Source organism: Nansenia antarctica, assembly GCF_963989245.1.
Source record: "Nansenia antarctica genome assembly, chromosome: 12".
Lineage (NCBI taxonomy): Eukaryota > Metazoa > Chordata > Actinopteri > Argentiniformes > Microstomatidae > Nansenia > Nansenia antarctica.
The window spans coordinates 29888411-29949358 of NC_137682.1; the positions used below are offsets into that span (position 1 = coordinate 29888411).

The window sequence follows — 60948 nt, forward strand, 5'->3', positions numbered from 1 at the left end:
ACCTTTTATTTTATTTTATTGGAGACCAATGAGGTGTATGAGGAGCAGTGATGCCGGTAACGCGATACTAAGTAACGTGTTACTCTAATCTGATTACTTTTCCCAGTAACGAGTATTCTATCGCGATACTATTTCCAAATCAGTAATCGGATTAAAGTTACTTATTCAAGTGACTGTGCGTTACTATTGCGTTACTACCTCATAACTTAGGCTAAATGCAGTATTTCTTTGTAATGTTCGATAGTAAACAAACATTTATTGCTTTTCTCGCGTCTTGGGGAGTGACGTCGGTGATCACGTTTTCAACACGAGGTGCAGCAGAATCGCTCACGTGTATCACCACGCTGATTGCACAGTGTAAACAGAAGCGTATAGCCTACACAATGGAGCGAGAACAGAGATATGCGTTAATTAGCTGGAAATATAGGGATTATTTTGAGTTTGTGTCAGCAAAGGATGACAAGAACATAAATGTTCGTTGTACACTCTGTGCTGGAAAGAAAATATTGTCCTGTGGTAAAACCACAACATCAAATTTAAAGAAACATTTGGAATCTCAGCACAGCACAGTCAAGCTCGCGGAGAAAGTCCCAGAGACCGCGGCCTCGACTTCTGCGGGAGGTCCCACACCGCTCAAGCAACAAAAGCTGGACTTCAGTAGGCCTACAAAATCACAACCTGTAAGTGTGGGAGAGTTGAATAAATTGGTCGGGCGGTATGTTGTAGAGGAAATGCTGCCCATAAACACAGTTGACTCGCCCTCTTTCCGTGCCATCATTAACAAGATCCCCACTACTACCAATGCCGAGCTACCTCACAGAACATCTTTTTCTTCGTACTTGGAGAAGGAGTATGCAGAGATGGAAAAACATCTGAAGGCTGCGCTGAACGAGGTCGACTATGTGTCAACTACAGCGGACATTTGGACAGCTAACAATAGGAGCTATATGGGAGTAACGCTCCACTGGATTAGTAGATCCACATTAGACCGCAACAAGGCTGCATTGGCGTGTAGGAGAATCCGCGGTAGACACACGTATGATGTTATTGGTGCAGAAATCGAAAACATTCACTCTTCATATGGACTAATCAACAAAGTAGTAGCAACAGTGACAGATAATGGATCTAACTTTGTCAAGGCATTTCAAGTCTATCAGCCTGCTGTCACAGAGTCCGATGATGAGACGGTGGAGGAGGCCACGGATGATGTCACTTTTTTAGATGTGTCAGAAATCCTATCAGCTGAGGATGATAGTGATGGCCAGCTGATTCTTCCCCCGCACCAAAGGTGTGCTTCACATACCCTCAACCTTATTTCTACAAGTGATGTGGAGAAGTACATCACTTCCAAACCAGAGAGCAAGGCTGTGTATAGCAGCAGCACAGCAAAATGCACAGCTCTCTGGACGAAAGCAAGCCGATCTACCGTTGCGTCAGAAACGGTGGAGGAGGTTAACAAAAGAAAGCTCCTGGTACCGACATCCACAAGGTGGAATTCCTTTTACGAAGCCATAAAGAGAATCGCAGAAATCCCCATGAATGAGCTGACTACTCTGTGCTGGGAGTGAAGTGCTTCAAAGACCAGGAGTACCAGTACCTGCATGAGTACTGTACCGTCATGAAGCCTCTAACTATAGCACTGGATATCCTACAAGGTGACTGTCCGTATGGGACTTTACTGCCCACACTTGAAGTCCTGATGCAGAAGACCCTTGCTGTGAAAGACACCCTATCCAAGATGACTGCAGGCCTTCCAGATGCCATAGTGCAGGTATGCTATGTTGTTCCATCTTAAAGATAAATAAATACATTTTCATTGCACTATTCATGAACATGGAGCAGAGTCACACCATACTGCAGTATGTAGTTTGTCAGTTGCACAAACTAATTGCATACATAATTAGTAAATAAAGGTATAAATAATAGACCTTATAGGCTACAACTAGATAATAATAAACATATCAAATTATATCTTTCAGGCTATCCAGACTCGTTTTGCCAGTGTGCTGGACAACAAAGATGCCCTTCTCGCAGCTGCTAGTTGTCCAAAATTCAAACTCCGATGGCTGAGAGATGAAGGTAGGAGGGAGCAAGTAAAGGAGCTTCTCACAGCAGAATGTCGCAAAACTGCTCCTGCAGCACAGAGCCCTGCCAGTGTACCCACCACGACTGCCAACCAAGGCGAGATGGACTTTTTTGCTTTTGAGGCGGAGCCAGAGGAGACCTACTCGGCAGAAAAGGAAGTCATGGACTACTTGAGGTCAGGGCATGAGCTTCAGATTCTGAATCAGTATCCAAACATTAAGAACATTTTCTTGAAGTATAACACTCCAACCCCATCTAGCGCTCCTGTAGAGCGGCTCTTTAGTCTGGGAGGTTTGGTGCTCACGCCTAGAAGGAACAGACTTTCTGACAAGAGGTTTGAGAAGCTTCTGTTAATGAGATACAACCACTGGTTTACTCGCCCCTTTCCACTGTTTCACTCATAGCGTGTTCATGGCCTCCATAGCGTGTTCATGGCCTCCATAGCGTGTTCATGGCCTCCTTCCAGTCTTGACAGCTGAGTTCACTCTTCATTGATAAACTCAGACTCACCCAGTTTAGGATTAGGATTATATTAGGATCATATCTGAATGGTCAGGGTAGGTTTTAGGTTTTGTGAAACCACTCCTTGCTAGTTACTGTGTTAAATAAAGATTATATTTATTTTATTGTTTAAAAACAAGTATTTATGTTGGGTGAGGCAAAGAAAGACTCTTTATTTTGTTGTTTTAAGTTATTGTTTAAAGTTTAATTATGTAATTTAAGTTACTGTTAAAATAAAGTGAGTTTTGGCAAAACCAGTTTTCATTTTTATGTTGCGGGGGGGGGGGGGGGGGGTCGGGTGCCTAGGCAGCTGCCAATAGTAACTAAAAAAGTAACTAGTAATCTAACTTAGTTACTTTTAAAATCAAGTAATCAGTAAAGTAACTAGATTACTTTTTAAAGGAGTAATCAGTAATCAGTAATCAGAATACTTTTTCAAAGTAACTGTGGCAACACTGATGAGGAGGTGTGTGTGTGTGTGTGTGTGTGTGTGTGTGTGTGTGTGTGTGTGTGTGTGTGTATGCGTGCATGGTTGTTTGCATTTGCCTATGTGTGCCTGTGTGTGAGTGTTTATATAAATATATAATAATAATAATAATAATAAATGTATAGTGCTTTTCTAGACACTCAAAGACGCTTTACAGACAGAAAAGATCGAGTAGTAAAATAAAAAGAAACCAAAAAATAAATAAAAGAAAGTATAGGGGTCTAATTCATTTTTTGATAACTCAATCTAAGTGTCTTTGTAGGACAATCTACTCTGTACACTGCAAGTATATCTAGATTTCGGGCGGAGAAGCGGCGAAAACAAGCAGCGCCAGCATCCTCTCTTGACCCGCATTTTTGAAAAATGAAAAGTCTTACGAGTCTGATCAATGTAATGTTAGCTAACTACCTGTTCATTGATAAAAATGACATAAGGGATGAAAAGGGGGGATGGCAGTTTTAGAAGGGGGATGATGAAGTGCGCTGCACATTGCACAGTGATTATTTTGTTATGCTTGTAAATAAAAGTTCTATGATGCATTGAAATTACATTAAACTAAGATAATAAGATGGTTATCATAATTTTTCAAATCTTTATTAATAAGTTATTACAGAAACAGTAAGTGACATTTTCAGAGAGTGAAATATGTTGTGGTATTTAAAAATGGCGGTTAGCGGTGAACTCTATGAACATGGGATGACGATGTTGACGATTTCCATTGACCAATCAACGGTGTGCAGCGTCACACGTCACACACCTGGCACGAAAGTACCGAAAGTACCCCTCTCGAACTGGAACTAAAAACGGCACGGGTTCTATGGCCCGGTACTATGGCCCGGTACGGCTCGGTTGGCAGTGGAGAAAGCAAAACAAACCGGGGTCACGCCTCCACATCTTCACCGTAATGTGCAGTTGGAGAGATGCTGAGGAGAAAAATGTCAGCTTACGTTAAAAAGAGAAAGATTGATGCAGACTGTTTTTGATTGATTGATTGAAAACTTTATTAGAATGTTTGCAGAAGTAGGTACATGAAAGTACATATTACATACAAGGTCAAACTAAAAGGATAAAAACCCAAGAAAGCCACTGGCTTATTTCAATTGGGGTCCTTGATTTTCAATTCATCGTTACATGTAAGACAGACATAAGAAAAGAACTAGTACTATCTACATGATAATACAGACAAATAACTATTACTATCTACAAGATAAACGTACATCCATCATGGGAAGAACAATACAACAAAACATAAGGTATGTACAGCGGGTAGGACAGGTGGGGACATACACCACAGGTGGGGGCGGGGGACAAAACACAAAGTATGTACAGTGGGTAGTTCGGGTCTTTTAATCAGATTTTTGTTTTAGAGGGTCCAGTTACGGATTGCAGCCTCCTGTAAATGTTTTTTGAGAGTGGTTTTGAAGGTGGGCAGTGTTTTGCACTCCTTTAGGGTTTTTAACAACTTGGACTTCTCAGTATTTATTTACTGAAGTGAAAGGCAAAGCTGTGTGCTTAGTTTGTGGATTACAGATCGCTGTGTTTAAGGACTACAATTTAAATTGCCACTACGAGACTAAACATGCAAACAAATATAAGAACTTGACTGACGCAGAGCGGGAACGGGCATCTGGTGCGTTGCTAAGCTGCAAACCCAAACTGTACACATCCAGGGATGGAGTGGTCAAGACCAGTTATGTGATATCCCACAAAATGGCAAAAAACAATGAGCCATTTTCTGAGCGGGAATTCATCAAAGAGTGTTTGGTGGACTCTGCGGCGCTTATATGCCGCGTTTGAGAATTTGAGGCATTTGAGAATGTGTCTCTCTCCAGGCGAACCGTAACAAGAAGGATCGAGGAAATCGTGGGAAATCTGGAACTTCAGCTGCAAAACAAAGCGGACAATTTTGACTTTTTCTCATTGGCTTTGGATGAGAGTTGCGATGTCTGCGACACAGCCCAGTTACTTGTCTTTGTACGTGGGATAACGAAGGACTTTAAGATTAACTATTTTAGTTACAACATCAATAACATGGTTAATTTTATTTATTTTTTAGGTTATCCATTTCAATTTTACTCATAGGACCTACTTCACTGCATATCTGCTACATAAAATAAAGACCATACCTTCACCTAACTGTACTCTTTGCACCCGAAATACAGTTGGCACCTTTTTTCATAATGGTATGGGAATGCCCGGGAGTGGCTGATTTCTGGAGGACAGTTTGTGATGCATTGTCCCTCATCCTGTCCAAACACATTCCACACTCACCACTAGTCCACAACACAAACACCACTCTCTCCAGCTCTCAGCAGCCTCACCCTCACAGAGCATGAAGTGAGATGCGTGCTGAAGGCGGTGGACCCCAGAAAAGCCTCAGGGCCGGACGGCGTCCTGGGACGGGTGCTGAGGGACTGTGCCGACCAGCTGGCCGGGGTTTTCACCAACATCTTCAACCAGTCCCTGTCCCAGGCCACCATCCCACCCTGCCTGAAAACCTCAACAATCATCCCAGTCCCGAAGAAAAGCACGGTGAGCTGCCTAAACGACTACCGCCCGGTGGCACTCACACCAATCATCATGAAGTGCTTCGAGAAACTGGTCCGGGCCCACATAGTCACACGCCTCCCGCCCAACCTGGATCCATACCAGTTCGCCTACAGAGCCCACAGGTCCACAGAGGACGCCATCGCGACGACTCTCCACTCCACTCTATCCCACCTGGAGAGGGGGAACAGCTACGCGAGACTGCTCTTTGTGGACTTCAGCTCTGCTTTCAACACTATCCTTCCAGACAGGCTAGTGACCAAACTACTAGACCTGGGACTATCACACTCCATCTGCGCATGGATCAAGGACTTCCTGTCTGACCGCCCCCAGAGGGTGCGGGTGGGCTCCCACACCTCCACAGCCCTCAGCACTGGGTCCCCCCAGTGCTGCATGCTGAGCCCCATCCTCTACAACCTCTACACCCACGACTTCACCCCCGTCCACCCCAGCAACTCCATCATAAAGTTTGCAGATGACACCACCGTGGTGGGCTGCATCTCGGGGGGGGGACGAGGGGGCGTACAGGGATGAGGTGGAGCAGCTGGGCAAGCTGTGCAAGGTTAACAACCTGCTGCTGAACCAGTTAAAGACCCAGGAAATCATCGTGGACTTCAGGAGGAAAAAATCTGAGGTCCAGCCCCTGCTCGTCGATGGAGGGAGCGTGGAGAGAGTCTCAACTCTCCGATTCCTGGGGGTGCACATACAGGAGGACCTGTCCTGGAGGACCAACACAGCAGCCATCATCAAGAAGGCACAACAGCGGCTCTACTTCCTGAGAGTCTTCAGGAAATACCACCTCAGACAGGAGCTGCTTGTGACCTTCTACCGCTGCACAGTGGAGAGTATCCTCACCTACTGCATTTGCATGTGGTTCTCCAGCTGCACAGCCGCAGAGAGGAAAGCGCTAAAGAGAGTAGTGAGATCGGCCCAGAAGATCATCGGCGCCCCCCTCCCCTCTCTGGAAGAGCTGTACAACACACGCTGCCTCAGGAAGGCCTCCAAGATCTCCAGGGACCCATCCCACCCTCGGAACGAACACTTTGATAACGTATCAGTACATGAAATGCCTGCTATCTCTGACCATTACTGTGTGTTTTTTGATACTAACATAATCCTAACAAAGACTAGAATACAAACGGTAGTTCAAAAAAGACTCTTAGACACCAATGCTGAAACACAGTTTTCTAACATTATGAGATCAATTGAGCCATGCAGTGACGAATACTCTTTACATGAGATGGCCCTAAATTTACACAGTACACTATCAACTACGTTAGATATTGCTGCACCCCTAAAGGTTAGGAAGCGGGCAACTGCTAGAATCTCCCCTTGGTTGAGCAATACCAGTGTTAATGACAGCAAGAGGAAATGTCGGGCAGCTGAAAGAAAATGGAGGAAGACTAGGCTCACAGTCCACTGTGATATTTGCAAAGACACAATGACTGCCTACAACAAAACAATACGCCTTGCTAGAAAGGATTACTTCTCCATGATTATTACAGAAAACGCTAGTAACTCTAGAGTGTTATTCTCTACTATTGACAAGCTCATCAACACTGCCCCCCCCCCCCCTCCGCAGCCGTCAGCAACAAAATGTGAAGAGCTTGCACTGTTCTTTAATAATAAAATAACATCTATTAGAGCCAGCATCACCCCTGACGCAAACATAGTCGACCTCAGGAAAACAAAAGCAGCAACTATGAGTGAATTCACCTGTATTACACTACTGAACCTCTGTAACACAGTCTCGAAATCTAATTCCTCCACCTCCTGCCTTGACCCTATACCAACAGCATTCTTCAAGCGGGTGTTTGATAGTGTCTCAAATCATGTGCTGAAGATCATAAATACGTCACTTCAAACAGGCATCTTCCCAGATGCCTACAAAACAGCTGTTGTAAGACCGCTATTAAAGAAACCCAACCTCGACGCCGATGCACTGAAAAACTACAGACTGATATCTAACCTCACATTCATTAGTAAGATACTTGAGAAGGAAGTTTCACTACAAATAAACTCCTTTCTCAAAGAAAATAATGTCATGGAGGAATTTCAATCAGGTTTTAGAACATATCACAGCACTGAAACTGCTCTTACTAAAATAGTGAGTGATCTCAGACTAAACTCTGATGCTAATAAGGTCTCAATCGTCTTGAAGAGTTAGTTGGTCTTTCTGGCAACGTGTTAAATTGGTTCAGAACATACATTACAGGGAGAAAGTTCTATGTCAAGCTTGGAGATCATGTGTCTGAGAAATATGACAGCGATTTCGGAGTCGCACAAGGGAGCTGCCTTGGTCCACTACTATTCTCACTATACATGTTACCACTCGGGGACATCATTAGAGAGCACAACGTATGTTTCCACAGCTATGCCGATGACACCCAACTGTACATTTCTGCTGAACCAAATGATACTTCAGCTATAGACTCCATTACGAACTGCCTTCTAGCAATAAATAAATGGATGAGCAATAACTTCCTGAAGCTAAACGAGGACAAAACTGAAGTCCTACTGATCGTCCCTAAAGCAAAGAGGGATATGCTGCTTAATAATCTGGGGAAACTGACATCATGGATTAAACCTGAGGTTACAAGTCTAGGTGTTATTTTCTACTCAGACCTAAGCTTCAAGTCCCATATTAACAAGGTGACGAAAACATAATTCTTTCACCTTAGAAACATTGCTAAAGTAAGACCACTTATAAACCAAAAAGATGCTGAAAAACTGATTCATGCCTTTGTCTCAAGCCGGCTCGATTACTGTAACGCACTTTTTACTGGCCTTCCTAAAAAAACTACTGCAAGACTTCAGCTCATTCAAAACTCTGCAGCTCGACTTCTAACTAGAACCAAGAGGAGAGAGCACATTACTCCGGTCCTAGCTACTCTGCACTGGCTGCCAGTAACATGTAGGGTTGATTTTAAGGTCCTCCTCCTTATATACAAAGCCCTTAATGGGCGAGGCTCAAAGTACATTGCTAATTCCCTTGCCAATTATGTGCCCTCAAGAACACTAAGATCATCTATCGCAGGTTTATTAGAGGTTCCCAGCAATAGTCAGAAGAAGATCGGGAGCGCAGCCTTTGCCAACTATGCCCCAAAGCTTTGGAACACATTACCTTTAGAGATCAGGGAAGCCAGCTCACTAAATATTTTTAAAAGAAAGCTAAAAACGCACTTCTTCAATATAGCCTTCAACTAGCTCATCTGCACCTGCCTACTGCTCATTTGCCAGCTACTGCACTTTAAATGCCCTTTTTTAAATAAATTTTTATTGTATTTTTTTTACCTTTTCTTTTTACTGTTTTCCCCTATTCACGTACACAGACTGACTAGTTGAAAGCAAAGGATTTAAGCTGGTGTGGAAATAAAATAAAGCCCAGTCTTGCCATTAGGCAAGTGGTAGTAAATATTTTCATAGGCGAAAGACTTAAATTGGTGTGGAAATAAAATAAAGCCCAGTCTTGCCATTAGGCAAGTGGTAGTAAATATTTTCATAGGCAAAGGATTTAAGTTGGTGTGGAAATAAAATAAAGCCCAGTCTTGCCATTAGTCAAGTGGTAGTAAATATTTTCATAGGCGAAAGACTTAAATTGGTGTGGAAATAAAATAAAGCCCAGTCTTGCCATCAGGCAAGTGGTAGTAAATATTTTCATAGGCGAAAGACTTAAATTGGTGTGGAAATAAAAGCCCAGTCTTGCCATTAGGCAAGTGGTAGTACATATTTTCATAGGCAAAGGATTTAAGTTGGTGAAGATGGGAAACAATCACAGTCTCTCTTTTTAGTGTTTTCCCCTGCTTTTATATTCATTCTATGCATGTATATGTTTTTATATATGTTTTTATATTCACTTTATGTTCTTATTCCTGTTGTAAAGCACTTTGAGCTGCATTTCTTGTATGAAAGGTGCTATATAAATAAAGTTTTACTTACTTACTTACTTACTTACTTACTTGTTCGGCTGTGCTCAGGCAGGCGGTTCAGGACCATGTTCGCACGGACAAATAGACTGAAGCTCAGCTTCTACCCTAGGGCCATTCAGGCTCTGAACACAGCAAAGACCTAGGTTCTAGGCCCTGGACAATCTAGACAACTTGATGGCAGCTACTAGATTGTAAACACAAGTGCAATATTGAAATACAACTGTGAACATTTCAAACCTGCTAACTGCGACACTTTAAATGAATGTGCAACAATACTATGTGCAATATGACAACCCCTTGTGTACATAAGGTTCAGATATAGGAAAAGTTAGGATATTTATAGCATAGCATAGAGTACAGCACAGTGTTTTATTGTATAGTATAGTAGTATAGTATAGTAGATAGTGTACATAGCCTTTATTTATGTAAACCAGCTCTTTTCCCTTTTTTATTTTACCCTTGGCCCTCTTGTTTTTAGTCTTTTTCCTAGCACCAGGGGAGCCCCCCCTCCTAAATTTCGTTGTATGGTACCTGTACTGTATTAATGACAATAAAGACCATTCATTCATTCATTCATTCATTCATTCATTCATTCATTCATTCATTCATTCATTCATTCATATTGTTAAATGACAGTTCAAACCTAGATTTAAACATCAAACAAAGACGCATCTGGCTGGCCGGCCTTACAGCAGCCAAAAGGCTTATAGCTTGCAGGTGGAAGTCACCCCATTTCTTGACCATGCAGAGGTGGATACTAGACTACATAGACATAGCCAGCATGGAACACTGGATAGCCAACAGGCAATATCGGACAATGTTTCATGCTGGGACCAAACTATAACCATCCTTAAGACACTACTATAGGCTAATCGATTTGCTCCTTCCATAGGGTCCTGTAGGGTGGGGGTGGGAGGCGGGGGGCTGTGATTGGGCGGGTGGGTTGGAGGTTTATGGCGGGAGGGACATGTGTGGGAGGAGGGGGAGGTAGGGGACTGCTGGGGTAAAGGGAGATTGGGAGAGGGGGGGGGGGAGGTTTCTACTGGATTTTTGTTATTCTATTTCTCTTTTGTTCATTTACATGTTACCACTCCCTTGTACCATTCCCTGAAGAAAAATCACAAAAAAAATGATCACAAAAAAAATAACATGGTTAATTTTTAGCACTGACTTACACAACACCTCCTGATATATAATACAATGTAAAAATACCCATTTCTGTTCAGGGTCCATTTCACTCACTTTGTCTTGCATTCACCCGTCTGTAACACCTGCCAGTTTGTCCCATTTCAGTCCCAGCTTGTCCAAGCATTCATTTACCTCCGTGAACAAATCACTCCCTGTTGTCGTCCCTTTCATTGACCACATTGCTGCCAGCTCCTCCTTAAAAGAGTATGGGACCTCAGAGCAGAGATTCAAGCTTTCTGTGAGAAGAAAGGGAAGGACATCCCAGAGCTCTTAGATGCAGACTGGATGGCATATTTTGGATTTGCTGTAGATGACTGCACTAATGAATGAACTAAATACCAAACTTCAATGCAAGGGCCTTTTTGTACATGAAATGTTACAGCTTGGTGAAGGCTTTCATGAGAAAGTTGCAGTTTCTCTCCAGCCAAATTGAGAACAACATTCTCACCCACTTGCCAACACTAAAGCAAGTCACACCCTCAGCTGATCATCTCTGCATGTTAGGAGCTCTGCATGGTGAGTTTTCAAAGCGATTTCAAGACTTCAAAACAGTTGAGAATGAAATGAACATGATTGGTTCTCCCTTAACCTGCAGTGTGGATAATACACCCAGCGATGTTCAGCTCGAACTCATTGACCTGCAGTCTGATACACTACTGGCAGAGCACTTTAAGTCAGTATCACTGCTGGACTTTTTTTCTCTCAAAGAGGAGAACTTTCCACACATGAGGAGGCATGCTCAGAGGATTTCTCTTTGGATCTACCTACACATGTGAACAAACATTCTCAGTGATGAAGTTCAACAAATCCAGATACAAATCCTCTTTCACTGATGATCACCTGTCAGCTGTCCTTCGCATCTCCACCTCAGACATTCAACCAGACTGCAGTGCACTTGTTCAAGCCCACGGCAGACTGGACTTTTCTCATTGAACACAAAAAAGAACTGAAACATATCAAAAGCACTTGTTGTTTTTTCTACTCAGATGCTTAGCTCTGTGTGTTGTAACGTTATAGTTAGTTAGACAGTTAAAATAGATTGATTAATGTGTTACATGATTGATTCACAGTTAAAATAATTAAGTTCAGCCTACTGGTCCGGCCCTCCACAATAGTCCCGGTTTCTCATGTGGCCCATTGTGAAAATTAATTGCCCACCCCTGATTTAGAGTATGGTAGTTCCCAATAGGAAATAAATGGCATGTACAGTGATGTGCATTGATTTTAAGTAGGTCCCTCATGCCAGTCAGATAGAGCTCATACATTGCATCAGCGCATATCAGCCCATCCTCACTGAATGTCAACAGTCATTCCAAGGTCAGGCTTGCTGACGAATTGGATTTTACCATCAGCTTCCTGCTCCTCAAACACCACTACCTGCAATAAACCAAAACTAAAGGCTTTTGAAACACAGCAGAGGTCAGCAGCGGGGGGGCGAAGCGTGGAGTCAACATATTCAGAGAGAAGTGAAGCTGCCTAAGGAGTATTGGGTTAAGCGCTGCTGAGTTCAATATCATCAACACTGCAGGGAGAGAGAGCTGGAATAGCTGTATATAAAAATTGTTGACCTGTGATATTTCTTACCAAAGAATTTGAGTGTTTTTCTATGAAGGATATGAAGAGATTTATATGGGAAGCAGTTAGACATGAGGCAGTCATGGCATCACTACCTGATTGTCTCCTCTGTTTAGCCAGGGGGCTGGAAGATAGATGGTATGCTGTGGACCAATGGACAGTGGCGTCCAAGGTACTTTAACTGGTATGGTACTATGAAATGGCACAATTAGTGACCTTTTGATTAAATGTACTGACAATGGGAATGCTTATTTCTCATGCTGATTATGATTATTTTTTTTACATGATAGTGTAAAGCACTACTAAAATCTATGTCTTTTATATCCACAATCCTGCATGGTAATTCTGCTCTGTGAGAAATGGAAAGATAATCAACTCAACAAAATGAGAACCAGGCAGGTGCAATGACAGAGAGCAACAAACATGCCGAACATTAGTAGCTAAATTATCAGCACAAACGTATTCAGAAACCTGGCTTCATATCCAGTCTGTATGTACACTACTGTCAATTCAATATCTCAGACAAGACGTCGAAAATAGACCACGGCTCTTTTCAGAAAACTAGAAATGTTTTGAGTGTGTTGGTAATTTGTTGCTTTTGAGCTTTTATCAATATTCTACAAATATTGTAAGTGAGCTTGTACATCCACTAGGCTATGACTGACCCAGATAGGTTAATTAACTGAATGTGTAGTTTTATTCTACACAACCAAGAGTTTTGTTTACTATTCCACAACGTTCCACAAGTAAACTCAAGGTTCTCTCCCCCTTAAATGAAAGGTATTCCACTGTCATACTTACATCACTGTCATACTGACATCGCTGGTCCTTAAGAAAAATACATCCTGTTACTTAGAAAAATACATCCTGTTACTTAGAAAAATACATCCTGTTAGAACTAACCAGGGTTGTTAAGAGTCACCAGGAAAACATTTTGACCTTAACAGTAGAAACATGTTTGACATAATCATAGTCGTCTCCCCTACTCCAACACCCTCTTTGAGGTGTTAAACCAATCAGGGAACATATTGAGGTGTTAAACCATCTGAGAACATATTGAGGGATATTGCTTGAAAGTGCTTATTTACCACTTCATATAAGTGCAGCATCTGGGCTACTTAAAGGGGTTCACATGGGATAGCGGGGAGCACTTTACTCGAAAATGGCCCCTCTGATGTGTTTACATGTGTGCTTCTTGACTGATTAAATGTGAGTGTACCTCAGAAATAGTCATTTCAACTGCACACTAAATTAAATCAAAGTGCCCCACCCCCATAACAATGATATTGAAAAACTGCATAACACTGTCATCTTCTGTTTCATTTGATTTCCTACATCCACAATAGCCTGGTAGTATGACATGTATTTTACACTGTCACTCTCTAGCATATTTTGCTTGGCTGTATGCAGATACAGTACATGCATCTATTTAATCAAATACTATTCAAAAACCTATGTATCCATTATCAATATCCACACAACAATAACCCTAATTTTTGTTCTGACATTATTGTTCCAAACAGAAGAGATTCAGGGCATGTATTGTCCTTTATTTCATGAGCCATGTTGCCAAGTGTTAGGTATTGAACTGACGTATTTCATTTGATTCCTTCAGAATGACTCACAAAACGCATACTGTATGAGCTCAGTGCAAAATAGCAGATATCAAGTATGATCTAATTACAGAATTAGGTCATGTACTTATGTACATGGTTGTTGAATATAACATGCTCTCATCCAGGCCAATGCCCATTGTTCTACACAATGCAGAGCACACAGATGAAACATGTTGAGGCAGCCTTGAAGATGTTAGTTAACCACAAGGCTGGATAAGTGTACTACTGTGTTTTCAATGCCTGGCCTAGTTCTGAAGCAACAGTATTGGATAGCTATTACCATATTCTCTGATAGTCTAGATTGAAGTTTCACCATGCTGTGTCTATCCAATCCGCTCAGAGCTACACACATGTCTTAGGCTGGGGGCTCGGGGCTAGGAGCAAGAAGCTAGGGGCTGTTTCTTTACCTGAGGGCTGACCCGAAAGACATATTGTCACCCGTACTCATACCATATTGGACAAGACCAGGTTTCCCAAAATGGCCCAGCTAAGGTGACTTTGGAAAAGAGATGAGAGAAGAGAGAAGGCACAGCACCTTACATAGACACTCACTGTGGTAGTGACTGAATCCATTCCTCAGAAGACTGTACTAGACACTCACTGTGGTAGTGGCTGAATACATCTGTAGTGTATTGTTGGGTTCTCTGTTGGCTGCCAAAAATTAGGAAAAGTTCTTGAACAGAGTTAAGACTATTTATTCAAAAAGGCAGTTCACACAGCATAGTTTTCTCAATGGTTTGGCAGGTCATCTGGGCGGGGGGTCGCAGGAACAAGAGACTGGGCGTAGCTGCTCATAGGATTTTATACCTTTTTACCCTCACCCTTGAGCCAACCAAAACACAGTATGGGTCAAGCTTGCTCCTAAACTTCTCTAGCCAATGATGTCCCTTTTCCCCATCCTTTGCCCTAATATGGAGCTGTCAATGTATGTGTGTGTGTGTCTCTGAAACTCTGGGTGTTTTGAGAAAAAAGTGTGTGTGTGTGTGTGTGTGTGTGTGTGTGTGTGTGTGTGTGTGTGTGTGTGTGTGTGTGTGTGTGTGCGTGTGTGCGTGCGTGTCTGTGTGTGCGTTTGGTCATCTGGCTGTCATAAAACCCCCATTGTCAGAGGACAACATGCCCTTGCAGGCCCTCATGGTATGTCAGACTTTTACAAAGCCTTATATACAATTCATGGTATGTGTGTGTGTTTCAAGTAAAATATACCACATATTCCTCAGAAGACTGTACATAGACACTCACTGTGGTAGTGGCTGAATACATTCCTCAGAAGACTGTACATAGACACTCACTGTGGTAGTGGCTGAATACATTCCTCAGAAGACTGTCCTGGGTGGTGTAATCCCCAGCCTCAGAGAATGGAGCATCATAATGTGAAAGATAACATGCTATCAGAACAGCAGGCGTGCCAGTAAGAGAGCAAGACAGGGATGCCTCCTATTGTGTCCAATGAGCTCACTCTGCTCCTATCAAACATTGTGAGACAGTAGGACCTATATTTTAGATAGATAGATAGATAGACTTTATTTGTCATTGCTACAGTACAGGTACCAAACAACGACATTTAGGAGGGGAGGCTCCCCTGGTGTTTAGGAAAGGAAAAAGAAACACATTTTGGAAAAAGCAAAGATGCATAAAATCACAAGAAGGTAAGGAGCTGGTTTACATCAATAGAGGCTATGTACACAATCCACTGTACTATACTGCACAGATAGTCAACTAGGGTTGTCATATTTCACAAGAAAGTATTTTTTCACATTATTTTAAAGTGTCACAGTTTGCAGGCTTGAAAATGTACATGTTTGTGCCTCAGCACTAGCTGCCATACAATCCGTCCGGACTGTCCTGGGCCCAGAACTTAGGCCTTTTCTGTGTTCAGGGCCTTGACGGCCCTGTGGTAGAAGCTGTCCTTCAGTCTGTTTGTCTTAGCGGCCGGGGTCCTGTACCTCCTGTTCGAGGGCAGGGTGGGTCGGGTCCTTGGAGATCTTGGAGGCCCTCCTGAGACAGCGTGTTTTGTACAGCTCCTCCAGAGAGGGGAGGGGGGCGCCGGTGATCCTCTGTGCTGTTCTCACGACTCTCTGTAGATCGCTTCTCTTATTTTGGGCTATCTTGACAGATGCGGTTGCAAGAGGTTAGATCCAAGGGAGTGGTATTTGATTTTTTTTAGTATTGAAGGTCAAAGTGCAGGTTCCTATTGTTCAGTGTTGGAGATCATCTTCATTTTAGAGATCACTGCAATGTCAACTATCCCAAAGAGGATATAAAACCAATTATCCCATCTTTCATTTACATTTCCCATGCATGTATTATATGTATCATCGCCTGTATTAGGTGATTAATTCATTATCCAGTGAGTACCGGTACTCAAATGCAGACTGAGGTCAAGCGCTATTGAAGAGTGATACCACCATCTGCTGGCATGCAGTAGAATTACTTAAACACATCTGCTGGCATGCAGTAGCATACTAGCATTACTTAAACACATCTGCTGGCATGCAGTAGTATTACTTAAACACATCTGCTGGCATGCAGTAGCTACTTAAAGCAGTGGTCTTCAACCGGGGGTCCGCGACCCCTAGGGGGTCCGCAGAGGTACTGCAGGGGGTCCGCCAATTTCTGTCATAATAATTGACAACTTTCTCCAAAATAATCAGTGAGAATTAAAAAATATAACAAAAATGATATTGAGTAAGGTACAAGCATTAATAGGCAATAATAAGCTACTTTTGACAAAAACAATTTACAAAATAAATGATGCCCATGATTCTATCTAGAGTCTAACATAACGTCAGCTGGAAGAAAAAAACACACCTGTCTAGCAAGCTAGGTGTTGGCTAAAACGCTGCAGTTCGGTCTTCATTGCGAAATTAACGTTAATTAATAACTAGCATATTATTATTTTTCAACAATGAAACTTTTAGCTTCAGGAAGCAAGGTATGCCTACCTCCTGGGTGGAGGTTGTCAGGCAGAGCATCATGTCATCCTCAGGCTGCAGTCTGGAACTGTATTTGCTCTTCAGGTAGGTGAGGGAGGAGAATCCTCTTTCACAAAGATAAGTTGTTGCAAAAGGCAAGAGGCTCACCATGGCATTTGCTGTCAGTTGGGGGAAGTATTTCTGGCAATGGATCCAGAACTGGGTGAGAGGCTGTGACTCGTACACATTATTGTGTGTACTGTCTGTGGTTAGGTCGATCAGCTGATCTTCCTCAGCGGCTGTCAGGTTTGAGCCGTCGGATGCATTGTCTTTGAATGATAACCGTATCTATGTCTTGTGCTTTCTCCAAGACTCAGTCTCAGAAAAGTACTTCTCAAATTGACTTTCGAGTGCCTCCACGAAACTCATGTCCGGTAGCTTTCTTTCAAGGAATTTCAAAAATAAAAGTCCCGTAAAACAATTGTTATTTCTCGCCGTGAGAAATAGAGATGCGGCGTGAGAGCGTGAGAACTGGTTGAAATGGCAGCTTGGCAGCTCTGGATGAGAGAGAGGTCCTCGCGGCCATGAAGGCGCTCGCCGTCCGTGCGGAAAACACCATGGTGGCTCGGGTGGCCCTATCTAACATGCGACAGGGACACAAGGAGCCGATCCGATCATTCCACGCCCGCTTGAAGGGGCAGGCAGACACATGCAAATATGAGATGGACTGCACTAAGGCGGGGTGTGATCAGATCAATAACTTCACAGAGGAAATACTACGCGACGTGATCGCCCGCGGCATCGCGGACCAAGAAATACAGCTCGACCTGCTTGGCGAAAAGAACCAAGACATGCCATTAAAGGACATGATGGAGTATATCGAAGCCAAGGAGTCCGGGAAACACTCATTATCGTGCCTACTCGACCCTCAGAGCACAGATATGATCAGTAGTTCATATATGCGAGGGAAACAGCAGGACCTTCGCACCAAAGGGGCCGCCAGGTTGGAGACACCGAAGGCCAAGCCTGACGGAGCATGCGTTTACTGCGGCGGGATGCCACGGAAAAACGGCCATATGGCGCACCAGACGTGACGAATGCCCCGGCTATGGCAAGACGTGCCGGAAATGTTGCCGCCAAAATCACCTCGAGAAGGTCTGCCTGGGTAGCCGGCCGGCCAAACCCCCACCTGAGAAGACAGATGTGGTGGGCGACGAGCAGGCGGCAGCCTTCGTCGAGCTGTGCACGCTCACCGTGGCCAGCGCGGGTGACAAGCTACACACACTTCCCCTCGCTCACCACCTATACGACGATATGTGTGACAAGTGGATGAAGTGTACATCCAACCCGCAGCCTTACATCAACCTTTCCCTCACCGTCGAACGTGAGGATTACAGAGCACTGGGATTTGACCTCCTGAAACGCACCCGCGCAGTGACCCTGCCTGCCATGGCCGACACGGGCTGCCAGAGCTGCCTGATCGGTATCAAGGTCGCCCAACACATGGGGTTGAGTATGGAGGACCTCATTCCCGTATCCATGACCATGAGGGCGGCGAACAACGAGGGAATTCGAATTCTTTGTGCTGCGGTGGTCAGGTTCACCGGTGACAGCAACGACGCTCGGAGGTTGGAGACACGCCAAATTGCGTACGTGACAGACACTTCAGACCGCATATTCCTCTCCCGCTCAGCCTGCGTGGATCTGGGCATGATCTTGGACAGGTTCCCAACACTTGGGGAGGTGGATCTGGCGGCCTCAGAACTATGTGACTGCCCACGGCGTGCAGAGCCGCCAGCCAGGTCAACCACGCTCCCCATGCCGGCGACCGAAGCTAACAGGGAAGCTCTACGCGAGCACTTACTCAAAACGTACGCCCAGAGCACATTCAATACGTGTCCCCACCAGCCCCTACCAAGGATGTCAGGCCCACCGCTCCGTCTCATGCTTGATGAGAATGCGACACCAGTTGCCCATCACACCCCCATCCCCGTGGCCATACACTGGCAGGATGAGGTGAAGGCAGGCCTCGACCAGGACGTTCGCCTTGGCGTGTTAGAGGAGGTACCCGTCGGTACACCGGTGACGTGGTGTCACCGCATGGTGATCTGTGCGAAGAAGAACGGCAAACCACGCCGCACAGTTGACTTCCAAGCACTCAACAAGCATGCGTTCCGCGAAACCCACCACACACAGTCCCCTTTCCACCAGGCGAGACGTGTACCCAGCGGGAAACGCAAGACTGTGTTCGACACGTGGAACGGTTATCACAGCGTCCCACTGCACGACGATGACCGCCACAAGACGACATTCATCACTCCATGGGGGCGCTACCGGTACCGCTCAGCCCCGCAAGGGTATATGGCGTTGGGAGATGGTTACTCACAAAGGTACGACGAAGTGGTCGCAGACATCGGCAGCAAGACCAAATGCGTGGATGACACACTGCTGTGGGCTGACACGATCGAGGAGAGTTACTTCCAGGCAATACAATGACTGGATGTATGCGGCCGGAACGGAATCATCCTCAACCCGGAGAAGTTCGTCTTCGGCGCATCCACGGTGGACTTTGCAGGCTTCACGATCACCATGAACGACGTACGGCCATGCAGCCGCTATCTGGAGGCGATCCACGACTTCCCACGTCCACGCAATATCACTGACATCAGGTCATGGTTTGGACTGGTCAACCAAGTGGCCTACGCCTTCAGTATGGCTGAACGTATGCAGCCGTTCCGGAAACTCCTGCAGAGTGGGGCACGCTTCGAGTGGTCCCCGGAGTTAGAGGACATATTCTGCAAGTCGAAGGAGACGATCGTCCAGGAGATCGAACGTGGGTTCTGGTTGTTTCAGAAGCACTGCCGGTGCACGCCAGTCAGGCCCTTCTGCTGCATTGATGGATGGAAGATAACCCTGGTCGGCAGCAGGTTCACGCATGCAGCGGAATCCAGATACGCGCCTGTAGAGGGGGAGGCCCTCACAGTCGCAGACGCCTTGGACAAGGCGCGCTACTTTGTGCTGGGCTGCAAGGACTTGATCATAGCGGTTGACCACAAGCCGCTGCTGAAACTCCTTACAGACAGAGCACTCGACGATGTACCCAACCCCCGCCTCAGGAACCTCAAGGAGAAGACCCTGCGTTATCGCTTCCGCATCGTACATGTCCCGGGCATGAAGAACAAGGCGGCGGATGCCATGTCACGCAGGCCGGTCGGCACCTCTCGACCACCGCTCATGAACCTTCCGGACGACAGCGCTGCCGCGGTGACCTACCTCTCGCCCAGCACGCACACTGACATCCTGTCTCTCCTACGCCAAACTGAGCCGGAGGACAGCGACGACATCGAGGATGGTGACCTGGCATGGTGCGCCGCGGGGCTGGAGTCATTGCGATCAGTGAGATGGGACCACCAGCAGTGACAGCGATATGCGTACGTTGGAGGAGATGGCGGTGGACGGCTTTCCCGAGTCAAGGATCGGGATGCCTGTGACAATTCGTGGCTTCCACCAATACCGTGACCACATTACATCCACTGACGGGGTGGTCTTGTTCAAGGACAGGGTGGTCATACCGCCCTCACTCCGTGTTGAGGTATTGAGTGCCCTACACGCTGCCCACCAGGGCGTCTCGATGATGACCGCCCGCGCGGAGTCCTCTGTGTTCTGGCCAGGCATGTCAGCCGACATCAGCGCCGCTCGGAACAACTGCGAGCACTGCCACCGGATGGCGCCTTCACAACCTGGGGCACCGCCGACCCCGCCCATCCCGGCCGTTTACCCCTTCCAGGCAGTGTGCTCAGACTTTTTCATGCACAGAGGTGTACACTACCTCGTGACGGTGGACCGTTACTCGAACTGGTCGATCGTCTCGAGGTCATCGGGTGGCGCTCTCGACCTGATAAGCCACTTACGTCGTGCCTTCGCGACATACGGGACACCTGAGGAGCTCTCATCAGACGGGGGGCCTGAGTTCACATCCGCCGAGACCAGGTCTTTCCTGCGCAGATGGGGGGTCCACCATCGCCTCTCATCAGTGGCTTTCCCCCACAGCAACTGCCGTGCAGAGATAGGGGTGAAAACGATTAAACGGCTGATCACTGACATCACTGGCCCGAAGGGTGAACTCGACACTGATGCCGTGCAGAGGGCGATACTGCAGTACCGCAACACGCCCGACCCGGACACCAAGATTTCCCCAGCGATGTGTGTGTTCGGCCGCCCAATACGCGATTTCATCCCGATCGCCCCCGGAAAATACAGGCCTCATGAAACTTGGCGTGAGACACTGACAGCGAGGGAGGAGGCCCTCCGCAAACGCCATATCCGCACAGCGGGCACCTGGGCGGAGCACACTAAACGCCTTCCGCCGCTCGTAGTTGGGGATTTGGTCCGTGTACAGAACCAGACAGGACCCCACCCCAACAAATGGGACAGGACGGGCTGCGTCGTGGAGGTGCGTCAGCACGATCAATACGTGATCAAGATTGACGGCTCGGGCAGGATTCCACACTTCGGAACAGGAGATTCCTGCGCAAGTTCTACCCGGTTCGCAATGACCAGCTTCCGCCCCGATCGATCTATGATGATCTGGTGATCCGCATCGCCAGGCCGGCGCCCATTGTTGTGCCGCGGCTGCCTGACCCCACAAGCGGCCCTGGAATACCCGTATCGGAGCCTGGGTCCGCCCCGCCGCTGGCGCTGCCATCAGCGGGCTCTCCCCGGCGTGGGACACACCCCACCTCTGCCTGTATAGCATCAGCAAAATGCAAAATCGCCTGTGAGACCAACTCGAGACTCGCCAGGGTGTGCCGTCCCCCAGATGTCGCTGCCGGCCCCTGGGGCCACAGTGGTCTCTACCCCTTCTGTCCCGGTCACGTCGCTGCCGCCGCCGCCGTCAGGCCTACGCCGGTCCGCCAGGGCGACCTGTGTAGGGACTTTTCCATGGGTTGACATTACTAGGTTATATGGCCGTTGTGTCGTGTTGTGCACTTTGCTTGTTGATTTGTGATTTGTACGGACACTTCAGTTGTTCTCTTCTTATAGGCTTGTTGTTGTTTCAGCCTTTATTGTAGTCGTGTTAAAGGCTCGGGGGGAGATAGGGAATATTGCACTACGGTCATATGTTTAGGTGCACGCACCGGAAAGGGAATTAGATAGACTACTGTTCTACATGTTGTTGTTTACACCTGCATTCGCCCTGCTCAGGACTTGTTTAATTATTGTCATTTCGCAGAGTCATTTCATTAAAGCAAATGAACAAATGGAATATTGTTCTTATTTAAAGGAGATATGCCTTAACCTCAGCAGACAAACACCTGGTGAAGGTCGCCCCACAGGTCAAACCACCCAGTCCAACTCCATCACCAGGCTTTGGCTTCTGGGGCTAGATGAAAGGCCTAGAAAAATATACAGATTTTGTATCTCATTGTGAATTCAGAATAAAGCTGCTTGAGTAGTTGTGTTGTTGTTATCAATGATTCATCTGAGAAGAGTGCTTGCAATGTACTCCACTCCTTTTAGATACAAAGGCATGTCTGACAATACTAATGTACGTAGGCATCCCAAGACTATATGAATGCAATTCACAGCATAATATAATAAGTGTCAGGTGGAGCTGATTACCTTATGACAACGCTGGTGCTGGATAATAACAAGAATGATCTTAATAGACAGTCATCTGGGCACACAACACCATTTATTTACTCACTTGCATTGCACCCAGATACTTTATGCCTTCTAGGTTGAGTTTCTGGAAATGTACTCGATGGCCTTTAAAATACTTTTGCTACAAAAAAATCTGTGGTTGCACAAACATAAATAAAACACAGTACAGCAGTGTATTACAATTACTTCATACTGCATTGCATCAGTCATGTTTACCCCGTTAATCTGTACAGTATCTATCTAAACATTAGAGGTGTAACGGTACACACATTCGAACCGAAGATTTTTGGTACGGGTCCTTTGGTTCGGTACGCGTGTGTACCGAATGAATGCAGCGCTGTTTTACCTACTGCACTTCCATAACTTTTTTTTGTGTTGAAGTAATCTCATACCTTGAAAAGTAGCCACACACAATCAAGCAGATGTGGTAGTCAAGCTAAATATCAACTGAAACAGAAAGTACATACATACATTCATTATGCATCAGCCTCCCACAACAAGGGATGCAGAACCTTGCTTTCTTCACACGTTTTGTGCTTATGTCAGTAATTATAGACTGCGATTGGTCAGAGCAACCTCTGGTTGGCAAAGGAGCGCCTGCCCTGGAGATACGTTCAAGATGCATTTTTCCTCAGTTTAGATGTCGTAATGACGTAAATCAGATACTTGCTGCTGTCAGGGAAGGCTGCTGCAGTTACAATAGGTCAGTGAATTAGACAACATAGAAAATGCCACAATGAAAAGTATAGAAATAGAATGCACAATAACTGTATTCATTTTAGAATATAGAATAGTAGTTTGTCAGTGTGGTTATTTAACCACGTGATAGGTGATGACATGGTGCATGCAGGTGCATTCTATGATACATGCTTTCCCCTTGCTAATATGATGCATGCTTTCCCCTTGCTAATATGATGCATGATGCATGCTTTCCCCTGGCTAATATGATGCATTTTCCTGATGCTATACCAATGCACAAAAAAAATGTATTTCATCCTTCTGCCAACATTTTGCTGATGCTATACTGTACAGGCAGGCAACATTCGTCTATGTTGTGCCAACGTATTATGTGCTGTACTTTCTAGTTGTAATACAAATGTCTATTATTTATAATTACAATGCATCACAAACAAAGACACACACACTCACTCTCTCTCTCTCTCTCTCTCTCTCTCTCTCTCTCACACACACACACACACACACACACACACACACACACACACACACACACACACACACACACACACACACACACACACACGCACACACACACACACACACACACACAGTGCACTGACTATTGTTACTGCAACACAAAAGAGCAGCATTATAGTTGTGTGCTAATGACAATGGGTCCCCTTGTCCATAGCATTCTAGGCCTTCCTTCATTGTTCTCCCTTCATTCCTGCTGCCAGGTCAAGTCCTGCTTCAACTGGTAGTTTTTCAGACACACTGTGAATATCAACATTGAGGTAAGTCGCTTCAGCATTATTTTTAACGAGGGGTCTGATTGTCATTTTAAGAGGTTCTTTCTGTTTGCATAGAACAAATGCTGCGTAGTAGGCCTACTTATGTTCAATTGTGTCTGTTAGAATATGGTGTCCATGTTGTTTTAATTACTTTCTAGTTTTGTAGCATACAGCATCTCAGATATTTCATGAACAGTATCATAACAATGATGTTGTCCAACAGACTAGTATTTTAATTCTTTTATATATGTTGTTTTCCAGAAAGCAGTCGGAGGTGAGGAGGATGAGCAGGATGAGCAGGACAGAGGGTCTGAGGGCCAACTCATCCCAGTTCACTCTGGAGGGAGAGGCCTTCCGCATCCTGGGGGGGTCGATCCACTACTTCCGTGTCCCCAGAGCTTACTGGGAGGACCGTCTTGTGAAGATGAAAGCCTGTGGGATCAACACTCTCACCACGTAGGGACACACTGCATCTCATGTCCTGTTCTAATGCAGACCTACCTGGAATCACTGCTGCTTAAATATGGAGAGTTACTGAGAATGATCATGTTTTATCCTTTAGTTATGAATGATCATGTTTTATCCTTTAGTTATGAATGATAATGTTTTATCCTTTAGTTATGAATGATAATGTTTTATCCTCTAGTTATGAATGATAATGTTTTATCCTTTAGTTATGAATGATAATGTTTTATCCTTTAGTTATGAATGATAATGTTTTATCCTTTAGTTGAATGAATGGACTTTATTGTCATTGATATAGTACAGGTACCAAACAACGAAATTTGGGAGGGGGGGCTCCCCTGGTGCTAGGAAAGAAGAAAAAAAACGGGAAAAAAACAAGAAGGGAAAGGAGCTGGTTTACATAAATAAAGGCTATGTACACTATCCACTATACTATACTGTACAAATAAAACACTGTGCTGTTCTATATCGTGGAGCTCCGCCCCATAGGGGAGCTCTGCTCCTATTGGTTTACCCGCTACCTAAAGTAGCCAATGACTGAATTTTTCAATGCCTGCGCCCGCCTGGGGTGCTATATAAAGGGGCGTACTTCGCTCCATCATTCTCCCAAAAAGTTCAGCACGGGTTTATATCTGAAGACTGAGAAGGACGACTACTAAGACTGGAGAACCCGCCAGACTTTTCCCTTCAAGATATGGATCGTCCGCCGCCTATGGAGAAGTTCCTCCGGGACGCCTGCCGCTGCGACTTCCAAGCAGCGGAGGACACTTTTCAGCGGAGGAGACTTTTCCCTTCAGCGATGGATCGTCCGCCGCCGACCACGAAGAAGTTCCTCAGGGACACCTGCCGCTGCGATTTCCTAGCAGCGGAGGACAAGCACGACTTCTGCCACGTCTGCCTCGGCCCCGAACATGCCGAGGCGGCGTTGGTCGCCTCCCCCAGCTGCCTCCCCTTCCACCTCCTTTCCGTCGCGGAAAGGCGAAAGGGGATGGCCTGGTTCAAGGAGAGCGTTCCCCTGGCGGGCGCTATCTCGGGGATGCTATCCGACTCGAATAGCTCTGCCGATGATGCGTCCGGACAGGCCCCAGAGCGGCGTTCTGGGCAGGCACCTCCCCAAGTAGGGATGGTCCCGCCCGCTCAGCCGGCCCTGACATCACACCGCCCTCACCCAGCTGAGTGGTCGGTGCCGGTGTCAGAATCAGAAAGCTCTGATGAGCTCGGTGCGCAGGCGGCGGCGGCGGCGAATAACATCGCCGTGTTTAACGCCGCCATTGCGAAAATCACCACAGACCGACCCAACGGTCTGTCTGCAGCGGAGGCGGAGTTTCTGAGCAAGCTCAGTGCCGCGACGATGTACCTGGTCCACCTCTTCTTCTTCCGCCGTGGTGACGACTAGGCCGTCAACGGCTGCGAAACGGAGTTTTCGGCGTGATGCGGCACTGGCTCCACCTCTACCGACGGAGCCATGCCCCACTCGGCATCCCCAGCCCCCGCCGCTGACCACTGGGAGGGCCCGATACGGCCCCCCACGGCAGCGTGACCCGGTTTCACTGGCGGAGGGGTCGGTAATGACCCCACCACCGGTTTCCTCTTCATGGCTGCTACCTCATAAGAGGCAAAGGAAGGAAAATCCCCACCTTACTTTTTCAGTAAAGGTGATTTTCCCATGTTATCTACCAGAGCGGAGACCCGCCTGCCTTGTCAGGGCGTGGTCCAATCGCTACCGGTTAGAAACAAAGCGGAGACTAGCCCAGCTTACCAGCGTGTGGCCAGCTCTCTGCCTAGCGGACTAACCCCTATCACGACACAAAGGGGGTTAAACACCCCTGTCTGTAGCCGTATGGAGGGACCGTTATTTACATCAAAAACTCCTCCATGTCTATCAAGACCTGGCCCAGCTCATGAGCGTGCGGCCGTTTTTTTGGTTATCAGGCATAATAAACCTACGTCGATAAAGGGCATTGTTACTCAAAACAAACACTCTTTACAGACGGCAAACCATCCCTAAGGAGGATTTTCCATGGTATCTACCAGAGCGGAGACCCACCTGCCTTGTCAGAGTGTGGTCGAATCGCTACCGGTTAGAAACAAGGCGGAGACTGACCCAGCTTACCGGCGTGTGGCCAGCTCTCTGCCTAGCGGACTTACCCCTATCACGACACGAGGCGGGTTAAACACCCCTGTCTGTAGCCGTATAGGGGGACCGTTATCTACCAGAGCGGAAATCAACCTGCCTTGTCAGAGTGTGGTCGACTCGCTACCGGTTAGAAACAAACCGGAGACTGGCCCAGCTTACCGGCGTGTGGCCAGCTCTCTGTCTAACGGACTTACCCCTATCACGACACGTAGCGGGTTAAACACCCCTGTATGTAGCCGTATAGAGGGACCTTTATTTACATCAAAAACCCCTCCATGTCTATCAAGACCTGGCCCAGCTCATGAGCGTGCGGCCGGTTTTTTGATTATCAGGCATAATAAACCTGCGTCAATAAAGAGCATTGTTACACATAACAAACACTCTTTACAGACGGCAGCCCATCCCTTTCGAAATGACCCCACCTTGGGCTGTGCCACCTCCTCGGTGGGCAGCGGCGGCTGGGGTCATACAGAAATTCAAGTTTTTTCTGTCGACTGCACCACAACAGACGGCCCAGCCGCTGTCGTTGCGTTATACAGAATGGCTAGAAGGGGCAGGTATTCTGTCGGGCTGGCTAGACAGGACATTGAGGAGGGGATATGCACTACAGTTCATTCAGCCTCCTCCGCCCTTCAGGGGCGTGAGAGGGACTGTTTTGTCCTGCCCGATAAAAACACGTGCGCTCCAGGAGGAGATTACGAATCTCCTAACAAAGAGCGCAGTGACAATGGTTCCGAGGGACCAGTGGGACATGAGATGGTACTCCCCGTATTTCCTTGTCCCAAAGAATTCGGGAGACATGAGACCCATACTAGATTTCAGGGTCCTCAACAAGAGAGTGGCGAAACGCCCCTTTCGTAGATACCTGAGGGTCGCGTATTTCGTGTGCCAATCACAGAGTGGCACAGGAAATTCCTACGTTTTACTTTCCAAGGGAAGGTTTACGAGTACACGCGCCTGCCCTTCGGGTACGCGCTTGCTCCTCGAATTTTCTCCGAATGCGTGCAGACAGCACTCGAACCACTGAGGCGAAACGAGATACGCATATTAGCATATCTCGACGACCTACTGGTCTTGGCCCAATGCCCAAATCGAGCCATTCGGGACGCAACCTCACTGGTGCAGCACCTCACTCAGCTGGGGTTAGCTGTAAACTGGACAGAGAGTGCTCCGTGGCCGGCTCAACAGTTTTCCTATCTAGGCATTCAGTTGGATACTGTCGAGATGAGGGCCAGTTTATCGGCACCACGGAGAGCGACACTGACGTCAGCTCTCCGGGTGTGTCGAGTGACAAATACAATCACCGCTCTGTCAAGGATGTCCTTACTAGGACTGATGTCTGCAGCCCATGTAGTGGTCCCCTTAGGCCTGTTACACATGCGCAGACTGCAGAGGCGGTTCGCACGACTGCGACTGGTTCCAGTGAGACGCCGTCGCAAGTTGATTGTAATACAGAGATCGGTCAAAACCGACCTGAGCTACTGGAGAGACCCGCGCATCATCGCGCGCGGAGTCGCCTGAGTTCGCTGAAAGCTCTCCACATTCCAGGTCTGCTCAACGAAGGAGCAGATCTGTTATCACGGGGAGGCCCGAGGGACGACGACTGGAGGTTAGCACCCTCCATTGTGTCGCTGATTTGGGCACGGTTCGGGCAAGCAGAAGTGGTTCTGTTTGCGTCACGGACGAATGCGCAGTGTCACCTTTGGTTCTCCCTGCGCGAACAGGACAACCCGCCATTGGGAGTCGATACTTTCGCACACCACCCATGGCCGAGGGTCCTGTTATACGCGTTCCCACCCCTGACATCTATCCTCCCACTGTTGGCACGAGTGAGGTCAGAGAGGCTAGAGTTAATTCTTCAAGTTGATTGTAATACAGAGATCGGTCAAAACCGACCTGAGCTACTGGAGAGACCCGCGCGTCATCGCGCGCGGAGTCGCCTGAGTTCGCTGAAAGCTCTCCACATTCCAGGTCTGCTCAACGAAGGAGCAGATCTGTTATCACGGGGAGGCCCGAGGGACGACGACTGGAGGTTAGCACCCTCCATTGTGTCGCTGATTTGGGCACGGTTCGGGCAAGCAGAAGTGGTTCTGTTTGCGTCACGGACGAATGCGCAGTGTCACCTTTGGTTCTCCCTGCGCGAACAGGACAACCCGCCATTGGGAGTCGATACATTCGCACACCACCCATGGCCGAGGGTCCTGTTATACGCGTTCCCACCCCTGACATCTATCCTCCCACTGTTGGCACGAGTGAGGTCAGAGAGGCTAGAGTTAATTCTTGTAGCCCCGGACCGTCCCGGAGCCCCGTGGTTTCCGGAACTGATGGAGATGTTGGTAGAGGGCCCATGGCCCATACCTCATCGACAAGATGCACTCTCTCAAGCCGGAGGCTTGGTGAAGGGGCCGCCTATGAGGGGGGGCCCCTCATGGCCTGGTTACTGAGAGGGATTGTTAGAACGCAGGGGTCTGACAGACGCGGTCATTCAGACCATTCAGAGTGCGCGCGCGCAATCCACTGCAAAGGGATATGCGGCACGCTGTAAAACCGAGTTTTACACAGTGGTGTGAGGGACAGAACGTTGACCCTGTCTGTTGTCGGGTCGAAACGTTCTTGTGCAAGGGATTGGCGGCGGGAACTGTTAAAGTTTACGCGGCTGCCATCTCAGCTTGTCATGAGGGTTTTGCGACAACGACACTGGTTTTTTCAGTCATTCGCTGGTTAAGCGTTTTTTGACTGGAGTGTGTAGGCTTAGACGCCCTCATAGGACTCTAATGCCAAAATGGGATCTGTCGATTGTGCTAGAGGCGCTGTGCGTGCCCCCATTCGAACCCATTGTCACTGTGTCGTTGCGTTTTATTGTCTCTCAAGACGAGTCTAATCCTCGCTTTGACTACGGCTGAGCGAGTGAGTGATTTGTGCGCTCTCTCGTCACGGGCAGATTGTTTGATCATATCTGATGACGAAACAAAAGCTGTATTACGCCCTAACCCGGCTTTTATCCCTACGGTTAATCGTGGGTTTAGGGTTCAGAGCTGTGCTCTGAGCGCCTTTTTTTCCTCCTCCTCACGACGGAGAGAGGGAGAGGCGTTTAACATTGTATTGTCCGGTGCGCGCGTTGGCACAATATGTGAAGCGCACGGCAGGACTGAGATCTTCTCCCCGGCTTCTGATCTGCTATGGCGGACAGAAAGCCGGGACACCACTCTCGAAGCAGAGGCTGTCCCTTTGGATTTGCGAGGCTATTAGCCTCGCATACGAATCGAAGGGGCAGCCCGTGCCGACTGGCATTTGGGCTCATTCCACCAGGGGCATGGCCACATAAGTGGCCATTCTCAGGGGAGTGGGAGTGGAGGAGATATGTGTGGCGGCGTCTTGGTCGTCGCCATCACTTTTTATACGGTATTACTTGAAAGATATTTCTTCCTCATCCTTTTCTCATTCTGTCCTCAGTTTTGCTGATGACTGATGTAGTGGGGAAGGCACTTGGATTACCCTGGTCATGGGGATTCTATTCAAGTGCTGTCAGGATGAATACGGATGTGCCTGGGGAAGGGACCCTCCTCCAGGACATGTTCCGTTAGATCAACAACCCTACGTGCTCACGTAAGGGTTAGGTCAGTGATATTCTTCCTTAATCCTTTCTCATTCTGTCCTCAGTTTTGCTGATGACTGATGTTGTGGGAAGGGCACTTGGATTACCCTGGTCATGGGGATTCTATTCAAGTGCTGTCAGGATGAATACGGATGTGCCTGGGGAGGGGACCCTCCTCCAGGACATGTTCTGTTAGATCAACAACCCAACGTAAGGGTTAGGTAAGTGATATTTCTTCCTCATCCTTTTCTCATTCTGTCCTCAGTTTGCTGAGGACTGATGTAGTGGGGATGGCACTTGGATTACCCTGGTTGGGGATGCTATTCAAGTGCTGTCAGGATGATTACGGATGTGCCTGGGGAGGGGACCCTCCTCCAGGACATGTTCCGTTAGATCTACAACCCTGCGTGCTCACGTAAGGGCTAGATCAGTGGAGCAGACTCGGTGTGGGTTGGGCCAACTTTTTAAGGTTGTCTTGAACCAACATCAGTGGTCAGCTCCGGGTGCCGCTGAGATTGTTTTCGGATTAATAGTCTCAGTGGGGGTACATTTGGCCTCGCTCGCTCCACCTAAACCAATAGGAGCAGAGCTCCCCTATGGGGCGGAGCTCCACGATATAGAACGATAGTTATGGAGATAGACTCCAGTTCTATGAGTGGAGCGGAGCCCCATAGGGCTGCTGGCCCACTTCGACTCGTTCAAACCTGGCTGTTTTGTATGTTTGGGAGAATGATGGAGCGAAGTACTCCCCTTAATATAGCACCCCAGGCGGGCGCAGGCATTGAAAAATTCAGTCATTGGCTACTTTAGGTAGCGGGTAAACCAATAGGAGCAGAGCTCCCCTATGGGGCTCCGCTCCACTCATAGAACTGGAGTCTCCATAACTATCGTACTCTATGCTATGCTATACCTATTCTAACATTTCCTATTCTCTGCAACCTTATGTACCCTAGGGTTGTCATATTGCACATAGTGTTATTGCACATTCATTTAAAGTGTCGCAGTTTGCAGGCTTGAAATGTACACATTTGTGCCTCAGCACTACACCTGATTTTCAATCCAGCAGCTGCCATCAATCCGTCCAGACTGTCCAGGGCCCAGAACCTAGGTCTTTGCTGTGTTCAGGGCCTGGATGGCCCTGGGGTAGAAGCTGAGCTTCAGTCTGTTTGTCCTTGCGAACATGGTCCTGTACCGCCTGTTCGAGGGCAGCCGGTTATGAATGATCATGTGTTATCCTTTAGTTATGAATGATCATGATTTATCCTTTAGTTATGAATGATCATGTGTTATCCTTTAGTTATGAATGATAATGTGTTATCCTTTAGTTATGAATGATCATGTTTTATCCTTTAGTATGAATGATCATGTGTTATCCTTTAGTTATGAATGATCATGTGTTATCCTTTAGTTATGAATGATCATGTGTTATCCTTTAGTTATGAATGATCATGTTTTATCCTTTAGTTATGAATGATCATGTTTTATCCTTTAGTTATGAATGATCATGTGTTATCCTTTAGTTATGAATGATCATGTTTTATCCTTTAGTTATGAATGATAATGTTTTATCCTCTAGTTATGAATGATCATGTTTTATCCTTTAGTTATGAATGATCATGTGTTATCCTTTAGTTATGAATGATCATGTTTTATCCTTTAGTTATGAATGATAATGTTTTATCCTTTAGTTATGAATGATCATGTGTTATCCTCTAGTTATGAATGATCATGTTTTATCCTTTAGTTATGAATGATCATGTGTTATCCTTTAGTTATGAATGATCATGTGTGATCCTTTAGTTATGAATGATCATGTTTTATCCTTTAGTTATGAATGATCATGTGTTATCCTTTAGTTATGAATGATCATGTGTTATCCTTTAGTTATGAATGATCATGTGTTATCCTTTAGTTATGAATGATAATGTGTTATCCTTTAGTTATGAATGATCATGTGTTATCCTTTAGTTATGAATGATAATGTGTTATCCTTTAGTTTTGAATGATCATGTGTTATCCTTTAGTTATGAATGATAATGTGTTATCCTTTAGTTATGAATGATCATGTTTTATCATTTAGTTATGAATGATCATGTGTTATCCTTTAGTTATGAATGATCATGTTTTATCCTTTAGTTATGAATGATCATGTGTTATCCTTTAGTTATGAATGATCATGTGTTATCCTTTAGTTATGAATGATAATGTGTTATCCTTTAGTTATGAATGATCATGTGTTATCCTTTAGTTATGAATGATCATGTATTATCCTTTAGTTATGAATGATCATGTTTTATCCTTTAGTTATGAATGATCATGTGTTATCCTTTAGTTATGAATGATCATGTTTTATCCTTTAGTTATGAATGATCATGTGTTATCCTTTAGTTATGAATGATCATGTGTTATCCTTTAGTTATGAATGATCATGTGTTATCCTTTAGTTATGTACCATGGAACCTGCATGAGCCAGAGAGAGGGGTTTTCATCTTCCAGGATCAGTTGGATATAAAGTAAGAAAGGTGTCTGGCCTTTATGGATTTGTGTGGATTAAGTTATGAAGTTGTCCAAATCTTTCATATCCTATTTAAGTTCCACAAAGGTCAGCTTACATTAGCCTAGCAGCAGTACCCGTGGAATGTAAACCTTTGACAATGGGAAATTGTTTTGGTAGCTATTTAGCTGTTGTAAATGGACTGACTTATATAGCGCCTTATTCCAAAGCGCTTTACAACGGCCTCTCATTCACCCATTCACACACCGATGGCGGCAAGCTGTTATGCAAGGCACCGGCCCGCTCAATGGGAGCAATTTGGGGTTCAATGTCTTGCCCAAGGACACCTTGACATGTGGCCAGCCAGGGTTTGAGCCGCTGGTCTGCCGACCTTGCGATCATTAGACGCCGGCTCCACCTCCTGCGCCACAGCCGCTTTGTTGTCTCACTTGAACATTGTCTGGGCTTCACTGTGTCTCTCAGGTCGTACATCAGCCTAGCAGCAGATTTGGGGCTCTGGGTGATACTGCGTCCAGGACCCTACATATGTGCTGAGTGGGACTTAGGGGGGCTGCCCAGGTTCGAATTTCCATTAATAACTAACTGACATTAGCAGTTTAGTCAAGTTAAACGTTGAACATCCTTTGAGACACTTTTATGTTGTATTCCTTTTAGCTGGCTGTTGTGTGACAAAAACATGAGGTTGAGGACAACCTATCCTGGCTTCACAGAGGCAGTGAACTCTTTCTTTGACAAGCTTATTCCAATAATTAAGTCTCTGCAGGTAAGTGAACTCTTTCTTTGACAAGCTTATTCCAATAATTAAGTCTCTGCAGGTAAGTGAACTCTTTCTTTGACAAGCTTATTCCAATAATTAAGTCTCTGCAGGTAAGTGAACTCTTTCTTTGACAAGCTTATTCCAATAATTAAGTCTCTGCAGGTAAGTTAATGTCAATTAATTATCATTGTTATTTGAGTCTTCACGAGCAGGAGGGAAATGTATTAACTAGTGTTGTTCCGATACCGATACTAGTATCGGCATGGCCACCGATACGCACAAAAATGCTGGTATCGGTATCGGCGAGTACTAACAAAAAAAAAATCCGATTTTTTTTTTTTTTTTAAAGTACTAAAGTTATTTTGTTTGTAAATGTTCACTTGCTGTTGCACTACTACTACGACTGTTTTATATCTTAAATGGATATTGCACTGATTGGCATCTGTGAGAGCCACATTTCAGGTTTTATAAGGGGTTGATTTTCTTGTCACCATACCAGGTAGACAATAAAAAAAAGTTCTATAGTATTCACTCTCTGTTGGTATTTTTTCCTGTTTTACAAAGGTTTTGAGCAGTGCCAGACTAAGTGTTAGCAATAATTTGACATCGAGGTGAGTATGCGGCTCAAAAAACATGTTTTTTTGTTTTGTTTTTTCAAACGCCGTGGTATCGGATCGGTACTCGGTATCGGCAAGTACTGCACGGTCAGGTATCGGTATCGGTATCGGGATCAAAAAATGGTATCGGAACAACACTAGTATTAACATTCAACCGTGGGTCATGGACTGCACACAGGCTTTTGTGGGCCGCGTAGATGTCAGTATCTTTTATCCTCTTTCTTTCTGTTTATTTGTGTAGTTTGAAGAAGGAGGACCCATCATTGCAGTTCAAGTGGAGAATGAGTATGGCGCTTTTGCAAAGGATGAACAATACCTGCCATTCATAAAGGAGGTAATACTAATCCACATGTAAATAATAATTAGAAAAAGGTGTTTCTATGGCTTTTGCTTTTGCCATGACTTGAGGTGGAAGGTACAGTGGGAAGGATCTGGAGGTGTCTACTTAGTGTTAATATTGACTGAACAGGATAAAACAGGTGAATCTGTTTCATGAATCACTTTCACATACAACAAACCGTAAACGGTCTATAGTGCTGTACTAATAGTCCTAATGTTTATCTCTCTCTCCTATACTATAGGTCCAGTATACTGTACATTGAGCATACATTTGTTATGTGCTTTTGCAGAACATGCAGTGACCTTGCAGTGAAAGTAGAGTGAAAGTAATTATCTTTCGGCAGGCTCTACAGTCCAGAGGGATCAGTGAACTTCTGCTAACATCAGATAACCGGGAGGGACTGAAATGTGGAGGAGTAGATGGAGGTATTGAGTTTCAGTATTCAATTGATACAGCAAGATCATAAGATGTGTTCATGTTTAGGAATCGATATCTATAGCCCCTCAGTAGTTATTGCTGAACAAAACATGTATTTACATACTGTAGTACTGTACATTGTTCCTCATTTAAATCATCTCCTCTTAAGTCCTCAAGACAATAAACCTGCAAAGGCTGTCCTATGGAGCTATACAGTACTTAGCTAACATGCAGGTGAGAATATTGCTCTAGAATAGTTTTCTATTTCCTTGTGTTTTCGAAAAATAGCAGTGCAAAGGCATATTAAATGTCCCCTTTTGTGTCTTTGTCCTTAATGTAGCCCCAGAAACCTGTTCTTGTGATGGAGTATTGGTCTGGGTGGTTTGATGTCTGGGGTGAATCTCATCATATTTTTCCAGCAGAGGGTAAGGCTCCATCCCAGTCAAGTACATGTACAAAATAAATTAATTTAAAAAGGTTAAATCACGTGTAACCTTATATAAACTCTGCAATGACATAATGCAAAGGACTGTCTCATTGCCTGCTATCTGGTGTAGATATTGTCTGTCCTCTCCCTTGGTAGACATGGTGGCTGTAGTGACAGAGATACTGGAGCGAGGAGTATCCATCAACCTCTACATGTTTCATGGTGGAACCAGCTTTGGGTTCATGAATGGAGCCGTGGATTTCGGCATTTACAAACCTCAGGTTGTAAGCTATGGTAGGTTTTATGTATATGAAATTGAATATTGCTTGAAAAGATAAACATTGTCATTCAAAGGTAATTTGTCAATTTACTTTCAGATTATGATGCTCCATTATCCGAGAGTGGAGATTACACCAGAAAATACCACATGTTGAGGAATGTATTCAGTCAATACCACAGTAAGGCTTGTATTTCAATCACATACTTACAATTTACTTATATTTTGGTAAATGATCTTCATTGAATCAGGACATTACAGAGTTCACAGACATGCAATCGGTATAATCAACAGTAGGGATGTACCGATGCATCGCAAGACAGTTAATTTTCAAAACAAAAATGTGACACGTTCTAATGATTTGGTCCTCATATCGGCAACCAATCAAAACGTTCAGACTTTTCTTTTGAAACACGGAACTACGTTTCAACGTTGTTGAGAATTACAACACAAAGTCGCTAGTCAAGCCAAAATACTGCATAATAATAATAATAATAATAATAATAATAATAATAATGTATTCAGTGTATTCAGTGAGTAATCCCCACTGCTACCTAGTTAACTATAACACTACTTTACATTGTTAGCAGGCTCACAAAACAAGCTGTGTTAGATGACTAGCGATGTGTCATTGATTTTCAACGACGCGGAAATGTATTCACATTTTTCGAAAGAAAGGTTACATTACATCGGACTGTCTGCAGTTAGAGAGAAACGTTATAGACCTACCCTATCGTAGTTATTAGGCCTATACCCTACCTCAGAAATAAAAAGGGATTCTTTAAGAAAATACAGTATTTTGTAGTTTGTCTGAGAAATAAATAAAAACATATTTTTCGGTCATAATTTGTCTGCAATCTCATTTTGTAAAACAATCTTAAGAAAATCGTATCGTCAACCCAGTATCGTGAATCATATTGAATCGTGAGTTGAGTGTATCGTTACATCCCTATCAGCATTACAATAGTTTGCATACATTCAGTGCTACAAGACAATAACAAAAAATGCATATTGATTTTGATGAATCACTGTGCATGCATTTACACCCAGAAACCTCCACGATACATTACCTCCTTCATCAACAACTTATTATTGAAAACATTTGTTTCTGCACCATCTCTGTATCACTATTGAGAACATTTGTTTCTGTAACCCCCTCCACACACACACACACACACACACACACACACACACACACACACACACACACACACACACACACACACACACATACACACACACACACATCCAGGTGAAAAGCTTCCTGAGGTCCCCTCTGTCCAGCGCAGTACAGCGTACGAGCCTGTCGTCATTCACCAGCACCTGTCACTGTGGGACAGCCTGCAGTTCACTGACAAGGTGAGCTAGAGCTGTTTGGTGGAATCAGGGCTGCTTGGCAACAACATATTCCATCAGATAATTGATGCTGACTATGCAATTCTGCAAGATTGTGGGATCTATAATTTTAATTTCAATTTGGTGTTAATTGAAAATAATTGTGTACTTTATCTTGTTTCCAGCCTTTTAAATCAGACAGTCCAGTCAACATGGAGAACCTTCCATTCAACAATGGTAACGGCCAGTCCTATGGCTACACTCTCTATGAGACGACCATCACTAGAGGAGGAATTTTGAACTCCAGGAACAATGTCAGGGACAGAGCCCAGGTGAGGACAGGATGATCATAACTCAGCTTTTCATATTAGCAACAAGCATGCTCATACTGGGGTGCGGCTGTGGCTCAGGAGTTAGAGCCGGCGTCTAATGATCGCAAGGTCGGCAGCTCAGCTGCGAGGTGTCGAGGTGTCCTTGAGCAAGGCACTGAACCCCTAATTGCTCCAGGGTCACCGTCTATGGCTGACCCCTTGCCTAGAGCATAAAATACCAAATTCCAAAACTTGACTGACAAGTTGATTGCATGGCAATAAAGAAACAATTATAGTGTATGGCCGGTGTCATGCCAGATTATGTTTGCCTGGCAAAACATGTGTGTCCGAGGTGATGGAATCAGTTCTTTCGAACGCTGCTGCTCTAACCCATACAATAATTCGGAGAGCACGCAGCCATCCACCGCCCCTTACTGGCGGCAACTGATACCAGTGGATTACAGTGCGCAAACTTGGTAGTTATGGTATGGAGGACTAAAGAGCAAACATCTATTTAATATTCTCATAACTGATTCACCATATTTCTTGTTTACTGGTATTTACGTAACTCGTTAAGAATATTGGTAGGCTATTAATGTAACCCAATTATTCACCTGAACACATTTCAACCTGTCACACTATAAATGTTTGGATGCGTGATGGGGCTAGAGGTTGAGTGACCCACCATTTCCCAATTGATTTTAAAAGTGGTCCGCTATGAAAAGCAATTGGGGTCCCCTGCTGTATGCTATGATGCACATCACCATAAGAAAGTCGATCATTGTTCTGATGAAATGGATGAAAACGTATCTCTCTGGCCGCTCTCAATCAGTCTGTGTAAACGGTCGCCTATCTGAGCCACTGAATCTATCTACTGGTGTTCCGCAAGGATCCATACTGGGGCCAGTCTTATTCAGCATGTTTATTAACGATCTGCCATCAGTGTGTCCTGAAGTTGATATACTAATGTATGCTGACGACACTGTACTATTTGTACATGGTCAGACCAAGACGGAGGTAGCTGCTGTACTTACCAAATCTATGGCTCAGGTGACTACATGGTTGAACCACTGTCGTCTCCAACTTAATGTTTCCAAGACGGTCAGCATGTTTTTTACCAAAACAAACCGTTCTGCTGAAGAGGCACATGTCATTGTCTCAGGGGAACAACTACAAGTTGTGAACGAGTTCAAATATCTTGGGGTGCTGTTAGATTCCAACCTCACTTTTAAGGCACATATCAAAAAGGTCTGTAAAATTGTCATTGTTCAATCTGTCCAACTTCCGCTTTATAAGGGACTTACATGTCAACAGAGGCAGCTATCATGTATGTCCACGCCATGATCTTCACACACATCAACTACTGTATAACAAGCTGGTCACAAGCAAATCCCACAACCTGCAAAGCACTCGAGTCACAATACAAACAAACAATCAAAACACTAGACAAGAAGCCAAGACACTTTCACCACTGCACAATACTGAAGAAACACAACATTCTAAGCTGGACAATCTGAAAACCTACACAAACCTCTGCCTTGTCTATAAAACCATCCACAATTTAGCCCCACCACCACTTAACACCTTCATCTCACGACCAGGAAGTACGGCACGCACCACAAGGGGTGTCACCAGAGGGGAATGCACCATCCCATTTAGGAGGAGTGCCTTTAGTCAGTCTGCCTGGTCAGTTAGAGGGTCACGTGAATGGAACCTGATTCCAGGGCACCTCAAAGAATTAGGCACCTTTAAATCATTTAGAAAGCACCTAAAACAGTGGATGATCAACACACACATCTGTCAACATTGAAATGTCCTGTCCTATACCTGTATGTCATGTGTACCGCCTGTCTGTGTACCGCCTAACATGTCTTACCTGTACAGTCTGTGTTGCTTGTTTTTAGTCTGCTTACCGTGTTTTTAGTCTGCTTACCGTGTTTATATGTTGCTTGCTCTTTTAACCCCCTATGTTATGCCCTTAAGCTAAATGCTTGTCCTGTCTACTTATTTATGCCAATGTCTACCTATATTTTATCTTTTAAATGTACTTTTATCCGGAGCCGTATAAAACATCATGGCATAGGGACTGCGGATGAAAACTAGCTTTCGGGCTAACTCTGGTGTATTTACAATTTATTTTTGTTTTATTAATATGCAATGTCCCTTGAATAAATAAATGAATCTGAATCTGAATAGAGGTCTTCTTGTGTTCTAGGTTTTTGTGGACAGACACTTTGTTGGAGTTCTGGACTATAAGACGGTGGAGTTAACACTGCCTGATGAAAAGGTATGGTGTGTGCGCTTTTGGTCACAGGATATACTGTAGGTGTGCAGCTGAACTGCCCTCTAAACTGCATACTTAATATTCAACACAATGTTAGATATTAGCCTCTGGGGATGATGATAAATATGTTTGTCACTAAGTAATAGCAGAGCCAACAGTTTTTAGACACATTTTATTTTTAAGAAAGAGGAATCACTAACTTTGCCTTAAGTTGGAAAACAAGGACATTCAGCCTACTGTATCATCAAGATGGAATTTACTTACTGCTCCCAACTGAAAGGCAAATGGTTCTTCTATTTTATTTTGGTACTGTATTTGCAATGTGAACTACACTGTAAAAAAAATACTCTGGGGCTTAGTAAAGATAACTAACAAAAATATATGATTCTGACAAAGAACATGTATGTTTCTATTTTACATGAATATTTGAAGTACGGTACTTTGAGTGCATGCATCTACTAATTAATATTATGTTACAAATATATAAAAATACTACCCAAACAAAACACATGACCACAAATGTAACACAGTTAGAACCAGATAAGAACCAACCTCACAGGTACATTAGTTAATCAGACAATGCACCACAAAGAACAGAAATTCACCTTTACCCACAATTCCCCCGCAAATATTAAAATGTTCCTCCTTCTGTGGCAAGGGCATTGTGGGTGTGCTGGCTATTCCTATTAAAAGCCAGCAAGGGATTTGGCTAGACTGCGTAGAATCTAGTTGGACGTGTGAACTCAACACGGGGTAGTGGTGGTCTAGTGGATAGTGAGTTGGACTTGTGATCGGAAGGTTGTGAGTTCAAATCCTGCCTGAAACCACACCACTACTAGTGTGCCCTTGAGTAAGGCACTCAGCCCTCAGTTACTCCAGGGGGAATGTCCCTGTAATTCGTAATTGTAAATTGCTTTGGATTAAAAGTGTCTGCTAAATGGCTAAATTAAAATTAAATTAAATCAACACAGACGACCTATGTATAATTGCAAAATGATTTACTCTAATAATAATACAAACTACAAACAAAAGCGTATGGCTAGCATATGGCTACCTGCACCTGTCCTGGTGAGCTCACCTAAATGCTTTCCTGCACTCATACTTCACAAATAAGTATTACAACAAAAATAAACAAATAATCCATCCATACACACATAATGGCTGCAACAGTAGGTAATTGTGAATTTCTGTTCTTGCATTATCTCACTAACAACATGTACCTGTGATGTTGGTTCTTTCTGTCGCAGCTTTTCCACTGCCACCGTGTTTGTCCAGCGGCATGGCTGCTAGCTGCTACTGCCAGCCCTATATTTGTACATTGAGCTTTGCCTGAAATGCATGCTGCACACAGAGAAAATAGGGGAGCCTCCTATTCTCTAGCTCACGTGCCGCGGCAGCCAACGTTATAGGCGCATGAGACGTTATGGCTATAGATTTCCATTATGTTATTATTACGTTATGGCACAGATTTCCATGAACGTATAGCTAAAGTACAGGCTCACCACACATACTACATAAAAATGTAAGACTTAACCTAATAACCTGACACCATAGGTAGACATGGGTCTACAAATGGCATACATGCTCAAACATCAAAAATGTACTATGGCTATAAATACCATAGATCAGAGTTAATTTTGACAGGCTATTTTACATTTAGTAAAAGTAAGTAGTAACGTTTATTTATATAGCACACATTTACAACGACAAACAGCCGCCCAAAGTGCTTAACAGATAAAAAGAGAAAACACTGGTAAAAGAGAAAAACAAGATAAAAAACAGATAAAATAGATAAATAGATAAAAACAAGGTGCAATACAAATAAAAGTGCAATGTCGGGAGGCAGGCTCACCTCAGGTCAAAGGCCAGGGAGAAGAGATGTGTTTTAGCTAGTTTTTTAAAAGCCTGAATGCTCTGGGCGGATCTGATGTGGAGGGGGAGACTATTCCAGTGCCTGGAATTTAGTCTTAAGGTCTTTGCACATGTTTTTTACGTCCTTGTTTTACATCAGTTTTTTTTATTTATTTAGAACTCACGTTGTGTCAATCACGCTTGCACACCTAATCCGAAATATTCGTCTGTCATAATTATTTTCGGAACAGGTTCACTCACTTATTAAATTGCCTCACTTATTTAAGTAGAGCAAGCACAATGTTTGTTACAGCTTATATAATGGCATTTTGTGCTTGATGTTTTATTTTTCATTTAAGGGGGAGAGAACACTGAGTTTATTTGTGGAGAACTGTGGAAGAGTGAATTATGGAAGATCCATGGATAACCAGCGTAAAGGTATGCTCAGCCTTCTCTTACCATTCTAGCTTCTAGTTTCAAGTTTATTTTTACATCCCATTATACAAGTATAAGAGATCCAATTATTAGGCGTCAGTTCCTCTACATTGCAGCAACAAGAGAATTAAAGTGGGAACAGTTATGAGGGGAAAAAAGCCAAATAAGGCAAAGATAAATAAAGTAGCAATAGTTATAAGAGACAAGTAAGACATCCTAACAACCAAGAGTCCCTTGGTATGCACAGGAGTTTGGAGTGGTGGTCCAACAATAACAGGCTAAACTTTAAAGGTCAATCAACTTGATTATGAAATCCAAATGGATTAAGGTTTTAACAATGCTCAGTAAAGCTACTGTACTGTATCAATGTGGCCTCTTTCCTAACCTCTTAACATATGATTTTGTTTTAGGTCTTGTGGGAGCCATTGTATTGAATCACACCCCTCTAAAATACTTTACAATCTACTGTTTTGATATGAAGCCAGGCTTCATAAAGAGGTTTGTCCTGATCATTTAGTATCTATCTATATCTATATATCTATATATATCTATATATATATATATATATATATATATATATATATATATATATATATATATATATATATATATATATATATATATACAGTGGGGTGCAAACATTTGGGCACCCCTGGTTTAAATGTCTGTTACAATTAATCAGTGATTAAAAGCAAACCTGAACACTGAATGCTACGAAGTTAAACATGACACCTTTCTGCAAATTTGCAGGAAATGTGTTTGTCTTTGCATGAAATGTGTTTGTATTTGTGCAGAATTAGTGTGAGATAAGGTACATGAGTTTCAGGTCTAGGTCATTGTGTCTCAAGTTCCAGTGTTAGTGTGGAAGCGATTGAGAAAAACTGTAACAAAGATGAATTTGCTTGGCCTCGTTTAATGTGTAGCATGTATTCCCTTGAGTTCCTAAAGTGTTATAGCAGTGATGTGGTGATTGTTTCATCTGTGAAATGTATGATAGGTTACTTGCTCTCCCTATATCATTTGAAAAGTAACTGATTTGACAGTTTGAAAGTGTATGCTAGGTTGTAGATGACTCATGTTGCAGTGCTGCCCCATAGTGTTTAAGTGTCTGATTTCCTCCCATGTTTCAGTCTAAGTGCAGGCCAGTGGAAGCCTTTCCACCAGAAGCCCTCATTCCCAGGATTCTTCCAGGCCAGACTGACTGTGGATGGCCATCCCAGAGACACCTTCATCAGGCTGCCTGTGAGTGAAGAGGCATACTGTATAACGTTCTGTGTTTATGAGAGCCCCTCCTCTCCATACTGTATCCTTGGATCAGCAGTGATCACTCATCAACAATAGTAGTGATTAAGTCATCAAAGGTTCCAGAAAACTGAAAAAACACTCAGTTTCAATTCACTGATTACATTGTGCAACCATAGGGCTGGAGAAAAGGACTGGTCTTTATCAACGGCCAGAATCTTGGACGCCACTGGTCAGTTGGTCCACAGCAGTTCCTATATCTACCTGGACCTTGGCTTAACATTGGAGATAATCAGGTACAACAAAACAGTCTCAACGCATTCAAAGAAATAAATAACAAGGTGCTAGGCGATAACTACTGCTGCTGCATGTTATGTTTGAATTACCTAATACAAGAGCACATCAGCAACATGTACCATATACTGTATATATTGTACCATTGTATGCATTGCTTACTATTGAATAATTTCTTACTACTTATGTTATATCTCTTTAATATTTTTAAATATTTGTTTTAGATCACTGTGTTTGAGGAACAGAAGGCTGATGAAAAAATACTATTTTCTGAGAATCAGGATCATGGAAAAACAATTGATGTCTACAAACATCCTTTTTGTGTTCTGCTTTGATACTGTAAACCTGACTGTGAGTGACACAAATCCAATGTTACTCTAACACGTCTATAACATGGTTGCTTACTAATGGACATAGTAAGACTACATAGTTGAGACTACAGCATGACTACCTAAACACACTGTGCTCAATCCTGTGATTTTAGGTGTTTTTTGTGTTTATTAAGTTGACATTTAAGTCATTTAGCAGATGCTTTTAGCCAAAGCCACTTACAATAAGTACATGTCTGAGTATGTGAATTAATTCTACATCATTCACCATAAATAAAACATAAGGTAAGAAGAAGTGCCATCTGCAGACACAGTGCTAGAGAAAGAAGGAAAACAAGTGAGTTTTTTTTTTTTTTTTAAAGTTCAGATAATGTACAACAGGGTGTGGAGAGGAGTAGGAGGAGCCCAGGTGTTGCCTAAAGAGATGGGTATGGCAAGCCGTTTTAACATTTATTAGCTACAATGGCTATTCATTACTGATATCTGCAACATCATTTTGACTAATCAAAACTCACATTTTAGATATCTGTAATTATATTTTGACTAGTAAGATTCAAATGTATTTTGCCATTCAAGTGTATGGGGTTTGTCACATTGCCGATATCTGCAACTGAATTATGACTAGTTGTAATTACAGTTTCAGATATCTACGGTTTCATTCTGACTAGTCATAATTCCAGTTCAAGATATCTTTAATTCCCATTAATTCAAGATATCTACATTGTCCTTAAAGATATCTTAAATTAAGTTGAAGATATCTTGAAGGAAGTTGTAGATATCTCAAACTGGAATTAGGACTAATCGTAATTTAATTGTAGATATCTATTATAAAGTTATAGATATCTTGAAATTCATTTTAATGATTGATATCTCAAATTAGTGATATCTTTAACTTTCATTCTGCCTAGTCGAAATGTTATTACAGATATCTTAAATTAGAGTTTAGACTAGTCGAAATGTTATTACAGATATCTTAAATTAGAGTTTAGACTAGGCGAAATTACGTTTCAGATATGTCTGTTGTTGTCAGAAAACGCTGGAGCAGCTTCAATTACTGCGCTGTAGATTTCTAGTACAAGCATCTAGTGAACGAATCTCACGTTCACCACAAATCCCTTGATGATATGTTCTCTCTATTTCATGGCATGTTCGCGCTATCCTCCACCACAGCAACCGCCATTGCTTCTGCCAACACTCATCAAATGCTTTGCTGCTCCCGCCAATATCATGAGATACCTCGCATCATGAGCATCGTCATGCAATACAATTCTACTAGTCATAATGACGTTTGAGATATCTGCAACTATTATTTTGACTAGTCAAAACTAAATTACAGATATCTCTAACTGTCGTTTTGACTAGTCAGAATGACGTTTGAGATATCTGCAACTATTATTTTGACTAGTCAAAACTCAATTACAGATATCTGCAATGTCATTAAGGATGTGTGACGAGTTGAGTGTCGTTTTCGGTGACATCACTGCTGATATCTGTAATTCAATTTTGACTAGTGAATTACAGATATCTCTAACTGTCGTTTTGACTAGTCAGAATGACGTTTGAGATATCTGCAACTATTATTTTGACTAGTCAAAACTCAATTACAGATATCTGCAATGTCATAAGGATGTGTGACGAGTTGAGTGTCGTTTTCGGTGACATCACTGCTGATATCTGTAATTCAAATTTGACTAGTCAAAACTGAATTACAGATATCTCTAACTGTCGTTTTGACTAGTCAGAATGACGTTATAGATATCTTGAATACAAATTTAGACTAGTAAAAATCGAATTACGACTAGTCAAATTTAGCTAATTAATGTTAAAACGGTTTGCCATAGTATGGGTCTTAAGTCGACAGCGCAAGATGGATAGTGACTGCTGTTCTGACAGTAGTGGGAAGCTCATTCCACCACTGGGGCGCCAGAGAAGAGCCGTCACTGATAACAACAATGTTCTGTAATGTGCAATTATGATAACATGATTGTCTGTAAATAAAATCCTGCTTATTGGTAATTTAAAAATTAGAGAACAATTAAAGAACATATGACTACAATTCATAATTGGGATATTCCATTTATTCAGTCTGAGCGGGTTTTTATTCAATTTTAATGCAATTAAAAGTATTAAATTAGAAGGCTACATTGAAAGACAAGAAGCAAGAGAATGCAAAGTTACAACAATGGACAGAGGAGATAGAATAGTAGAACCAAACCTCAGGATCAACATGTAGAACATTCCATTTCCAGTACTCTAATTCTGTGGTATTACGATCATTCTGTTGATGACAACATATGTTGCCCTAAATAGAGATACATATATGAATGAGAAAAAATACAAATAAAACTATTAATTTCACCTGATTGTCTTGTTTTGTTCACAATTTCTGTTGGACTTCTGTTGTGTGTCTACCAAAATGCAAGATAATAGGGCTTCATACTATTATATCCAGCACTCCATACTGTACAGTATGTTCCTTGAATGGCAAACTAGTTTTTCTTTAAATACATACATTATTAAATACAAACATTATTAAATACATACATTATTAAATACATACATTATTAAATACATACATTACACTTCGTTTTTACTCCAGGGGGGACGAGGCGGCGTACAGGGATGAGGTAGAGCAACTGAGGAAGCTGTGCAAGGTTAACAACCTGCTGCTGAACAAGTCAAAGACCCAGGAAATCATCGTGGACTTCAGGAGGAAAAAGTCTGAGGTCCAGCCCCTGCTCATCGACGGAGAGAGCGTGGAGAGAGTCTCAGCCCTCCGATTCCTGGGGGTGCACATACAGGATGACCTGTCCTGGAAGAACAACACAGCAGCCATCATCAAGAAGGCACAACAGCGGCTCTACTTCCTGAGAGTCCTCAGGAAGGAACACAACAAGCAGGAGATAATGGTGGCCTTCTACCGCGGCGCAGTGGAGAGCATCCTCACCTACGGCATCTGCAACTGGTTCTCCAGCTGCACAACCGCGGAGAGAAATGCGCTACAGAGAGTCGTGAGAACAGCCCAGAAGATCACCGGCGCCCCCCTCCCCTCTCTGGAAGAGCTGTACAACACAAGCTGTCTCAGGAAGGCCTCCAAGATCTCCAGAGACCCAACCCACCCTGAGTACGAACACTTTGCCCGGCTGCCCTCGAAAAGGCGGTACAGGACCATGGCCGCAAGGACAAACAGACTGAAGCACAGCTTCTACCCCAGGGCCATCAAGGCCCTGAACACAGCAAAGACCTAGGTTCTGGGCCCTGGACAGTCTGGACGGATTGATGGCAGCTGCTGGACTGAAAAAATCAGGTGTAGTGCTGAGGCACAAATATGTACATTTCAAGCCTGCAAACTGCGACACTTTAAATGAATGTGCAATTACACTATGTGCAATATGACAACCCTAGTCGTCTATCTGTACAGTATAGTATAGTGGATAGTGTACATAGCCTTTATTTATGTAAACCAGCTCCTTCCCTTCTTTTTTTTTTTTTTTTGCTTTCCAAGCACCAGGGGAGCCACCCCTCCTAAATGTCGTTGTTTGGTACCTGTACTATAGCAATGACAATAAAGACCATTCATTCATTCATTCATTCATATTCTAGGGATATGTTCTGTCTTCATTCTAAGGGTGTATGGAATAACAATCTACACGCCCCTACGCGTCTATTGGATGATGTGCTTGTCTGTCATTGAGGTGAATCACGCCCCTACGCGTCTATTGGATGATGTGCTTGTCTATCATTGAGGTGAATCTTCCTTCTTCACAGAGACCCGGTAGTGGGTAGTAGGTAGTAGGGTAGTAGCAGTGGGCAGACATGATCGGTCATTTCAAGTGTAAATACAGTCTTTAGTTTCATTGCACATGCGTTGGACAACGTTTTCTCCTTATTTCTTGAATAGTAGTTGTATATGATCCATCTGATACTTACAGCTGACTCACAGCCTGAACAGTAGAGACAGTATTATACAGTTCAGCTGGTAGATCAGAGAACAACGTGGAGACTCTGAACATCTCTACTAGCTTCTCTTATTCTCACTACATTGAGATGGACGTCTGGAGCAGCGCTGTAGGCTGTTCTGTGGGCTTGGCCATTGGAGGACTGGTGTTTGCAGCATATAAACTTGGTTTACTGTATCAGTTGTTTCATAAGGTAAGTCACCTGGAAAGCAACATTGTGGTTGGTGTGTTCTGTGTTGGTGCTCCTTGGCTGTCTGTCTGAACTCTCCACATCGGGGCAGATGACATCGTTAAAGACAGCGAGGCCCTACGTGTCTGTCATGCTGTAACCTTACTTATCCCTATCTCGATCCAAATGCACTAGTTTAGTTTCTTCTAATTCAATCTTCAAACTGCAAGTAGTCTGATCAGTTTGCTTTCATGCTTGGTGAGCAGCATTAACGGACAATGATCACTCCTAGAAGAGAGGTAAAGCTGCTGTATCTATCTATCTATCTATGAGCAGAAGTAAACTTTGAACTGCCTTGTGGCTAAGTAGCACAAAGGCCATGACAACATGGGTAATGAAAGGCCTAAGGACCATTTCAAGGACAACATGCAGTTAGTTATGCAATGCATTAAATATGTAGCAATAACACAACATAGTGAGAGATAACCTTTGAAGGCATTGCTGAAGTTAATAGCAGTGAGACCAGGGTTGCAGTCAATGCCATTTTAACTATTAATCCAGGAAGTGAATTGGAATGAATGGAAGAATCCTTATTGAACAGCGATGGTGCTTTCCAGGCCATTAATTGAATATCAGTTCATCATCTGAATTGAAATAGAATTGACCCCAATCCTACTATCCATGTCCTCGACTGTCCCTGACAAGACAGCTGTTTGTGTGATCCTATGATCCTGACCTGTACAATTCTATGTCTGAGTCCTCTGCTTCCCCCCCCCAGACTGAGACGAAGAGTCCGCGCCATGGTGGGGAGAGTGTGGCGGAGGTGCTGCGTGCCCATGGGGTTAAGTTTGTCTTCACCCTGGTGGGGGGGCACATCTCACCCATCCTAGTTGCCTGTGAGAAGCTGGGCATCCGCATTGTGGACACCAGACATGAGGCAACTGCCGTATTTGCAGCTGATGCAGTAGCCAGGCTCTCTGGTAAAGTATTGCTAGTACATTGCTCTATAGCTGTCAGGCTTTACAGTGTATTTCGAAACACTTTTCATACACATAAACATTGCATTAAATATCACATTACACTGTTCTACAATAATCCTTAGAACATACAAACTTAAGTAATTGAAACAACATCAAACAGTATACAACACTACACTATTGTTTGTTTACTACCACTGTTGGACCCTCTGTTGCTTAAAACTATGGTACCAGAGTAAAAGTGTAAAAGGGAAACATCAGGTTACTTTTCCAGTTGGACTAATTTCTTCACTCATCAGTGTTCCTCCCTTTGACAGGCTCTGTTGGCGTAGCGGCTGTGACGGCAGGCCCTGGCCTTACGAACACGGTCACAGCAGTGAAGAACGCTCAGATGGCTGAGTCTCCCCTGCTTCTCATGGGGGGAGCTGCTGGTACACTACTTCAGGTGAGTCTCTTTGAGTTGTGTGACTGCAGGAACACACCGTCTCTGTAAGTTCTACTTCCCTTATTATCCCAATACTACACTATTTTGTATGGAATTGTGAGAGTCCTCTCATGGTTTCTGCTCATCACTGCCTCACTCTGACCTCATGGAGAACACTTGCTGTGCAGGGTAGGGGAGCGCTGCAGGACATTGACCAGATGTCCCTCTTCAAGCCACTGTGTAAGTTCTGTGCCTCAGTGAGGACTGTGAGGGAGATTGTACCTACGGTGAGGAAGGCCCTGGCTATCGCCCAGTCTGGAACTCCAGGCCCTGTGTTCATAGAGTTTCCCATCGACACACTCTACCCTTTCCACCTGGTGTCCAAAGAGTTTGGGGTCAAAAACCCTCCCAAGGGATTGATGGGTAAAGTTGTCGCCTGGTAAGTCATCTGTAGGATGGTGCGCTGACAGTGCTTTCATGTTACGCATCCTTTCTTAATACTTGATGTACTTCCTTTAAGAATGTTAATAGCCTGTGTTACTGTAAGTGTGAGGGTTACATACACTTGAATGATTTATTTCGTAAGGTACCTCGAAAATCACTTAAAGAACCTGTTTGCCGGGGCTTGGGAAAGCAGAGACGTGTCGCCTCTCTCTGTGGACATCCCTCAAGCCTCAGACGATCAGGTGAGAATGGCCCTCTGTAGTGTTCCAAGAACACTGAGCCTATAAATGCTTCACATTCAGTTCATAGTCGAGCCACTAGTCAGCACACATGTTTCATCTTCATTGTGGTTCACCCTCTTTTTTTACATCCTCAGGTTCAAAAGTGTATAGAGCTGGTGAGTAGAGCCAAGAAACCTGTTATTCTGCTGGGCAGCCAAGCAACACTACCCCCAACACCTGTAGAAGATATCAGGTATTACAACAAATAAAACCACATATTAATAAAATACTTTACCCATACAGTACACATGACTTTGAGACTATATTTCTCCTGCAACAGGAATGCCATAGAGTCACTGGGGATCCCTTGCTTCCTGGGTGGAATGTCCCGTGGCATGCTGGGTAGGGACAGCCCCCTGCACATCAGACAAAACAGACGGGACGCCCTGAAGGATGCGGACCTTGTGCTGCTAGCAGGTGAAACTAGCTGTGCTATTCAAGTCAGATATGCAGGCGTAATGTGTTTGTCTTTGTAAGTGTACATTTATTACAATTGTGGCATATTTTCCAGGTACTGTATGTGACTTCCGGTTAAGCTATGGCCGCGTCCTGAACAGGCGCAGCAAGATCATTGCTGTGAACAGAGACAAGACCCAGCTGCTGAAGAACTCTGACATGTTCTGGAAGCCCACAGTGGCCATTCAAGGTTGATACAGTTAACTGAAGTGTTCATGATTAAGAGGCTCGTTTTCTGTTCCACTACCTCTATGGCCTGTTGTTGTTCTTTGAGAGTCATATGTCTGTGTTTTAGGTGATGCTGGTTCCTTCCTCCTCCGCCTCTCCAAAGGCCTGAAGGGTCATAAATGTCCTGAGGATTGGCCTCAGAGTCTCAAGGCAGGGGACATCACCAAAGAGAAGGCAAATAGGTATGATTGTAGTACAATATTAGATAGGGGGCAAGGCTATCGCAAGGATTTTGATTTCAGCAGCTTGACAGATGCAGGGAAGAAGCTGTTCGCAAGCCTGCTGGTGCGGGAGCCTAGACTCCTGTACAGCCTCCCGTGTGGGAGGAGGGCAAACATGAGAGGTGTCTTCAATGATGCAGTGCGCCCTCCGCAGACACCGGGTTTTCACCACCCGTTGCAGGGCCTTCCGGTCAGAGACAGAGCAGCTGCCATACCACACTGTTATGCAGTTAGTCTGAATGCTCTTGATGGTGCACCGATAGAAAGTGACCAGAATCCTGGGAGACAGCTGGGCTTTTTTCAGTCTCCTCAGGAAGTAAAGACGCTGCCATTCCTTTCTGACCCCAGGGTGGAGGAGTTGAGGGTCCAAGAGAGGTCCTGTGGGATGTGGATACCCAGGAACTTGAAGCTGAAAACACGCTCCACCTCCATCCCATTGATGTAGATGGGGGGGTGTTCGGAGCGTCTGGTTTTCCTGTAATCCACACTGAGTTTCTTGGTCTTCTTAGTGTTGAGGCCTAGGTTGTTGGCGGCACACCACCCCGCTAGGTGCTGAACCTCCTCCCTGTAGGCCGACTCGTCATTGTTGCATATCAGGCTCAGCACCGTGGTGTCGTCTGCCAACATGATGGTATTGGAGCCATGCACAGGCACGTAGTCGTGGGTGTGAGTAGAGGAGAGGACTCAGCACACAGCCCTGTGGTACACCAGTGGTCAGGATGGAGGAGGTGTGGTTGTCAAGCTTAACAGACTGGGGTCAGTTGGTGAGGAAGTCCAGGGTCCAGTTACAGAGGGAGGTGCTGATGCCAAGGTCACTGAGCTTGGTGACCAGCTTGGAGGGGATGATAGTGTTGAATGCTGAGCTGAAGTCAACGAACAGCATCCTTGCATAGGTGTTGTTTTTATCCAGGTGTGTCAGGGCAGAGTGCAGTGCCGTGGAGATGGCATCCTCTGTCGACCTGTTCTTACGGTAGGCAAACTGGTGGGGATCCAGTGTGGAGGGTAGGTGGTCTTTAAGGTGAGGCAGGACCAACCCCTCGAAGCACTTAATATGGATGGGGGTTAGTGCAACGGGGCGGAAGTCATTTAGGCCTGCTGCAGCGGGGTTCTTCGGCACCGGCGCAATGGCTGCTGACTTGAGGCACGTGGGGACAACTGCCTGGGCCAGTGACAGGTCAAACATGTCAGTGAAGACCTCTGCCAGCTGCCCTGCACACGCCCTGACCACACGGCCAGGGATGCAGTCGGGGCCAGCAGCCTTGCAGGCAATCACCTTCCTCAGTGCACAGCACAGCTTTGATGGTTGGAACCTTGTTATCCCTTGTTGAGCTTGTGGGGTAGGGAGGCAGTGCTGGTAGGGGAGGCTGTGTTTTTGAGTTTGTAATCTGTGATGGCCTGGATGCCTTGCCACATGCGCCGGGGGTCGGAGTTGCTCTGAAAGTGCTCCTCAATGGGGTGCTCCTCTGTTTATGTTTCAAACTGGCCTCCCTGATGCCCCTCTTCAGGTTAGCCCTGGATGAGCTGTAGGCCTCTGCATCACAAGATCTAAAAGCGGTGTCGTGTGCTTTCAGCAGTAAGCCGACCTCACAGTTCAACCATGCCTTCTGGTTGGGGAAAGTTCTTATCTGTTTGCGGGTGAAGAACAGAAGAAGCATATAAGTATACATTAGTATTGTGAGTGTTGTTTAAAAATGAATTTGAACTTGTTTTCTTTGCATTATTCAAGGTTTGAAAACACTGCATCTTTAATGCAAATAAATGCTCTAAATGACAATATTTATATTTGGAATTTGGGAGAAATGTTGTCGGTAGTTTATAGAATAAAACAACATTTTTAATTGTACTCAAACACAAACCGATAAAAAGTCAAACCAGAGAAACTGATACTTTTGCAGTGGTCTCTTAATTTTTTCCTGAGTTGTACTATGTGGTTGTAGTTCCCTATGTAAATGCATTTTGCATTTCATTTTGCATGTTTTCCAATCAGGACTAAGGCAGAGGAGAAGACGGACCGCCACTTGAACCCACTTAGTGTTCTCCACCGTGTGGATGAGCTGATGGCTGAGGACAGCATCATAGTGGCAGACGGAGGGGACTTTGTGGGCAGTGCTGCCTATATCATGAGGCCAAGGGGACCACTCCGCTGGCTGGACCCAGGTCAGAAGCCTAATGGATAGTGTTTCTAGGAGTTTCTTGTCACTTAAAGAGAAATGTTTAGACATCAGAGTGTTTCTATGTTGCGATCATCTCTGTTTGCTTGCTGACATTACTAAATATTTGTCTCATCCTAACAGGGGCATTCGGGACCCTAGGAGTTGGAGGAGGGTTTGCACTGGGGGCAAAGTTATGTCGACCTGAGTCAGAGGTACGATCCAAAACCGCTTTTAAGAGTAGATCTCTAGTTCATGTTTTTTGTCAAATGTTTACATTTTCGATGAACTGTAGTTGACTGAGGTTCTCATTCAGGTCTGGATCATCTACGGTGATGGGTCCCTGGGATACAGTGTGGCAGAATTTGATACTTTCACCAGACATAAGGTACATTTATTATCAGCCCACGTTTCAGACCAGCCAATCATGGCATGAATATTGAGTCTTTTAGGACTTGTTCTCATGAAGTGTCAATGTCCCTCTCTCTCCCAGACGCCAGTGATAGCTCTGGTGGGGAATGATGCCTGCTGGAGCCAGATCTCCAGGGAGCAGGTGCCCATCTTGGGCAGCAATGTGGCCTGTGGCCTGGCCTTCACAGGTCTGTATGTTGGCCTATCCCAATGCTGTGCTGCAGCGTGCGCTAAGACTTGACTTGAGTCCTTAGTCACAAACAGATCATCAACATGCTTCATCCATGCTCTCCCCTTTCAGATTATCACACAGTTGCAGATGGATATGGAGGCAAGGGCTACCTGATAGGGCGCGAGGACGAGGAGAGGCTGGATGACATCATTACAGGGGCCCAGAGGGAGACCCAGGAAGGCAGGGCAACACTGCTGAATGTCCTCATAGGGAAGACCAACTTCAGAGAAGGCTCCATCTCTGTGTAGACCCTGTGCAAGTCGTGGGTGATCTGATTCTCTGGGTCTTAAAACCCTCCACCCTAGAAACCCAAAGCTTTTCACATGATGCAGAACTGTACAACTGCCGCAACTTGCTGGTAAAGAAGGGAAAGAGATGAAAGGGTGCTTTGCTGAGGGACCTCAACAATTCAGGAACTCATTCATCTCAGCCTTTGTCAGCCTCGTATAACCTGTGAAATTGGTTTCACTGCATTTCCTTGGGTTTTGAACATGACAATGCATTGTGAATCAAACCATTTAAGAAAGCCAAACATGACATTTAGGCCTTTCCTGCTGTTCTGAGATAGGCTAGTAGCTTGGCTGTATAGAATGTCAACTCTCTATGGTCTGTTTCATCAGGATAACAGATTGATTTACCAAACCTGGGGGTTGCCTTGAATGTCCAGCTAGCATGGTATATGTACAGGGTTAGCAGCTAGCATGGTATATGTACAGGGTTAGCAGCTAGCATGGTATATGTACAGGGTTAGCAGCTAGCATGGTATATGTACAGGGTATACATACACATATACTGTAGGGATATTCAGAAAGGGAAATGGGCATACAACAATTTGTACCACTGGCTTAGCACCAAGCCAGAATTTGCAGGGTTCTCTACAAACGTTAGATCCCACACATAATACCATTCAATTCAAAATGATAACAACTGGCAAGTTTATGCCTTTAATTGTTGAATGTATGTAGTACTCCACTAATTCATTAATCAACAGAATGGATACACAAATAAAGTTTACTGATTCAAATGTTATTCCTATGCAGCAGATCTGGTTTTCAAAGGGATGATATATGTTGATGTTTAACATTGCACTATTACATAGATACAGTGTACTGTAACTGTTGTTTTCCTATCAGACAAGGATGATTATACAATTAATTTAAGTTAAGTTGATTTTTCAGATCATGCAAATTTGAATGTTTAAAAGCTTGAATATAATACATTATGATTATGTTTGATTATATACCATTTGATCTTATGCATAAGTGCAGTTATACAATTAGACCTTGTTTTCTTTTAAATGTTAAGGGACTTGGTCATCTATTTGGAAATCAGAACTTTGTTTTTGTGTTGCAATAAATGAAAGAATGGACATTCTGAGATATTTCTGGCTATTTAAGGCTTATCACCTTATTACGTGTTCATACAGGTCAATAGTGTCTCATCGTCCTAGATATGGGGATATTTAAATGCAATGCCTGATTTTGCTGATATTGTAAATTGTTCCATTAAGTGGTGTGATCCTGAGATACTAGCCCCAGTCATGACTAGCTTTTGACCACACTCCTCTGCCCTTTTTCTCCTCAGTTCTTTACCCTTTTATCATAGGTCAATACTTCTCTGAGGCACCTGCTACTCTGCACAATAAGGACAGACAGGTTCAGCCTGATCCTGGTCTCCCAGACAGGTTCAGCCTGATCCTAGACTAAAACATCTTCAATGTACATTTTCCATTGAAAATATGATAATCTGTTTTCCAGGAAACCAGCCTGTAATGTTTGTAACCAAGATGTTTCCTGTTGTATGAAAAATAGTATCCAGATCCAGATCTTATCCAGCATGGATAAAGGCCTTTATTTCCCAATAAGCTATAATGAATATCATTTTGACTTAAGCATATGATCCATGTAACCTTATGAAAATGGAACTTCCTGCTTTATACATATAATATACAGTCACTGAAGGCAAGGCAAGGCAAGTTTATTTGTATAGCACATTCATACAACAGGGGCAATTCAAAGTGCTTTACATACATTATTTAAAAATACAGCAAGAAGAGCATAGTAAGATTTTTTTTTTTTACAATGAATAAAAGCAAATATAAGAAGTAAATAGATAAAACATTTAATAAGACAATAGTTAATGGAAAAAAGACATTGATAGAAGTGTTTGTGTTTAATTATAACTGGTGCAAAACATGAAGGTTTTTAGCTTAGATTTAAATATTTTAAGGGTTTGGGCCTGTTTGGTTTCTTCAGGGAGTTTGTTCCAGGAGCATGCAGCAGCATGACTGAAAGCTGCTGCACCGTGTTTTGTTTTTACACTTGGAATTATTAGCTGATTAGTCTCAGCTGACTTTAGAACACTTTTAGGAACAGCTGTACACCTTCCAAGCTGATAGAGGTGGTGTAATGGTGTGGGGAATGTTTTCTTGGCACACTTTGGGCCCGTTAATACCAATCAATCATGGCTTGAATACCACAGTCTATTTGAGTATTGTTGCTGACCTTCATGGCTACTTCCAGCATGATAATGCACCATGTCATAAAGCAAAACAAAAAGTAATCACAAACTGGTTTCAAGAACATAAGTAAGTTCAGTGTTCTTCAGTGGCCTTCCCAGTCATCGGATCTGATTTTTATTTATTTTTTACCAGTGGACGACACTCTTATCATTATTTGTGTGTAGTAGGTCCACTACCAACTTTACATACTTCACACTTGTATAATATAAACCAAATATGCATTTTTCACAGCACAAGGTTGATGTTTATAACCCGCTTTTACAGCTGTCTCGTGCATATCTGTGCTGCCTCAGGGATGCCACAGCCTGATAACATATGTAACATTATGTCCTCATACAACCAGTATGAGGCCAGGTGAGCAGTTTGAGTAAATTCTTAACCCTTTGATGCACAAGCCCTCCACACCCCCTCTAATGCACAACATGGGTCAAAATTAATTTCCTATGTAATTTGATGCATATCTGAGTGTTTCTTTGCTATATCTTTAGAATCAATTTATTTCATCATTCCACGTGTTACATATCTATGCTACATCAGTCAACATCCTGATGCATGCTGCATGTTTTACTCATTCTTGTCTAGAGACACAGAACTGCGATCATTGGCCTGGACATTGGTCGTTCATTGATTACAGCGCAGAAGTAGAAGTACATCATATATCGATTAAATATGGTTTGGTCGTGAAGTTCTAGGCATGGCTAGTTTTGGTTGGTATGGTGGAATAATATGCCTGCTAAGACATGTTATTTATTGATAAGACATTCATTACCTTTGAGACTGAATTCACAAGAGTCACTAGACAGGGCAGAATCAACACATTGACGACCTCAGCCTAGTAGACAATGAAACCAGTTTCTCTACTTGAAGCTTGACATTGGCTAGACAACAGACACATTTAAATGATCGCAAATACGGTCCTAATTGCTCTCTTTTCTCTTAAACCTGCATCTAGAGAGACTGAGCAATCTAGAGCAGTTCTGTATGGAGCTATTTTAGTGCCATCAGAAATTGAATTGTATTTGACAGATTGAATTGAATATGAGCACAAATTGAATTGTATTTCACAGATCTGAATTGTATTTGACAGATTGAATTGAATCTGAGCACAAACTGAATTGTATTCGACAGATTGAATTGTATTCAATTCAGTTTTCATTATTTTCATTCAGTTTTCAAATTCAGTTTCTCTAAATACAATTCGTTTTTTCTCAAAATACAATTCAGTTCTCAAAATACAATTCAGTTTTTTTCAAAATACGAGTTCAGTTTTAGAGGCACTCATCCGGGGACTCTGGGCTAGGTAGAATAATAGAGCACCGATTCTAACTCCCATCCCTCCCATCCGACGTCGTTATATGGAGAAAAGTAATGAAATAGGCAATGTGTGTCCTTTCAGTCTGCCTGAAGTGTTGTAGGGGGGTATTTAGTATAACAGGCTAATGGGTTTATTGTGAGTTTACTTTGATTGTTTGTTTATTGCCTTGATCACCGTATTGAGAAGTATGGTTATGGGGGGTGCTATTGCAAGGTAATTTAAGCACCTGCGCATCTTGCATGGCGGTAGTGGAGAGAGAGGGGAGCGATGCATTTTTGTTGACCGCATTATACGCATATTCTGTACGCATTGTTTGTTATTTTTCTGGTTTTGATCGCTTATGGATTATTTTTGTAAGTCGTTTGATTGTTCTATTCAATAAATGATCTCGCTACAGGTGTCATATAACCCTAACCCATATCCTGTCATATAAAAGTACCTTATTGAATCTCCAGGTAATGTATTTCTGACATCCATCACTTTTGCTGTCGTTAAGATCAGGGATCTCAAGTCTCACGCATTGGGCGTAAGACACACGCGGCGTGTGAGCGTGTGAACGTGTTGAAATGCGTGCGTGAGACTTGAGAGCCCTGAGTTAAGATACTTTATTTTTCTGTTTGGTAGTCTGTCCAATGTGACACTTGCCCTCCTCCACCGGCCCTAGTTTTGGATCTAGCTTGCTGTTCATTATTTTCATGATAAATCGTAGCTAGCTAGCTATAACATCTTCATATATACACCATAGGCTACTGATTAACAGTAATCACCCTAACCCTACTTTGGCAAATGCCCATTGAACAGATTTATTTATTGTCCTATCTTAAGAAAACTAATGTAACACTCTCATCTGGGGATTTACACGGCAAATCAAATGAAGAACTACAAATCCCTGATGACAGGGAGATGACGTATGACTGCTCTGATGAATCAACCCCTATTCCAATTTTCAATTTTCTCTATATAACGACGCCGATCATTGATCGGCAACGACACTATATAATAGTTTGCCGAACTGGCCATCAGATTTGGGCTCCTAATATCTAAAAAGCACTACGGTTTTCTTATTTTATCGGATTAAAGTAGCAAAGACCAGAAATTTCCATTGACCGCCAGTCAAACCTCTACACATCTATCACCCAAAAAGGGGCGTAGACATGACGGGAGAGCAAAGTACCCGGATGCGTTGCTCTTATGAATTCGGATGGGAGGGATTAGAATCGGTGCTCTATTATTCTACCTAGCCCAGAGTCCCCGGATGAGTGCCTCTAAAACTGAACTCGTATTTTGAGAAAAACTGAATTGTATTTTGAGAACTGAATTGTATTTTGAGTAAAACTGAATTGTATTTAGAGAACTGAATTGTATTTAGAGAAACTGAATTTGAAAACTGAATGAAAATAATGAAAACTGAATTGAATACAATTCAATCTGTCGAATACAATTCAGTTTGTGCTCAGATTCAATTCAATCTGTCAAATACAATTCAGATCTGTGAAATACAATTCAATTTGTGCTCATATTCAATTCAATCTGTCAAATACAATTCAATTTCTGATGGCACTAAAATAGCTCCATAGTTCTGGGCCTTTGTTTTCCCTCGGTCCAGTGCTCTGAAACTAGACCAGACCAGTTTTGGCGCTTTTCCACTACCGGGCTGACGCGGGCCGCATTTGTATCCGAGCCGTGCCGTACTTTCAGAAACGCTTCTCCATTATACGGAGCGACCCGGGACTGTAGGAGGAGTTACGTGTCATAAGAGCGCTTCACTGTAATAAGTGCCGCTATACAGCTCAACGGGGGGAAATGCGATAAGAATTATGTCAAAATGCAGCATTATCATGCACAGATCAGCCTTAAAACATGTAACGTTAAGTGCCTGTTACTTGCCGCTTTCAGTTCGTCACATCAACGGGGGAAATGCGAGATGAACTCTATGCGAGTTCTATAAATTCCTTTGAACGGAAAGTCCTAAAGTGTAGCCTTCCCCCTTTCCACTGGTAATAAGGAATTGGCAAGAATAGATCGATATAAATAGATCAACATTTAAAAACAGATGAAGAGAATGATCACAATATAGAGATAAAAGTGTTATTACTGGAACTGTATTCTATTAGCGGGATAAAGCACTCTCTCTATTTCGGGCTAAACTGTGCAGTGTAGCCGGCGTCCTGGTTCCTCCAGCAATAAATAACAACAAATATGGAAAGGGGTGATGGCAGTTTTAGAAGGGGTATGATGAAGCTCTGGACTATGGAACGGCACAGCACAGCACAACGGGGGGAAATGCGATAAGAATTATGTCAAAATGCAGCACCATCATGCACAGATCAGCCTTAAAACATGTAACGTTAGATATATAACGTTATACAGGGAGCGATGTATTTCTACGGAAAGGCTGTACTTCTCTCATTGTGTGAGTGTAACAATGGTCAAACAGGCAACCTTCTTTCCATCAATTCTTTTATTTGACCTGCAGAGAAGACATATACAACACAATTCTTCTCTGGTCTGCAACTCTTGTGAATCCATTAAGATGGCGGCCATGTTCTGGTACCACCGTGTATGTACATTTCACATCAGGATAATTTGTTTACAGAAAGAACACAAATTTCCCTCAAACATTACAAATAACAATTACAAACAACATGTGGAGCAACATACCTGCAGAGAAGACATATACAACACAATTCTTCTCTGGTCTGCAACTCTTGTGAATCTGCGCGTTCAAAATAACATACAATAAATGTTCTGTTTCACATCATCACAATACATGTAAAAACAAACAGCACAGTACTACACCAACATTTTCACCCTTCATTACAAGATTCTCCACACAAACAACAAAACACGAGGAGCATTTTACATCACGCACATACCCATTAAGATGGCGGCCATGTTCTGGTACCACCGTAAGTACGGCAACAAGAGAAGGACAAAATAATGCGCAGACCTGCAGTACACCCAAACTCCAAAGGGGGGCTCCAACAACAACCAGGGCTGCTCAAGCACGGCGAAACTCATCTACATTCACCACAACTAAACATACATTCCCAACTCTGTTACATGTGCTTTATGTGTTGTGTGTGCTTCTCTCATTGGAATGACGCGGGGCTCATACAATCGCCGCGTTTGTTATAGATACGAGTGCAGCGCTGTCTTGCTGGTAGTCAAATATATTTATTTATACAGCATATGGATGTTACGTGCCTGTTAGCCTACTTGCCGCTTTCAGTTCTAGTAGATTTGTAGTTTAGATCTCGCAAGCAGCAGACCCGTCACCAGGGCCCAGTCTTAGGGTGGGCCAATGAACTGCATGGGGGGGCACAATTATTATTAACTATTTTATATAATCCGATATGCTATGGTATTCGTCATGCAACACTGACATGCATAGTAGGTTGCAGAGGCTAAATTGGACACGTAGCCTACCGATGAAGACTAGACCTAAAATTATCAGAATGCAGCAAATAACATAACAATAAACACAGGCGAAGCTGGTTTATTACAAGGCCTTGTCGACCCGAGTAGGCCTAAGCTAAAATTATTTGAATGCAAGTTA

The 60948-nt window shown here is 43.9% G+C and overlaps 2 protein-coding genes across 2 annotated transcripts; both read left to right on the top strand.

Moving 5' to 3' along the window:
• Positions 1-24265: 24265 nt before the first annotated feature.
• Positions 24266-43632, top strand: LOC308168235 (beta-galactosidase-1-like protein 2; the record flags this gene model as incomplete). Its single annotated transcript, XM_080542742.1, has 18 exons — positions 24266-24429; positions 32615-32683; positions 33148-33243; positions 33340-33448; positions 34301-34393; positions 34743-34824; positions 34986-35050; positions 35157-35241; positions 35400-35537; positions 35621-35701; positions 36773-36879; positions 37041-37187; positions 39382-39453; positions 41661-41739; positions 42147-42252; positions 42867-42978; positions 43158-43274; positions 43497-43632. 18 exons carry the CDS (start codon positions 24266-24268, stop codon positions 43605-43607), a joined length of 1833 nt encoding a protein of 610 aa, XP_080398868.1. The 3' UTR covers positions 43608-43632.
• Positions 43633-47394: 3762 nt separating this feature from the next.
• Positions 47395-54918, top strand: ilvbl (ilvB (bacterial acetolactate synthase)-like). Its single transcript, XM_080543718.1, has 14 exons — positions 47395-47753; positions 48508-48709; positions 49024-49151; positions 49319-49569; positions 49717-49816; positions 49951-50048; positions 50136-50272; positions 50367-50501; positions 50607-50721; positions 52748-52917; positions 53055-53125; positions 53227-53298; positions 53404-53509; positions 53623-54918. Exons 1-14 carry the CDS (start codon positions 47649-47651, stop codon positions 53799-53801), a joined length of 1869 nt encoding a protein of 622 aa, XP_080399844.1. The 5' UTR covers positions 47395-47648; the 3' UTR covers positions 53802-54918.
• Positions 54919-60948: the final 6030 nt, after the last annotated feature.

Bases quoted from the DNA above. Each gene is read 5' to 3' on its own strand.
- ilvbl (XM_080543718.1), top strand. From the start codon at position 47,649: ATGGACGTCTGGAGCAGCGCTGTAGGCTGTTCTGTGGGCTTGGCCATT. The intron at 50,502-50,606 runs GTTGATACAGTT...TCTGTGTTTTAG, and splicing joins GCCCACAGTGGCCATTCAAG to GTGATGCTGGTTCCTTCCTC. The intron at 53,299-53,403 runs GTACATTTATTA...TCTCTCTCCCAG, and splicing joins ATACTTTCACCAGACATAAG to ACGCCAGTGATAGCTCTGGT.